The following is a 59,670-nucleotide window of genomic DNA, read 5'->3' as shown; positions in this document are numbered from 1 at the left end:
TACCAACAAATATATATATATATATATATATATATATTTTCAAAAATCATGTACACTACTTAGGTTCTATATAATTACGACATATCTTTTCAGTCCTGAGAATAAAATAATAACTACAAAATAGAAAGAAATAAAATGATAGTAAATTTGGAGAATCCTGATCAATCTCATAATGTTGATCATCACCAACAAATATATATATATATATATATATATATATTTTCAAAAATCATGTACACTACTTAGGTTCTATATAATTACGACATATCTTTTCAGTCCTGAGAATAAAATAATAACTACAAAATAGAAAGAAATAAAATGATAGTAAATATGGAGAATCCTGATCAATCTCATAATGTTGATCATCTACTCTGACATAAAATTATTTAAATTATATATAATGAGTTAAAAAGCTTAGTAGGTCATAAATTCCTATAACTGACTCAAAGCACTATAAAGAAGTAATATGCATGTTGATAGTCAAATCATAGCAATAACATTAATATGATCATAAATCAATGAAAAAATAGTAAATTATACATGCAATAATAGTAAAATTTATAAATAGTAAAATAATATGATATGGAAGCTAATAAAGTAGTATAAACCCTAAACCTTTAAACTAGTACTGGTGTCGAATCTATAAAATAGTCGTCATATCAGTTATATTAATAAATAAAGAAATTATATAAAGCGATAAGATCAAAGCACTAGTAAAGACTGTCAATATCATGTCAATGTAGTAAAACCCTCTAATACACATGTTATCCAATTAATCTATATAAAATTATTATCTTAATCACGTACTCGGTATATCACATGCTTGGTATAAGTACATTGAATCTATATCATTAATTAGTACAATGAATAATAGTAGTATTGAATAATATCAATGTTTCTATGGGTATTAGTATCAATACAACATTGTTAGTAAATTTGGTGGTAGTAACAATAAAGCAATGTATTAACAGTAAATCCATACTGGATAATAAATTAGTAAACATTAACAGAAAAGTAGTAAAATCATATTGTAATAGTAACAATGAATTAATAACATGCATTTTAATAGTCATACTAAACAAGTAAGAAATTCTAATCTAAGTGGTATTTTTCCAGTAAGCAGTAATCCGTATCAATATCTTCTTGGCTCAATAAACATAATCATCACTATTTGCTCGTTGGCACAGTATAAGCAATAATCCGTATCAATATCTTGTTGACTCAGTAAACAGAGTCGTCACTCTTTTTCTGTCAGTATAGTAATAACTCTTTATAATTCCTAATTAATATCACGTGAATCGATAAAGGATAACACCAAACTATATTATTTAAAGGATGGCTTGTGAACCCACCATCCTATATAAGTAAGTTAGTATCTAGCCAACATCATCGAAATAAGCTTTTACTTATTTTAATACATATTATTATCACAGTACTAAACCATAATAGCAACCATTTATTACTTAATCATACACCCTCATTCATTTCAATGCTTATATTAAGCTTACAATAAAAATATAAGTTATTCAATTAGTATAAACAGTAAAAATACAGTATCTTTTATTTTACCCAATGAAATTCAATAAATGCTATAGCCAAAATACCCTAAATAGTCAATATGATAAAATACAAAAAGTTGAACGATAAAAGTTTAATAAATTCAAAAAATATATAATAAAATCATTTCTAAGGATAGTCAAATAATTAAAATCAAAATATTTGAAAATAGAGGTGAGGTTAGAATCATCTACAATGATCTGAAAAAATTTGTACAAATGTGACCAAGCGATCTGATCGCTAAAAATCGACTTTCTCCTCTTCTCTCTGCTGCACTGCAATTCAAACAAGAATTTAAAATTTTTTTTATATTTCAATTATTTTCAGAAATTCAGATTGCTACAATATCAATGGATTTTTTTTATTCTATTATATTTGGAGAAAGTTTAATGAGAATATTGAAAAGAGAAACACATTAATGAATGAGTTTTCAATCACAAAGTGATTCTTTGCCATATTTTTATTCACTGCATGATATCTGACACACATTGCTAGCCATTATCTTTCATCAACATTATCACAAAACTGATATCTACAGGCTGAAATGCTATGCTTCAGAACTTCATAAAAAATTGATCTCTTGTTACATAAATCTTCATGGAGGTGATACTCTTTGCCCTTCAAAAAAGATCATGGTAGTTTTCTACCAAATGCAAAAGTCTCACTTCAACATATTTTCCTCTTTTCCATTTTATCCCTTGTTGGATTCTCCTTGGTATTAAGTTTTCATTATTGTTAAGCATCTCTTATTTGATCATCAACAAGATAAATGTTGGCTCACATTAATATTCTTCTTCAATTATCAGAGAACTACCAAGGCTTTGTTTGGGACGGCTTTTTTATTGCTACTTAAAACGGAGTTTTAGTACACAAATTTTTGTACTAAAACTCTGTTTTAAGTAGCAATAAAAAAGCCGTCACAAACAAAGCCCAAGTATAAAAGGTGACAATTTTTATATCTATTAATAGTATATCATACTCCATTATTATAGGTTTGTTATTATTAAGCTCTTTTTAAAAAGAACATCTTGATCACAAATATATGGATTACTAAAGATAATCTAAAATTAAATGTCACCACTTCATATAACACCTCTTTAATATACAAATAGGTATTGCAAAATGAACACGTCATTATTTATCAATTGTTATCTTCAATAAAAAAAATGCTTTAAAAAATAGTAAGAAAACTGTCCCAAATAAAGCTCAAGCAGCAAACAAAGAAATTGTGATGAGGGAAAACAATTCATAAACATGCCTAAGGCTCTACTAAGCGCATACACAAAAACCAAAGAGAAGTAATCTAATTAAGATTTATAAAAAATTTTAAGAACAAATGTAATTAATTTTACATATTTTATGTAATAATATATTAATCCACTCATAGGCAACAACTCAACTCTACCGATTAACTTGAATACGCGTTATACTTTACATGTCAATAATAATAAGAAAATTGTAATGCTTTACCCATCGAGAAATAATAATAAAAAAAATTCATTTTTTCATTGTGATATTTTGATTGCTTTGTATTAATTATTATTATTTCATAAATTTTATTTACATAAATCCCATATGAATTGTTGCGTCCTGGAATATTCGCAGCGGTAGAGAAATATATGGTTTAACGTCTTAGCATTGTACGAAGATCCAGCACGCAAGCAGATAAGAGAGGGGGTGTAGCATTCATATGAGACACCAAAGTTTTTACGTGGAAAACCCCTGAAAAAGGGGGAAAAACCACGGGGCCTGGCCCGGTTTGAATGAATCCACTAGTATTTGTAGTCGATTACAAATGAGGCCCTTCCTTAGGAGAAGGCATTGGATTGACCGACTCCGAGAGCGTGAGGGCAACAGACCTTTGAACCGGCCAATGCGATCTCATGGATTACGGGATTCACAATAGCCACCATCTCTACGCGGCGCCTCAAACGCTTGTGCAGCCACATCCCCAGCCCCAGCCTCGGCCGCCGCAGGCTGCGGCTGCGCATCTATACTCGGCATACTATTCCACCGCAAACCCCAATCCTTACCCTAATCCGATTGTCAGACACGAAGATGCATCTTCATCCTCCCTTGTCTTCGCCGACGGCGGCGTAGCCCAAGCTGCAGAGCACTATGCTGTGGAAAGGGGATTCGACGGTCAGGCTATGCAATATGGCGCTTATCAGCCGCATCAGCCCACCGATCCGTACGCTTATGCGCAGGCCTTAGCAGCGGCTTCATTGCAGCAAGCTGTAAGCATTTCCCCTTAATTTGGTCAAAATATAACTGGAGTGTTGTTTTGGGTAAATGGCGGTTCTCTTTGTTTTTGGTTTATTTAGGTATCTTCCTCTCCATCGTAATTGTTATTATTTTGTGCTAAAGAATATGGTTTATGTTCCATTGATATGAGTTGAAGCATCGGATAATGATTAATATCACAGCAAATAGTTATTCTATAAGCGGCATATTTTTCTGCGTAAGCAGGAAGTTGAGTGATTATTTGGATATTAATGATAATAACTTTATCCTAAGTTCAATCAGCTTTCATCAATAGCTTATCCTTCTTTCCCGTTAGCATGCGGGACATCTCTTACACGAGACATTTATAAGTTCAATCATTGATTTGCAAGGAAAAAAACCCTTCTTGGGAAGAAGGTTTTTTGCTGTGTAGGTGTTTAACTCGATTTGCAGGGAAGAATAACAAACATTAATTAAGGAAATGCAGGTTTTTGACATATATTTAAATGGTAAAATAACATAAAGCAACATTAATGAGAAAAGACAAAAGTTTTACTTATACTGTTTTAAAAAATAAAAAAAAAACTTTAAAAAAAACTTTTTAAAAATTTTTTTGAAAAAAAAAAACAAAAAAAAAAAAAAAAAAAAAAAAAACATGAATCTTAAAACAAACTCTCGTGGATCTCAATATGCATTTTTGAGCAACCCAAGCCAGATTATATATTGGTTGGGTTGAGCCAGGCCTTTTGTCTCCCTCATGAGTGCCCCTACATCCATGGGTATTATTTTGTCGATTGTAAGGGTTCAACAGTCTAGCCCTATTGTTTCCAGCAGTCAAGCTCTTGACCTCTTAGAGTTCAACTGCTAGTGAGGAGTGCATTGACAATCTTAATTGTTGGATAAGTACTCTCCTTTGCTTGTAAAAATTCAAAAGCCCTTGGATCATTTTTTAATTTTTACCTCATTACGAGGCATCTTTTCTGGAATGCTCTTTTGGAAACGAGAAAGAATTACCTTTTTTTTTTCTTTGGGTGTGGTGGTGACCATTTTTTTAGGATGTGAATGGGGAAGGACCACCACCTTTCGGATTAATCTCACTCTTAACTTCTAGAGCACTTGGTTTTTGTGTCATTTTTTATTTGATAAATACAACTTTCTTGTTCTTCTCGGTCATAGCCAAGCAAATTTATTTAGATCTCTAAAAATTTTTTCATCTTTTTCCCCTAAATAGCTGTAGCAATTGTGTTTTTGAAACTTGCTAGTAATTTGTATCATTTCTTTTCTGTTGCAGTATCACCATTTGTTCCAGTTCATTGTGCACACATTTCAAGGCTCTCCTCCTCTAGATATATTATTGAAAATTGCCATTGAGAAAGAGCAATGTGGAAAAAGTTGTTACTCTGTTTCATCTTCAGCCTTACACATTGTATAACATCCATGAATAACTTGTTAGTTGCTACTTGATACACAAGCACTAGTACCCCCTAAGGTTAATTTTAACCTTTATTAAGGATATTATAACCCCATAGAACTCATTCTAATGATGATTTGGACTTAATAAGATTATCAGTGTATAATGACATCAGCTCACACATAAGTCATCTTTTGAACTTGAACATGAAACTGAGCCAATATTAGTTTAATTTTGAGTTTGAATCTTATAAGCCAAAATACATGATCTAAAAAGTCATTCCAGTCATTCTTTAAGGAAATGGATTACTTAGCATATGTCAAGCCACCAAATTTGGTTTTAAATCTTTTTTATAGTTATGCCTGAAGGGGTAAGAATGTAAATGAGCCAAAAGGCTACGAATTGTGATGTGAGTCTTAATCAAAGCACATTTAACAACAAAGACTTACCAAGCTAGACCATAAAAATTTCCTAACAAGTTTTTGATCCATAAGCCAATACCTTTTTTGTTCTTTTAAATTCATGGCTTCATGCGCCTGAGTACAAGTCCAATAAAAAAAATGGCAGAAAGTAGTAGTTTGCGCCACCAACTTGATAGCTCTTTAATTTCTCCAACTAGGTTGAATGAAGCACAAACCATGCACTTGGAGTTATACACTCCCTTCAGACAAACTTCTTTTGTTTCGAGCACAAATGATCTAAGGTAGTTTACCTTGCGAGAGTTTGCCTAGAATTGTTTTGACATTAGAATAACTTATCAAACACCTTTTGAATTTGTTCATAGTCTATTATTTGAATGATTTCTTGACTTTTTTTCATCTCCTCTGCATGCATCATTCATTAATCTTATACATGCATAGCAATCTTAGTTGCTGACTATGCTAATGAAATTCTTATGCATTAAAAAAATTGAAAGTTGTAATGATTTTTTATGACCGTGCTTATTTTTATATTGGCAGATATTACATAGTAGTTTACACTATCTCAGCCTTAGTATATTATTAGAAGTTAGGCTTCGTACATATATACGTGCTTTACGTATTGATTTTATTATCAATTCTAATTTCTTTGTCAAGGATTTGGCATCTAATCATTTTTTTTTTTGCCTCCTTATGCCTCTTTGCACTTCTAATTGATGATATCTTTTCCTAGCATCCTTCTTTTTATTGTTCTTCTTGGTAAGGGTGAGGATGATGTGTGCCATTTTAATTTCTTGAAAGAAGAGAATTTTTAATCATTGAAACACATTGACCAAACTATTGACTTAGCCCTTGGCCTTCAGAACCTTTGGTGATGGTGCAACTAACTTGATATACTTCTCTCCTTTTGTATGCATATTGTTGATCTCTTCAATGCAAAATTTCTTTATCCTATAAGGATTGTACAAAATTTTATGCGTATAATGTCACTAGTACCTCATTTATCTATTTCCCAATGATGATAAATAGTGATTTACATTTGATGTTAGCCCTAAGTCTTGAGTGTAAGGGTTTCAATGTGCGTAGCGATTAATCTTATCTTTTCAACAAAAATTTCTAAGATAAGTTTTTAACCACAACTTGAAGGATTGAATCTACAATGCATTGATAGTAGTTTGTTTTTATCCAAATGATCAGGTGAGATTCATCCTCCAGTCTCTTTATTGTCATGTTTATTAGAGATAATAGTTCATCAACCTTATTTATGACTCATTATTTTACTAATTCTTCAATATTATTGTTGAGTTCTTTTTAGCTATTGCATAACCTTTGTTTGGATTTTATTGATATTGTTTCTTATAATCGTGATTTGCACGCCTTATGAATTTGCAATTAGAGCAATGATGGCTTCTTCAATAATACTTCTAGATGTTCACTTTGTGAATAAACAAAACTTGAAAATGCATGTGTCTAATACAATTTAATATTTTAATATGATGATCTTATCATATTATACTTTTCAAAAATATTCCTTGTAATTAAAATAGTTGAAATTTAGAGGCTCACTTTGCTTTGGTGAGTGCTTATTGCTTCATGCATTATGCTATTATATTACCTTTAATAACATTGGTTGCTTCTACTTTGAATTTTCTTCAATTATCTTGTCAACTCATTCATCTTTTGTTATTGTTGTTAGTTCAATTTTTCTTCAATGGCGATGTCTTTTGAGCTTGCCTCTGTGATGCTTATTTTTTTGAGAAGCTTTAGTTTTTTGCACTAACCAAAAAAAGTACGTGGTGGGTGGGGATAATGATTTTGATCTACACATATCTGCCTTAGGGGATGTTTGGTATGCAGAATTAGGAGGGTAAAGTAATTTATTTACATGTATTTCATAAATTAACTCGTTTGGTTGGTTTTGAGCGGAAGGAAAGTAATTCATCTGAAGTATTAGTAGTGTATTGCGACTGATCTTTCGTGCGACTTCGAAACGCGCTCAAATTGAGCGGGTTTTGAAGTCCTCGGGCGAAATAATGAGAAGAGCGCAGAGCACAAAGCGGGTGGGAAGAACGGAAAAGAAGGGAGAGTCTCGCGAAACCATTGTGCAAGGCTGAACCCCCTGTTTCGTCGCCTCCATTCGCGGCAGCCAGGAATTGAAGCCAACGCGACCAAATCCTCAGCATAATCAGCCTCCCCGTCTTCATGGGCCTCTTCACCATCGTCAGCCTCGCCGTCACCTTCTCAACCCAACTCATCCTCTGCCGGATCATCTATTTTGATCCGGATTGTGAGAAGCTCATCCGCCGGACCAACTCACCGGTCTGATTCCGATAAACGCGAAGCGGCGCTGTCCTTCCAGTCACCCTCCCCGTCTCCTCATCTGTTTCAGGTCGATGGAGAAGTGTGCAACCATAACGACGAGCTCGAACCTAGTGAGAGCTAGCATGTCTCTGTACCCTAAAGCCTGTTGTGCGCGTTATCATCGACAAGCCTCTCTCCCGAGCTTCTCGCCTCCTTTACTTATGCGCCCTTCCTTTGGCATCTACCCTAGCAACAAAAGAGTTGGCGTGAAAGGTTTTTAAGCTAAATCCTGCTTAATTCCGTACATGCTTTTAAGCTAGTTTTTGGAACTCTCGTCTTTCTCCCCCAAATCAAAATTCTGTAAATCCTTGACGAATGTTAGGTAAGATCGCTGAAGAAGCATCAGCAGAAGTAGAGACATGTGAAATTTCTAATGCCTTGATTTACTTATTAGGGGATTTAAGATAAAACGGGTGATAAACGAAATTTAAGATTATGTTGGTTTTAAAAATCTCATTTATGCTGTTTGGCTGGATTTTGGTCATATTCTTCTTAGAAACTGCCATACCCAGTAGCTCGGTGATGGTGATTTGCTAACTCTATTTCTTGCCTTCTCCCTTCGTCTTTATGTGCTGCTCTGCCTAGCTTTATAAAGGTTCTATGTTGTGAAATAATTTCTCTGTACCATAATATTTGAAATTGGGTTTGTTTGAACATGATAAGGTCATGTATCATCCCCTCTTTTATGGAGTTTTCTATAGAATTTATGTATATGTGATGAAATTTTGTGACTCTGAGGAGTGATGTATCTTGAAGACGTGTAATATCATAATTTGTTTAATTAGCTGAATTTTTTTTTTTGTAAAAATTTTACTTTAAAAATAAAATATTTAAACTTTCATAAAATTAAAATTAAAATTTTATAAATACATTAGTTGTAATGCCAAAATAATTATTACAAATACACCACTTTTATTTTACTCTGGATATGCCTAACCAAACAAGGGAAATCATTCTCCTAATTGCAGACAATCAAACAGTAACAAAGTATTCGGAATACATTACATTTACTTTACATTGCATTTACTTTACACTGCATTTCTTTTTCAGGCAACCAAACAGCCCCTTAGTAATCCATTAACTCGGGGGTAATGATTTTGATCCAGACACATCTGACCTAATAATCCATTAACTCCTTCAAACCATTGAAACTATAGTAAGCCAACACTCGCACTTGTCTCTCCCACATACGCCCTAACTACCTCTCTTGCACGATCCATGCACAGCATGCTTAAACTATGATATCCCACATCTCTGCTTCTCCTGTGTCCTCAAGCCAAGATTGTGGCGCCTTTTTCTTGTAGATGAACTCAACATGCAATGCCCTCTTCGAGTCCCAAATCACCCACATATGTGCATGATAAGCCATGAACTCCTTCAAATCATCAAAGTTGTTGAAAATCACAACGCACTTGACTCTCCCACGTGCACTATAACTGCAATTCTTACATGATCCCTAATATGCAATGTGCCACAACTATGACTTTTTGCACGTAAACTCTCATACAACCTCAGCCACGGTCATGACACCTTTTTACCTATAGACAAGCCCCATAGATAACATGATACTCTCTTTGATCTGCTGAATCAAATCACCCAACTTCCAAACCTCTCTCTCTCTATTTCTATCTCCTCTTTACCTCTCTCGCTTTTGTACTCTTGCCTCACGGTTCCCTCTTCCCCCGCTCTTTCTCTTGACCTTGCCCTATCAATCCTCACTTGCCTGCTATCTCTTACACCAGCTTCTTTCAATCTCCCTCTCAAATTTTCGCTAATCCTTCTAAAAATCGCTTGAGAAACCTTAGTGACGTCGAGGGAAAATTGCAAGCAATGTTATTAAAAGCTAGCTTTAGGAGTTAATCACGATAGTCCTCTACGTTGCTTGCCTGTAAAGCACAAGCTCACAACAAAGGGCATGTGTCACTCTGCTTCGTTGCAATTTATATTATTATTTAATTATTTCAATTAATTATAATCTAATTTTTGTTAATTTTATTATTCTATGAATTGAAGTGTGTCAACTTGTACAAACGTCAACATCATCTAGGTTCCTAAGATAGATGATTGTGCTAAGAAACCTCCTTGAATTGTTCTCATCTTTTATATTAAAAAAATATGAGTTGATTTGAGCCCAATGCAAGATTTTAGAAGTAATTTTATACTATCTCCCTATCTCCCTCCTCTCTCCTTTCTGTCGGACCTCATCTCCCTTTCTAAATTTATACGTGCAATCTTTTCAATGAAGTCAACCACAAGGAATAAAAGATTAATAAAATAGGTACATTTTATCCAATGATGAGAAATAAACTATGGGGCTGTTTGGTTGCCTGAAAAAGAAATGCAGTGTAAAGTAAATGTAATGTAAAATAAATGTAATGCATTCTAAATACTTTGAGCCTGTTTGGTTCTATGCAAAATAAACGCAGGAGATTTGTTTCCCTTGTTTGGTTAGATATATCTAGAGTAAAGTAAAAAACATTTTTTTTATAATTTATTTTGGCATTAAAATAAGTATATTTATAATAGCATTGTATTTAAGATAATTATTATTATTTTGTTTTATAAATTTTTTTTATTTAATTCAATTTATTTAAACCTAAATCAAATTAAGTTAAGATTTACTTCAATCAATTTAAAATAAATCAAGATTAATTCAATTTGAATAAAATAATTTATTATTTTTAGAAATAACATTTATTTATTTCATAGTAAATCAATCCCCATCCATCTTGCTACATATTCTGACCAATTGCAACTTATCAAAGCTCCAAACAGCAAGACTATAACGGCTACTATGACTTACGAGTTATTCCCAAGTGCAACTGAGCCTACCCCTTGGCTTACAATAACTGCAGCTTAATACCTTAGACAAACTATTTTTGTGGCGGCTTATGCGAAACACCATACCATACCAACGAAGCATTGGCTTCATCGAAGGGGGCTCTCTTCATCTAACAGCTCTCCTTAGGATGCAAAATTGAGGAAAACATAGAATGCACCGAAAATTTGTCTTGTATCTGTTATTAGAGTGACAAAGAAGCTTTATCATTGTTGGAGGGCATTCTTGGGAACATTGGGGTAGTTCTATTGTGGAAATTCAAGCTGTTTTGTTCCTCAAAACCCTCATTCAATCCTGAATGTATGAAATAAAAGGCATTTTCATTGAGGGGGATAAACATAGAAATCCAAACTTCAATTTTTGCTCCATTTTCACCAAGTAATATGACATCATACACCAAGGCAATGCAACAAAGTGATAACTGGTCATGATAAGTAAGCCACCGTCTCCTGCTCTCATATTCACTTCTCTGCAGCCACTCCTTCCTCTTTCTACAGAATGCATCTCAGCCATCTCTGCCTAACTGCAAGACTAATGTGAACCACTAACTAGATGGCTACAGCCCTCTCAACTCTAGCAAGACACCTGTAGCTCTTTTCTTATATATACCCTGTATTACATACACAGTAATCAATGAATACATTTTTCCTTTCCTCACTACAGCTTCTTCTTCTAGATGTCCTTAGTTCAACAGTGCTACAGCTGATATTCTTTCAATATCAAAATGATTTCATAACATTGATTGCCAGACCATCAAACTAACATCAATACTTCACAAACCCCCTATAAGAACCTTATTCTTCTTCTAAATGGCATACTGAACAACTAAGTCAATTGGTCCAGAACTCTCAATGCACCTTCATTTCACCTAGCAATTTGATTAGGAGGTAAAAGACATTTAAAAGCATTGGCGGTGCTGGATCAATTGACTTTAAAGCTGAACAGTGTTTTTAATATGGTAAGGGTTGTGCTTATTTAGCTATCCTGCTAAATAGCATTTTTTTCCCCGAAGGATTGATAGCTAATGCTCCCTATTCCCGCCGTACACCTTGCTCCCAGCTGGTCCCCATCCCCAAACCCGCTGCAACTGTCGCTTGGAAGCTATTGCTCTGAAAATGCCCCACTTGCCTCAGGTTCGCCAGCGGAGACGAAAAACTAGACATCGTCGCGGACGATGGGGACTCCAATACCGCAGCAGAAGCACCCGTATCATCTAACGAACCCTCCGGCGTCTCAACCCCTGCCAACGCGTTCTCTGATGAATACGAAGTTGACGCCAACGAATCCTCCCTCTTGTCAGTCTTCTTCGGCGAAGCTTCTCCATTCATTCCAACCTCTTATGCTCCCATCCCAGGGCTTAATGTAGAGTATTCAATCAGAAACGAAAGGACAATATATCCAATCCTATGAACCTATAAATGCTGAAAGAAATCATAAAGGACGAGAGGGTCAGGGTTCGCCTTTCATCTTCTCCTTTCATCGTTGCTGTTCGTTTTCGTTGATTCGCAGGGGGTGCATAGATTGCACCGTCGCTTCTCGGCTCCCGTGTCGTCGTTCGACTTCGTTCATTCGCGCGAGAGTGACAGACAGAACGGATCGCTCCTTCCTTTCCTTCTTTGCTATTCGACTTCGGCTCCCTCTTGGCTGTTCGACTTCGCTCTTCGCAGGAGGGATCGCACGAGGCTGGTTCTCGAGCGAAGAATTTCAAACCCGCTGGATTTGAGCGGCTTTTGAAGTCGCGGGATCGTCCTCCTGTAATACACGCTTAATGCTTCTGAGTGTTTTCTTTTGTTCCGCTTAAAATTAACCAAACAGCTGAATTTAATAAATACATGTATTTGTTTTACTTTACCCTCCTAATTCAAGCAACCAAACAGCCGCTATGTGAAATCAGCTCCTAGAAAGAAACTTTGCTGATCGTCAGTTAGTTGTTTGAATAAAAATATATGAAGTTAGCTCCAAGCAAGAAATTCAACTTATCGGTGGCTAATTAAACAATATGAAATTAACATGAAACAAGAAACTTTCTTATCTGTGGCTTTTAGTTGTTGAACACCTCGCAGTTTCAAAAACAAACAAAACTTTATGCTACTGGTAAACGTCAATTTGATTCTTTAGTTGTTTGAATATTCATAGAAAACTAACTGAAAGAAAACCAATTCAGATTTTACCAAAACTAGTAATGTTCATTTTTGAGGAAAAATAGTTCCTTTTATTGGAACACATTACACAAATAGAAAAAGGACAAAAGGAAAAACAGTCATCTAAATTGCCACCAAAATTACATTAAAGGACATTAAAGCTCGGAACAGCCAATCAAGTGAGAATGCCTTAAAACATAACCCATCTAATGGTTCTAATCAACTCATTTTAAATGAAGCCAAAAAGATGTTTAATTGATTTTCCGATTAATATATGATTGTGGTATAATAACCAGCATTTTATTTCTTGATAAAATAACCCGATATTAACCAAACTAAGAAATTTTTAGACTTACTTCAAAGCACCGGTTGAGATAAAATGTTAGAGAAATTTGGCCATTGCAAGCCTTGCTCCAACTTCTATCAAAGAAAGCACCATATGCTTTGGGATTCTCAGAAGTTTTAACTCCTTCCCTTTATATTATAAGCAAAAGTTGATCCGGCCTGGAAGAGACAACAGAAGATAATGAACTCGAAATTTCTCTACTGTTAAATTCAGTGATAAAAACCACTTCAAAGTTTTAACTGACTTTAATGTAGTCCCGCAATATATTTCATGAAAACTTAATTCTTCTCCATTGAGACCTTCAACAATATGGCTTTCATATGGCATTTCGGACTCTTGCACATTCATATTGTTGTCCACTTATAATTTTTAGGGCTAGTGAAATGATTTTGATAATATTTTGAATTCTAGCCATAGCAATTTTAATATATCATGATTCTTTTATTTAAATTCTATCGTATTAGTGTATGTGAGTTCAATTTCAATTGATTAAAATATATCTTCTATGCATGACTATAATGATATATATAAAAATAAGTTTTTCAGTGCTGTATTTAGTTTTCTGCCTTTCTCTGCATTGCCAGTGTCGTCTTATGTTTGAAACTCCAGTTGGGCATCGACCTTGGATGTTAAAAAATCTCTTGAATGGATCTTAACTTTATCAACCTCTTCTCTTATTCATATTCTAATGTTAGCTCCGCTCTTTGTTCCATTGCTCCTTGACTACCGACCATGGTCAATTAATGCCATGTTCATCTTGCCTTTGCAGTTCTAACAAACATTTTGTAAGGAGATCCACTTGAAAATGTGGATTTCCTTACAAAATGTTAATGATAAAAAAATTAGTTTACTCTTTCTTTCTTCTTGTGTCCTTCTTGGGTTGGCTTTGGAGGTTCTTGTTCAAGTTTAGTTTTTAGGAACAATGCTTATTTGATTTGAGGTTTTATTTTTAGACATGATTGTTCCTCCTTCCTACAAGAAAGATCTATGCTTTAATACAAAAAAAATAGTTCGCTATTGAGATAAGGATATTGGTGAGCCTTCTCTCGATCCTTTGAAGTTAATACCTCGACTCCTAATCTGATTTCAAACTGAAGTGAGTGAGATCAATAACTCTTGATTCAAAACCATTATTTAATAGGTTGGATTGCTGATGGTTTGATAATGGAGTTGGCATTTGGAACCTGTAGCATGAAAGTTTTATTTAATAATTTTTTTGTTGTTTGATTGTGCTATTTTGGTCAATTTAATCATCTTTTTGGTTTTTGGTAAGAAGCAGGTTAGCCAATACCAGTAAAGTTAAACATCATGAAATGCTGAAAATAACTTAATTAGAAACTATGGGTTCGGCTAGCATTGTAGAAAAAAAATAATTTAAGGATTTCAACTTTCTACTTTTAAGGGGGAAAAAGCCATGAATACGCAGCTAATGGTTTAGATGGAATATAGATATTAAATTAAACTAATTTTTTGATTAATTAAATATTTAGTAGGACAATTAATGCAGTTTTTAATGTTCAACGTTAAAAAAAATATTATTAAACTAATTATAGATGAAGTAAGTTAATTTGTAATTTGGTTATTAATTAGGTTAATAAATTAAATTAATTAGCCATAGATTCATTAAATGATAAAACAGGCCTAATTTCAAAATTAATGAGATTGCCTGGTTATTAATTAATCCATATGATAGCAAGATATTCCAATTTGTCGTATGTTAATTAGTTAATTAAAATAGTTAATAGTATCATGCCATAAGAGATTATCATGTAGATGTAAAGGTAAATTTTTTACTTTCCTTTTGGGATTTCAAATTATAAAATGGCATGTAAACCGACTATGTTGTTTGAATCCAAGTGTCGAACAATAAACAATTCGTTGATAACTATATTGAGTAGGACTGAAATGAGTGTTAAAAATGGATATGCGACAAAATTAAGAAGTACAAATCAATAAATGATTATATTAGAGGAGCGCATGGCTTTTTTTTTTAAATTGTGCGTGACATCTTTTGAAGGTAAGGTAATTGAAAAATTGATTTGGGTGGTTTGGACCTAAGGTAAGGTAAATAGAAATTGTTCAAAATGATTTGTGAATAATAAATTTAATTCCTAGGAAAAACTGTAGCACCGAATGAAAACTAAGCATTCATAAAATCAACTATAAATTGTTGAGATCAGGTTAGCGATAAATATGATAGCTAATTAGGGCATTAGTTAGTAATTAAGAAAATAATTTGCCTAATTAATTATACTATTTATGACTAATTAGTTTAGTGATAAGGTAATCTAATTAGTTATATTATTAATCCATTTTAAATTTATATAAAAATTAATTAGTTATTGAGTAGTGATTATCTATTAAATTATCTTATTAATTAGATTATTTAAGGATTAATTGTTCAAAAATAAATTATAGAAAAATTATTTTGATAATTGATAGTTTAATTTGTGATTATTAACTAATTAATTTGCTGACTAAATTTTAAATGCTAAAGTTTATTAGAATATTATGCTTCTCTTTTAATGGCCAACAATCTGCACCATAAAGCATTACAGGTCTAACCGCCATCTTATAAAATTTTCCCTTAAGTTTGAGGGGGACTTTCTATCACACAACAAACCCGATGCATTCCTCCACTTCAACCATCCAATTTGATTTCTACTAATAATATCCCCATCTATTTCACCATCACTCTGAACAATAGATCCAAGATATCTAAAACGTGTACTCTTATTAATGACTTGATCACCCAAAGTCACAATCCCCTCACTAGAACTATTATTACTAAAATTACATTTAATATATTCAGTTTTAGATCTACTCAAACGAAAGCCTTTAGACTCTAAGGCTGACCTCCATATTTCAAGTTTACCTTCAACTCCCTCTCTAGTCTTATCAACAAGAAGAATATCATCAGCAAAAAGCATACACAGGGTAAAACCTCTTGCAAATGTCTAGTGAGTACATCCAACACTAAAGCAAAGAGATGTGGGCTTAAGGTTGATCCTTGATGTAATCCAACTGAAAGAAATTGAAAATGAACACTTTATTTTTAACTTAGAAGATATTTATTGTCAAGGTGTTAGGAAGATTTTGCTTGCAATACTGTAATCTTTATAATTTCTTCACTTGCTAAGTGTAAAATGCTTGCATTGTTTTCACTAGCTAGGAACCATACACGTCAAGAATTTCGCCCAATTTTCTTGCTCTTTCATTTTTAGGTTTTCCAAATTAGGGTTTTTCCTAATTTTACATTTCTAAGCTTGCATGTTAACTAAACTTGTTCTTAAGGGTTATGAGAGATCTCTAATTAAGAGAAATTGGATTTTTTGAGAAAAAAAAATATTTTTCCTAAATTTTGTATGAACAAATCCGAAAATTTAATGTCCTAAGCTTAGAATTAGGAAAGGGGGTGCTTTCTTATGCAAATTTAATGATATTAGTGAAGCATTAGGTTTCCAATTTTTTTATTTTTAGGTAAAACTGTAATTCTATTTTAAATTCTTTTTTTTATTGAAAGGGATGTGATCAACTATGGGTTACTAAAGAAATTATCAATTAGGATCTATGTTTTACCTTAAAATGAAGACTCATGCTTTATGTAATGAGCATGCTTATGTGGTTAATTAAATGTTTTAGGATATGTGTAGGTGATTGTGTATTAATGAGCTTAAAGGAAATGATTAGCTATGACATGTGTAGGGTTAATGTGATATAGTGGTTTAAATTTATATAAGAGGCTTATATTGTAATGTTTTCCTTAGGTTTTGAAAAGGGGAATTAAGGAGAGGTTGGTGAAGTGAAGGCTTTCAAAGGGCAATTGAGGTAGGAATCTCTTACCCTATATAATTATATTCCTTTATGTTTTTATTGTTCCTTTATGTTTTATATCTTTAATTGTACATGGAAAGCATATCTTTAGTTGATTTGATATATGGCAAATGCATATCTTTAGTTTATCTGATACATAGCAAATGCAATCTTTAGTTGATTTTAACAAATGCATAGTTGATGTTTAAAACTCTAAGCATTTCATATAAGTTTCTTTCATGCACGTACTTCATGCTCAAGACAAATGGTTGTTATAAAAGGCTATATTACATACATATATCTCTATGGAAAGATTATGTAAATGATTGTGCATGTTGAAGGTGAAGTATCAAATATAGTGCGAAAGCAAAAATATGACTCTTATGAGCAATACGAAACAATATGGCCTTTTGGGGCAAAAGAGGAAAAGAAATGGATGGTCAAAAAGATGTTTGTGTACCTGATCAGTACACTCTTGGTACTCCGGTACGGTTATATAAAATAAAATATGAATAATCATATGACATACATAAGCTATGACATATATGAGTTATGACGTCCATAAGACACCTGGCATACATATGGCATTTGACATTCATAAGGCATCCGACATTCATAAGACATATGTAAACTATCATGTGTAGCAAAAGAATTAAGGCATTTCACTTCTAGCATATATGTGAATTTTCATTTTAAAAAGCATGTGAAAATGTTAGGGTTAGAGTTTTCCTATTGAGAGTTAGTTCACTCCCTCGTGTTGGGATACTTTTCAGGAGAACCAACTGCAAAGAATGGCTGACCACCCTTGGTTCACCTACAGTCGTAGAGTACCGGCTGACAGGTTCTTTTTATGTTTTTCTTAGTTATAGTTTACACTTTTTTTTTTTTTGGTGGTTTGGCATATATGTTAAGTTTTGTAACCACCTTTGTACATATGAACCCTAATTTGAAATGATATGAAGTGTTTATTATATATATTTGGAAAATTTTAGAGGTGCTTTTAGTTTATTATGGAATATTTTAGATTAATTCAATGCATGTTTTAAGATAATTGTAATGTTTTGAACGTCCGATTCCGTTCCCGCCTCGTCTGCACGAGCTTACCGGGCCGGGTCATAACATGCTTATCTTACCTGATGGTGTCAATGATTTCTCTCCGGATAAATTGTCTCATTATTAACAGCCCCACATTTCCTTCGTGTTTACACTACCAGAATAATTGATTTTGTGGGTTAAAATTTGTTTCTAATTTCTGACATCATTAAATTTTCAATTTCTTCTCAAATTAATCTTTCCTTATATAACTTTTATGCTCCTCAACTCTTATTCGTAGCCAAATAAACGAGTGAAATTACTAAAAATAGAAATTTTACCTCTTAAGCCCCAAAATTCCCATCTCCTCCCGTTGGCCTGCACCCGCCCTACCCTACTCACCGCTCTTGACCAAGAGCTCTCTCAGCTGTTCTGTCTGTGAATGCAAGCTTCAGCTATAAGCAAAGGAATAGATAAGGGTAATTTCCTAATGCAAATTTCCTAAACTACCCCTAGCATTACCGCCCTTAATTTCAATCACACCAACTGCACGCCAACTTTAGTAGGTCTTCCAAATTTTGTACAATACCACCATGAACAGTAACATTTTAAGTTAATTTAGGAAATATTTAATTAAAATCCATTTTCTGAATCACAAACCCAATGAGGCCCAAAAGCTGGTTTTTTTTTTTTCAGAGAAAACAATGTTTTCCCCACACCATGAATTGAATTTTTTCTTTGTTTTGATTTGAACACATAAATATTTTGAAAAATCCAATATTTTTGGACACCCATTTGGAACAGCATAATCTCATTTGAGCTGTTTGTGTATCCCTTTTTCAATATCTTTACAGCATTTGTTGCCAAACTTGTAAGCTAGTGCTTGATGTAGTGATTAAGCAAGTTCTTTCGTGTGGAGTAATATTAGTTTTGGGCATAAATACTCTGGCTCTAGCATTATACAATTCTGCCAGAAGAAGTAATCATACGTCCTTATTGACCAGTCTTGTAATGTCTTCTCTGAGCTTTATAAATGCAATTCTCATCTTCATTTTTACGTGCTGGACTAAGCCAATTCATTTTTTATTGCCCCTTTCTTATCAGAAAAGAAAGTTGAAGATCCGCTCAACTATTTTTAATTTGGAGGAAAAGAAACAGAGAATTATTGAAGGAGGTGCATCAGCTGATGAAGTAAAAGTATGTACAATGTGCAATGTAGTTTGCAACAGTGCTAAAGTATTTGCATCACACCTTGCAGGAGAAAAACATGCTCTTAAGGTAAAATTAAAAGTTTCTTATTACTTTCGGCATTTTATTTTTGTATTTATTGTCAAGTATGATCCATTATTTAGAAAATGTCCTTTTATTTATCCTCGTCATTTAGATATCTAGTGCATGTTAAAATGTTTAATCAAAGTTGTTGATTCTTTTTTCTCTTTTAGTTGAATGTGCTGACATTTCTTTATTAGATTTAAACGAGAATTTGACTTTTAATAGGACACAATGGAGAAAAAGGATTCATGTAGCCGACCCCACGTAGTGGGATAAAGGCTTGATGTTGTTGTTGTTGTTGTTGTAGTTGAATGTGCTGCTATAGTTAATAACTTAATATGGTATTGCCTTGTAATGAATAATGCTTGGACAATCTTTTTGAAATCACACTTGATTGATTGTGCTTTTCATTAATTTTATAAAATCATAAAGATTCCTTGGATCCAGACATATGGCCAATTGCTACTTTTAATGATATTTTATATAACTTCTAAATTTTTTCGTATCAAGATGATTTGTCACTTGCATATGTAATGAATAAATATGTGCAGGCCACTTTCTTATCTTATCTATTTTGTCGTCATTGGCTTACAATTTGCACAGAAGCTATACTTTCTTGCGTACATGAAACCTGTATTTCATTCATATATTATTTAATTATATAATCAAGTAGTGTCTACTAAAATGGTAATTTGTTTCTATTATAAACATTCTTCCCTTGTTTTGTTTTCATGTTTCAGGCCTTGGGACCTAATTATCGTACTCTGGTGCCAAAAGTAATGGCTCATTTAAAACAAGTGAAACATGCCAAAAAGTCAGTTTCCAACAAAAGAGCTGGTCTTGGTTACATTGCTGCTCCCAAAATTGTTGAAAACTTTTCTTGTGAAGTTTGTAAGATTGAATGTAACAGCCAAGAGACCTTGAACACTCACAAGATGGGAAGAAAACACAAGGCAAATCTACTAAAATTGCAGGAAAAAATTACTCCAAAGCCATCTACTTCTAAGAAAAATATTTCAGCTGGTCAAGATCAATCTACAAATGTCGAAGCGGTGAAGAAACCATCTTCAATTAAAGAGGATTTGAAGACCAAGAAGGATAAGGTTGTTCAGGGAGGTGCTGCTGAAGAGGCCATAATGATATGTGCTCTTTGCGATGTTGTTTGCAACAGCAAAGATGTTTATGACTCGCATATCAGTGGGAAGAAACATCTTGCTATGATTAAGAAGCAAGAGACTCAAGTTTGAACCAGTTCGCTCGTGGACGAAAGCTCAACTCAGCTTTTCCTCAGCTCCTTCCAGTGGTCAATTTCCTCAGCCAGAGATAGTAAACCCTGTTACATTCAACTCAACGATTACATTCACAGATTTAGTGTTTTGGAGCATTTTATACTTTTGCTAAGTTTGTCTTTGATATCAATTTAGTATTTTATTTTTTATCCTTCCAAAGTGATTCTGATGAACTTGTTTGGGCTTTCTGGTGCCTGAAGGCTGAAAGTATATTCGTGAGAAGTATTTGATTTGAATCAGCTGTAATCAACGGTTTTTAACAGTCCACAATCAATGGAGTTTTATAGGCATCAGAACACTGCAAAGCTAACAACTTTTTTTTCAAAGAATTTTTCATTGTTTTGATCTTTTTTCTTTAATTTGTATCAGAAATATTTGTTTATTGTTTTAGGATTATTTGTAGATGCTATGATTTTGGTATATATCTGACTGGTAACAAATATTTGGCTCTATCATAAAATAATGAGAAAAGGATTGAATTGGTTTTTTAATTTTTTAAAGGATTTTTTAAATGAGATTTAAGTAGTCTTTTTGTAAGATCATTTATGTTCTTATTTATAAAAAGTCGGTATGATTAAAATAAAATTTTTAAATAGTCGGTAATAATTTATTATGAAGAATCAGAGAGTTATTTTGATTTTTATCTCATAAAATCATAGAGCAATAAAAAAAATAGTTGAAGAGAAGAATTAAGAGTAAATCAAACAAGTAACTCACGAGGAATAAAGCAGCTCTTCTTGATTTTTTGGTTGGAAGTTTGACTCTCAATCACGTCCTACTTTCAAGAAATTATTACGTGTAGAATATGGACTGGGGAACCGTCTAGTTTTTGTGACGAGCAACAAATGTATAGTAAAAGCGTAATTACTATTCATCATTAGATTTTTACTGTGGTTTTGTTGTACGCACTCAAAAAAATCAGACAACTTCTGTCCGGACTATGCACGTAATACTCTCCTTAGTTTCCAATCTCGTATATATATTGTATGTGTTTGACCTTTTATCCTAATTTTCAAAAAAAAAACTTAAAAATAATATATACTTATATCCAAAACTATGAAATAAACTTAAAATAAATATAATCTATTAATATTATTCTTACACTAATCTCTTAAAATGAGCATTAAAAAAAACTCATTCTGGTTACCAAAATTTTTTCAAAAAAAAAAAATTTTCAGTTCGGAAGTCCTTGACGAGTAATCAAAGCCTCCAGCTTAAAATTATCGCTCCTCGACAAAAACCTCATACACATCGGCGGATTAATTCTCGCAATCGCCAACAGCGACGCCGGCAACGACCACATCCCGTCTCCACATATCATCCCCGCCGCCACCGCCGGCGCAAACGCTTCCGCATGCCGCTTATCCTTTCTCTCCCAAACAAGCAATACGACACTCCCCACGCACATATCAATCGTAAAATAAGACCCCAAATAGAACGGCACCGCCATTCCCATCGCGCTCGGCACATATCCACAGAACCACCACTTCTTATATCTCGCCATTTCCCTCACGCCATTGATGACCATCGCGAAGAGAAAGAATCCGAAGCAGAAGCTAAGACAGTTCTTTGGAAGAGAAGATATCCCATTTACTCCAAGTAAAGCTATTCCACGATATACTTTGGCGTAAGGAGCAGGATACTCTGAATTCTCGAGGCCTAAAGGAAAAGCCTTGTAGAATAACCAGAAGACCGTTGGAGCTATAACGCAGCCCATCGCCGTGCCTATTGCCTGACTGATGAACATGGATCGTGGAGATGCTAGAGTTAGATACCCTGTTTTGAAATCCTGCATGAGATCTGAAGCTGTGGAGACGATGCTCATCATGATTCCGCAGGCGGCGAGGCCAGCGAGAACTCCGCCGTAGTCTTTTCCTACCGATAGTCCGAAGATGAAAATTGCCATTTTTCCGTAGCTGGAGGCGAGGGACCAGTCCGTTAAGCCGCAGCCATAGGCGTTGCAGAAGGCGAGGAGAGGGGCGATGAGATAAGCGGCGAGGATGTGGTGTGGTTTGAGTTGGGGGAATATGTTGGGGACGGTGAAGATTGAAGATATGGCGAGGAGAATGTAGCCGCCGGAAAGAATGGAGCTTGGGATTTCGTCTTTGAGGAAGACGTTGGTGCGGCGGCGGTCGTCGAAGGTCATGGCGGTGGATTCGTAAAGCGGTTGGTCGGAGAAGGGGTGGATTTGTTGCTTGGGAGGATTGTGGAGTTTCGTGTAGATGTCGTTAGAGCAGCGGAACAGGAGGAAGATGAATTGGAAGAGGCCGTCGCCAAGGATCATGGCGATGGAGATGAAAACTTTGTAGCCGTTGAGGCCAAGCAGGCTGCTTTCTTCCAGATTGGAGTCGTACCATTGGCCTTTCTTGGTGGAGATGTAAGGCCAGAGGATCCCCCATGAGATGATGGAGCCTAGGAGGAGGGAGATGTTGATCAGGTATGGGCATAGCATTCCGACGCCCACGTAGGTGGCGGAGAAGTCAAAGTAGAATCTGTGGAATAACCAGATTAAAACAAAAAAATCAATTTTGTTTGATCCTGAAAGGAAAGAAAGATTGAAGCTTTTGTTTGATGAGCTGTGCACCTGTTCTTGTAGGCTTGGAGACCAAATGTAGGAAAACTGTTGAAGCCGCAGTCGCTGCCACCGCTGTAGAACCACTGAAAGAAAGACCAGATGAAGCTACTGGCCAGAGATTTGAAAAGAACAGAGACCTGTTTACTGGCGAGCTTGGCTCCCTGAGGTGTGTGGAAGCTGTTGATCAGGTGCGCTGTGGCTGTTCCACTTGGGTAAGTGAGCTTGTGACCAAGAATCATTATCTGACAATCAATCAAACATGGAAGAATGTTCATGACAGGAAGGATGTAGATATTCTATACTCATTTATTTCAGAAATTTTTGCGATCGATGAAAAGAAGTTTCAGAGTTTCAAATGATACAGACCTTACGAAGAGGAACAACGGAGAATAAACCGACGAAACTGACAGTGAAGAGGAAGAGGATCATCCAGCCCAAGTGGGGATCTTTGGTGTTCAAGTCATCGTTTGCTTCGATAAATTCGGCAGAAACTTGTTTGGACATGCCCAATATGTAGCTTCCAAAGCCACCTGATGCAAATGTAAGGTTAAGAAATATATTATATGGAGTAGTAATAATTTCTTATATGACTTTTGATTTTCATAATTAAACAGAAATGATAAAAATGAAATTTTTAATGATGGTTGTTGTGTGCTAACATATCTATGATGATGAAGATGATTATAACATTTTAGAATTGTATGAAAATTCAAAACATATGCTATAATATCATGGAGAAGATAGAAGTTTTTATGATGAAATTTAGGAAGGGGAAAATCATGGAGTCTAATTCAATTGAAATTGTTCAACTAGTATAAATTTATGATTATAATGATTTGTCCTTTTGTAATTGGTGAATTTGAAATTGCAATGTAAAGACTTAACCTATAAATGATGTCTCTGGTGGTGGAGAAATTATTCTGTGCGGATGCCGAATACCGTCCTGAGACCAATCAGAATGCGTCACGTCAGTTCTTCGTTGTGTACCGTGGCTTGGTATTGCTCGGTACTGTTGATGTGGCTGCACCTGATTCGCCTCCGAACGTAGAGCTATGTCTAGCCTCCGCACAGAATAATTTCTCCTTGTGGTGATAGTTGAAGGTGGTATTAATGATGATGTTGATGGTTGACAAATGGCTATTGATGATAGTTGAATGTCTAGGGTTGAGCATTGTCGAGCATTAGTCGATGGTGAGTGTCTGCTGACTATTCATATGGGATGATGAAAGTTAGTCGTTGAATGACTCCTAGCCTCAACCACTAGGAATTCATTGATACTTTCTTTGGATGACATTTTAAGTCTGATATCCACACTTAAAACCTCTAGGAAGTTTGAGACCATGGGAAATCTCCATCCCCCATAGCTAATATGCCTCTATTGACTTGTACATTGGGTTGCTTTCTATCCTCCAGGGTGGTGCATTCTCTTTTAGTGTGAGGCTATTTTGAAGCCCTCAATGTATAAAAACATAATCCATTTATAAATTTTAGAAGAGGTATTTTGATCATTTTTATCAAAATCTACCAAATTTTTATCGAAGTCCATATTTCATGGCCCAAATTAATACCTTATTCGACCTAGAAAGTGATAAAATGATTCCACCCTCGAATTTATATAGGGCATCGCACACTTTATCAATTTGTTATTGAGGGTGTTAGTGGCTCAACAATTACCCAATAATTGTTGTCAATGCAAAAGTCTATGATCAATAGACAGAGTATAATATCTTGAAGCTCTCAATATCATAAGTTTAACTTTGGCTCCGTTCAGGACAGTTTTTTTGCTATTTTTTAAAGCAACTTTTTAATATAAAAATTGCAATTGAAAGGTAGATCTAATTCTATCTAAAAAATTTCTAAAAAAATTATATTTTTCCCCTTTATTTTGAGACGAAAATGAGAAGAAATTAAGAAGACAAGAAATATCAAGAGATTTAATTACCACTGAAAGCAATGCCAGAGCAAGCCACAACACATGTTTGTATAACAGTATTCTCCTGCCGAGTAAACGGCTTCTTCAGAAATCCAAACTTGTCCAGAACTTTGGTCCATGTCTTCACCAAAAAGAAACCCAACAAGCCTGCTGAGACATTAAGTGAAGGGATAATCCCTGTGGTGAGATTCAGCTTCATTACAATGAAGCAGAGGAAGATTCCGACGATGAAGCTGACGAAAAATGCCCGAAAAGTGAGCTGTTCTCCCCATGTTGGAACCTCCTTGCAATCGAAGAGCTGCTCCACAGATATGTCATCGGAGTTCCAGCGGTGAGTTTCCGCTTCTCCGGTGCCGGCGACAACCATGGCTGTAGAATTGGTGGTGGTGGTGGTGGATGGAAGGAGGAGAGGAGTTGAAGTTGATAAGAGGGGAAAGGGAGACCGCTGGACAAGTGCTGGTTGCTATTAATAGGTGTTGAGGGAGAGAAAGGCGGAGGATTAGTGGTAGTATGGAAGAGAAAGTAGCCGTTAGGTTCGGGGGAGAATACTATGAGGAATTTGCCATGGATACAAAATTGATTGACTAAATATATAATGTACTAAAAAGGAAATTAATTTTGTTTTAATTTGGATGAGATATTCTCATCTAAATTTTCTTAATTTTGAGAAAAAAAAATATTATTTTGAACAAATTTATGGACAAAACGATGCAATTTGAGAGGAAGCTTAATTTGAAACTTCTTGAGTCCATTTGAATGGTCAAATGTATTTCAATTTTTTATTTTCTTTTGGTTTAAATAATTGTCTTGATGAGATGAATTTTGATAAGTATGGAGAGAATAAGGAGGATATGCATATGATGGAGAAGTATAGAGAGAATGAGGAGGATCTACATATGATATTTATTAATTTAGAAAAAGTATATAATAAAGTTAATTCCATGAGAAGTGCTATGGAGAGTTCTAGAAAAGAAAGGAGTTAATAATGCTTATATTCGAGTTATTAAGGATATGTATGCAACATATGTTACTTGTGTTCAAACACAATGTGGTTTAACCAAGTATTTTCCTATATCGGCTGGATTACATCAAGGATTAGCCTTAAGCCCATATCCTTTTGCTTTAGCCATGGATGTTCTCACTAAATATTTGCAAGAGGTTGTACCATGGTGTATGTTTTTGCTGATGATATTCTTCTTGTTCATAAGAGTAGAGAGGGAATTGAAGGTAAACTTGAATTCTGGAGGTCAACCTTAGAGTCTAAAGGCTTTCATTTGAGTATATCTAAAATTAAAAATAAATTGAATATAATTTTAGTAATAATAGATCTAGTGGGGGATTATGACTTTGGGTGATCGAGTCATTAATAAAAGTACTCGTTTTCGATATCTTGAGTCTATTATTCATAGTTATGATGAAATAGATGGGGATATTATTAATAGAATTCAAGTTGGATGGTTGAAGTGGAGGAATGAAATGTGTCTGTTATGTGATAGAAAAGTTCCCCTCAAATTTGAGGGAAAATTCTATAAAATGGTGGTTAGACATGTAATGTTTTATGGTGTAGAATGTTGTTCATTAAAAGAGAAGCATAATATTGAGTTGAGTGTTGCAAAGATGATGATGCTGATGTGGATGAGTGGTTTTACTTTTAGAGTCATGATACAAAATGTGCATCTACGTGAAATGGTTGGAGAAGCTCCAGTGGACGATAAGATTAGAGACAGTCGCCTTAGATAATTTGGTCGCATAAAATGGCAGCTTTCTGATGACCCGGTTAGGAAAGTAGATATATTAGATTTGACTTATGTTAAGAAATATAGAGATAGACCTAAGACATTTATATAATATATTTAATTCTTAACATAACACAATGGAGAAAAATAATTCATGTAGCCGACCCCACATAGTGGGATAGAGGCTTGATGTTGTTATTATTGATGAATTGAATTTCGAGAGCATGAGATTGTTAAGTTTTGAGTTCATTAAGGTATAGAGATATTCAAAATTTTGAGGCAATTTGGGTCAAAAAATTTGTATTATTCAATGAGTATGGATGATTCTTATAAAAATAATTGGAAATCTCACTCTAAAAATTTGTAAGTTGACTCAATTTCATGCATTCTAAATTTCTAATGAAGTATTTTCAATAAAGAGAATTTTTAGATTCATAATGAATTTCAGAGTTGTGCTTCTCATTGTCTAGCGACCATCATCAAGCCAAAACGAATGCTCGCCATCACCAGTGTTTGACGCCAACCTTTAAAGGATATTTCAACAACAATAACATTAACATCAAGCTTTTGTCCCACTATATGGGGTCAGCTACATGAATCTTTTTTCTCCATTGTGTCAAATTTTTCTTTAAAATCTAATAAATAAATATCATTTCTAATATTTTATAACCAAGTCTTTTTAGGTCTACCTCTATCTTTCTTAATATAAGTCAAATCTAATATCTCTACTTTTCTAACCAGGTCATTAGAAGGATGACGTTTTATGTGACCAAACCATCTAAGGCGACTCTCTCTAATATTATCTTCCACTGGCGCTACTCCAACTTTTTCACGTATATGCTCATTTCGTATCCTATCTCTAAGGGTAAAGCCACTCATCCACCTGAGCATCCTCATCTTTGCAACACTTAACTTAGTATTATGCTTCTCTTTTAATAGCTAACATTCGGCACCATAAAGCATTACAGGTCTCACCACCATCATATAGAATTTTCCCTTAAATTTGAGGGGGGGTTTTCTATCACACAACAAGCCCGATGCAATCCTCCATTTCAACCATCCAACTTGAATTCTGCTGATAATATCCCCCATCCATTTCACCATCACTTTGAATAATAGATCCAAGATATCTCAAAATGTGTACTATTATTAATGACTTGCTCGTCAAAGTCACAATCCTTTCATTAGGTCTATTACTACTTAAATTACACTCCATATATTCAGTTTTAGATCTACTGAAGTGAAAACCTTTAGATTCTAAGGTTCACCTCCATAATTCAAGTTTACCTTAAACTCCCTCTCTAGTCAAGAAGAATATCATCAGCGAAAAGCATACACCAAGGTACATCCTCTTGCAAATGTCTATTGAGAACATCCATGACGAAAGCAAAAAAGATATGGGCTTAAGGCTCATCCTTGATGTAATCCTATCGAAATAGAAATATACTTAGTCAAATCACCTTGTATTTGAACACAAGTAATACCTCATGCATACAAATCTTTAATGATTTGAATATAAGCGTTATTAACTCTCTTTTTTTTAGTAGGTGGCATCCCCTACTTAAGCGTTATTAACTCCTTTCCTTTCAAGAACTCTCCATAACCAATCTTTAAGGGATATTAACATCTAAAATTAATCAATGATTATGGTTATTAGTCATCAATAACTAATGCTCATCTCATCGGTTGTTTATTTTCCCCTCCTATCAATAGAATGACCAAACCTATTGCACATTATAACCTGATTTCTATGTTTCCAATTGGCAATCACGCAACACCTATCCTCGTATTAAAAGAATGATGAAGCAAGCAACCCATTGTCGCCCAGTTTTTAACGTTCTTTATCAACCATCATCTAATGATGTCTAATATATGTCAGTCACTAACATATAGTATCGGTTAGTCATTGACTTCCATCTTAATTGTAACTCGCTCAAAATAATGCATGTGCATGAGTAGTGAGTGAAATAAGACCACATAGTAAATACAAAATCAGTATACACAAACTATAATAACCCACATAACAAAGGGCATGGAACAAACTTCCACAAGCTACAACAAAATTTAAAAAAAAAAAAACAAAACTAATATTAAAACTACAAAAAATAGCTTCTTAAGTAGCTTTTACATCAATAAAGTACAACATAGAATGTATTTCTAGTTTTGAAGCATTGTGATTTATAAATATTTGAATGAATGCTAAGGGATTCAATGAGTTTCTATTTAAGAACTCAAAATTTTTTGAAGTCAAAATATCATAGAGATTTATAGGAATGATGAATACAATAAAATGAATAAAAAAATCTTTCACGTATAAAACATTACTAGAGTGCAAATTATACAATCCTTAAATATCATCTTAAATTTTGTGTGACCTCCATATTTTTTTATAAATCTAAAATCATTTCTTATAGTTCTTAAAATTTCATTGTACGTTTTACGAGGTCACATCAACATATAAAAGGGACAATAAATATAATTTACAGTTATTATAGATAACCTCCGGTCTATTGTTCAAAGTGAATGTGTAATAGATAGGGATATTATTAGTAGATTTCAAGTTGGATGGCTAAAGTGGAGGAATGCATTGAGCATGTTGTGTGATAGAAAAGTGCCCTCAAACTTAAAGAAAATTTCTATAAGATAGTGGTGAGACCAGCAATGTTTTATGACGCAGAATGTTGGTCATTAGAAGAGAAGCATAAAATTAAGTTAAGCGTTGTAGAGATGAAGATGCTCAGGTGGATGAGTGGCTTCACTCTTATGGATAGAATGCGAAACTAGTATATTCGTGAAAAGGTTGGAGTAGCTCTAGTGGCACATAAGATTAGAGAGAGCCGTCTTAGATGATTTGGTCACATAAAATGTTGGTCTTCTGATGTCCCGATTGGGCGAGTATATATATTAGATTTGGTATATGTTAAAAAAGATAGAGGTAGATCTAAAAGAATTGGTGTCACAACCAAATCCAACCAGGACATACCCTATCGTGTTGAGCTGTTATAGGAAAATATCAAGATCTAATTTTGAAATATTTCATATTCTCTTCCAATATCATTTTAAATAAACTAAAGGCTATAGAGCTACTAAATACTAAAGATAAACTCATCCACAATATTTCTTTCATCTCATCAAAATATATCTACACTATGGTACATGACTACACACAGAAAGTATAAAACTGAATAATAAACTAGTCATGATTGTACAAAAATTAAAACAGATAAATACTTATAATCTCAAATTAAATCCTAAACTACTAATCAATCATCTCTTTCCCCTTTCTAGATCTTGAAAATCACAAGCAAACCACGGTGAGCTACAACAGCTCAACAAGTCATACAAATTAATCTAAATTTTTAAATTCTTTTATTAAATATTTTGTTGAATATTTAAAAGCTGTTAAAAATAGTCTAATAAATTACTATACTAAGAAATATAATCGGAGCATAAGACTTATCCAATTATTTAAATTACCATATTGGATAGATAAATAAATTGCAATTTATATCATACAGTAGTTCATATCATATTTCACGGACCCATATAGAATTTAAAAGAATTCTGATCCCTTATGACTCCCTTTTTGTACTTATAGAACCAGAATATATCTGTATGGACCATAATATAGCTTGTAGCCACCAGAATGTACCTTATAGGCATAAGAATATTCCCTGATACAAATAAAATCTTAAAAGATTTTGGCCCATTCTAGCTCTCAAAAGATAAAATTTATTAGCATATGCGCATATATCATCACATATAGCAATTAAAGTGTAATTGAGCATGTGTCAAAATTGCATAGTTTTTTATAATGATAGGTAATAAAAAATCCTACTAGAAAAAATACAAATTTTTATAAAAAAAATTAAATTATTAAGGATTGTGTAAAATAATATTTTAAAACTCTATCGTACTACAACACTATTTTTTAGAGTTCATATAATTTTTTATTCAATAAAATCCTACAAATTTTAAAACACCCATTATAAATTTTTTTGAAAATATTTAAAATGTGTATAATCATAATCTCTATAATATATAAAAAGTTACGTGGTGAAACTTTTATCAATGTAAAGTTATCAGCATTTTTGCTAACTGAAATAAAAATTTGATTGAAAAATTATATAGAAACATCATATTTTTAAAAACTGAGATAGGTGTAATGTGACATACCTCTATCTGTAAAATATTTTGAACTGGGCCGACGGACAAAACGATAAAAAATGGCTAAAAATCCTTTTTTCTCTCCAAATCCTTTTCTTGCAGCTTTTTCCAATAAGGTCAAAACAGATCAATCCAGATACTGAATCTGCATGTGTCACACTTGGTTAGAAAATATTAGAAATGATCTTTTTTATCATATCTAAATGTGAATTTGACTCTTAACAAGACACAACGAAGAAAAAGAATTTATATAGCCGACTCACATAGTGGGATAAAGACTTATTATTGTTGTTGTATAAATAATCTAAAGAATGAATATATATAACTAAACTAAACAATATTTTGAATTGGTATTGCTAAAAGCTAAGACTAAGTGCTAAAATATTTTAATATTTATGATACTTGAGCTGTGATTATCAAGTAGAGTAATATATTATCCCAAACACACTTAAAATATAAATTAAAAAGCTTAGAGCTATGTTGTGCATTCTTAAACTCTCATTAATGAATATGTCAACTTCAATTCTAAATGCACAACCTTGAATGAATATGACCTAATCCTTAAGTAACTCAAATTTGAAAATGAAGCTCATCAACCCATTGAGCTCTTTGGAATTATATTTGCTTAAACAGTTAAACTTTGATTACTTATTACTGTAATTTAGTATTATAATCATTCATCAAAACTAATTAGATCAATTTAATGTTTTTATGATTTATATTATTTGGTTAAAAAATATTTTTCTAATTTTTTCTAATTTTAATTTTCTTCTCAACCATAAAAGAATAAAAAAAAAACTAAAATTGGATCAACTTTTGGCTCATGGTTAGGAGAAATTATTCTGTGCAGATGTCGAACGCTGTCCAAAGACCAATCGGAATGGTCAGGGGGTGACGTGATGCATTCTAGTTGGTCTCTGAATGATAAACTGCGTTCGGTGTCCGCACAGAATAATTTCTACATGTTGAGAGCTTGGTTTCAAGTCATTGAACTTGAATCAACTAGAGGAAGGTAGAGGTGTCAAAATAGGTTAATAGGTCGGGTTCCAGTTCAGTCCAAAATCAAAATAAACTTGATCTGAATATAGTCAACCCAAGTCTGACATGTTTAATAAATGGGTAAAAAACTAGACTCAAACTAGACCCAAAAAACTATTTTGATTAAAAAAATTTATAACATGTTGACTATAGAATTTATGTTAGTTGAATAAAAATAAGAAGAGCATACCATCTAGCAAAAAAATTTACGGAAAAAATTAAATGACACACTTTGGAGTCAAAGTTGAAACCTAGCTGCCAATTAAACGAATCTAATTTATAGACTCGAACCCGACTCATTTATTAAATTGGTTATGTTTTATTTTTCATGTTGGGTCCAGGTTAGCTTGCATTTACTGACATCCTGGGAGCACAAATATAAATATATAATAGTATATATAATTAAATTTTTATATATTTATATACTCTAATATTTAAGTTTTATATTTACTTAAATAATGCACTTATCTATAAACAATATTAAAATATTATTAATATTAATTTACTTAAAGTAAAATATATCTTTTTACATATAAATTTTGATATGATTTAATTATTAGAGCGTTTTATAAAAAAATATGAAGATTTAGATATTAGATATATAAATAAAGAAAATAATTTATAATATATTTGAATTAGATGACTTTGTCAAAAAAATATTTAAAAATAAATTAATTAATGTGGGTGGGGAGAGAAAACTTTCAATTATATATTTATTTATTTTCATTATAGAAACATTTAAATTTAATTTCAAAACTGCCATTGTTGGAAGCGAGCAGACCGGAGAGGCCAATGCACAAAGAGGCCCATTCCCACCGTCTCCATCTTCGCTGCCACTATGAGATGTCTGATCTCTCTAAACTAAATACCCAAACGAAATCACGTCAGTGAAACACTTCAATCCTCGTCCTCGCCAGCTCTAAAGAAGCCTCGCGGAGGTATGAACCTGCGAGATCTGAGCTCCAGCTTGCGATTTGATTTTTTTTTTTTTTTTTTTATAGATAGGGTTCTTGTTCATAGATCCTTACTTCTTAATGGAATGGTGTGCTTATTGTTGATGGTTTAAATCAGTTTTGGTTTCCGTGACTGTTTTGATGAACCATTCCAGTGATGATTTAGCTGTACTGTTCTTATGGAACATAATGGTCTTTTTTTTTTTTTTAATTGTTGCTATAGATATTGGATTCAGAGTGTGTTTGGTTCCCAAAGTTTGGTGGATTTTGACAGCTTTCGTTCTTATAGATAAATGGTCTTCTCTAATAATAAATTTACAAAAATAGGATTTAACGTTAGGTGGAATTAGACTGCAATTAGTTAAGCCAGATTAATTCCCTAAATCTCATTAAATCCTGGTTTGTGTAAATATGATATGAAGCATGATTTGCTGAATTCAATTCTAAATCCTGGATTTATTAATAAATCAGACTAGCAGCAGGATTTGGAGATTCCTCCAAAAGAGGAGCATTAACCTCATTACTCGACACATCTTTCTCCAACCCCTTATTAGTAGAATTAGCTCCATGTTCTTGCAAAGAATAGTTAGCACCAAGATCATTATTAGAGGCATTTTCAGCAAAATATTGTTTGATAGGTATCCTTTACAAACCATCTTTAACCAATGCAACATCAACTTCCACATCCACAACTTGATTATCCTCCGTGAGAGGTTGAGGAACAATTTTCTTTAAACTAGGATGCAACACAAAACATTTTGATTTAATATGCCCGTGAATTTTTTTATGAGACATAAAGGAGGAAATTTTTATAACGCCACTTTTTTAGCATACCTGTATTTTTCATAACCTGGCCAAAGTTTCTTAGGAAGTTTGGCAGACACTTCCAACTCAACGAGGAATCGTGGAAAAACGGGGCAGGATGAAGATGTAGTTGCATGATCAATTTGCAATATATGACCAAATATTAAAGCAACAACAACAAGAATGTGATAATTAATCAAGTGAATCTGCATATTAGGTAAAGATAACCAAATACGAATAATTGGTGTTTCTTCGGTCATGTCAAAAATGAAGTCCATTTTAATAAACACATTTGGTAGTCATTAAGATAATAAGATCTTATATAAAAGATTGTATTGTAATCAAGATCATTCGTTAGTAAGCACGTGTTTTACATCAAGTAAACCAATTGAATGTTGCTGATGCAACCTAAGTTTTTAAATCAATTAAGAGAACACTATGTATGCAAATAAAACACTTCCTTTCGATAACACATAAAAAAACACCAAATGATGAAAACTTAATAAAAAACTAATGTGGAAAATTTGTTAGGAAGTTGCCTAAAAAATAATATATAACAAAACACATAAACAATAAACCCTCTGAATAACCACAAATGATCACCTCACGTATAAACATAGAATATGAAAAGGTGCTCAAAGGAAATGACAAACCAATGATCCACCATTGAAATTATGATTCAACACAAGACTTTGCTCCTCCGGCAAATACCAAAAGAATAGGGCACATCACCACTCATGATAGTTTACAGAAAAAATATACACATGAAAGGAAAACCGTGTAGAGAAGAATAGAAAGAAGACCGAGACGAAGAAGTAGTGGGAAGGTCGAAGATAGCTCGCAAGCTTAGAAGAAACTCTCAGGTTTTTTTAATTGATCGCATTCCAAAACTTTTTTTTGCACAATGGAATTCAACCTCAATTTATAGGAGAAATAAAGGGGAATAGCATTTAATAGATCACATAAATGTGTCACCAAAATAGCCACTTAGAACAACCAAATTCATCTCACATTAAAACTTCCTACATAGGAATCAGCAAAGAGAAAATCGAGCAGCCATCAGCAGGAAAAACAAGAAGCCAGCAAGGAATCCAAACAGCTAATAGGAATCCAAATTTGTTTTATGATGGAATCCAAATTTATTTTATGAGCTTCATATTCAAGAAAAGTTTTATGATGGAATCCAAATTTGTTTGTTTAAGAGAAAATTTAGCAATCAAAGAGAACTTAAAGAAAGCTAATAAACTTTTTATTTCCTCATCAAAAATCAAAATAGCCTTCCTAAGGTAGAAGGAGAAAGATCCGACCAAAGAGGCCAAGGAGATGCATAGCCTGTTAATGCATGTTTGAAAGAACGAGCTACCTGAGGAGCCTTACAATCAGAACAACACACATTTTTTGTAGAAGGTCCTTCATCGAGCTCCTTTGCAAGCAATGAAGAATCTACCATGGCTAAAAAAGAAAACCTAGGGCACTGACAAACCCTAGGAGATGAAAACTATAAATCCACAACGGAAAAAAGAGAACTCCCAATACTGAGAAGATTTCAAAAGTGAAATTGAAAGCATTGAAGGTGAAAAGACTCAAGAATCACCACACCCTCCTTAAACCCATGTCATTGAACAAATTGTAATTTAGTACATATGGATTTGTTGTCCTAAGCTACATATGAAAGATATCATCACTGCGCCCTGCTTATCATGGGCATAAAAAATAAGCCAAATGGGGCTTAATTGGTGCGGTTATTGATGTCATCACAACACTAACATTTCGCCCTACCCAATGTAACTTAAGCTATGAATTACAAACACTTCAATAGTCTTTCTTCACTGTGTCATATATGCATACATATTGTTTGATCCAAGTTTGTCTGTGGTGACATCCGACCTTAATAGCAAAGAAATGATAATGAGAGAACTTGTGAAAAGAATGGAAAGAGAAGAGAAAAGTTATGTGGAAAAAGTACTTTACTAGCTTGAATGCTTCTTTATAAAGTGTAAAAAAAAGATTCAAAATGTTCCTTTTCACCTGTTATTTATAGGGATCCGAGAGTTACAGGAAAGATTACATAAAAAAGTGTAAAAAGAACAATAATTAATGACCCTAGTACGAATTGTCCTGAACACATTTCATGCTCTGTCTGACCTGGTGAATGGTCATATCTCTTATTTTGATCCCTATGCTTTGAGACTAGTTCCCCTATACTGAGTGCATAATAGCGAGTTAGAAGTAGGTAAGTCTTCTAGTGACGGCCGAACTAAAAGGTTGTGTTTGACGAGTGCTTCAAAGTCATTGGCGGCCTTTTTGATAGAGCTCTGGATTGTGTCGATGTGGAATGCGGGTCTATTCAATCTATAGAGGAAGTAGACTTCATGGTTGGCTGACTGTGATGGGGCAAGTTAGTACCCTCTTAAAATGATCCTTTTCTGCATTTTGGATGATGGATATTGTTGATGACATTCCATCTTAGGTAGCGGCAAGTGAATTTGGCGGGTGCTTCTCACTAATTAAGAGGCGAGTCCTGATCTATGTGATCCATGTGAATCCCTGGCTTTCCTATGGAAGGTGACTCACCTTTGACTATTAGGCTGAGTTGGGGATTATAACTCTATGACGAGTCCTCATTGTCGAGATCCTTGAGGTACAACTTTACTTGTTTTGGCGGCAACTATCTGTTAAATATATCTACATACATACATGTATACATACACTCACATATGCCTAGAATCAGATATAATTAGGACATGCCTAATGCATCCAAGCACCACAACATGGTCGAGCAGTGTGGTGACGTTGAAGCCCTTTTCTCTTAATGAGCTACTTTATTAAACTAAATTTTATATTGATGATGTTAAAAGTTCTATTGAAGAACATATTGCCATGAATGTTTATCTAATTGGGGGTACATCAATGTGCTCTTATTCTTGTACATTTGAAGATTAAATAATATTCTTTTAGCATTTTATTGGGATAATATAATATTGATGTGTTCGTTGCAATTAATTACATTGGCTAAAATATTAAAATATAATTGTAATTAAACTACTATTTTTTATTTGTTGGCCTTTAGCCTTTTAAAGTTATATATATGTTATAATTATATATTTTTAATATTTTATGTAGAAAATATAGTTGTTAAAGTTTTTATTAGACATTTTATATTAATCATTTATAAAAGAATATCATTTTCATTGCATGTCCTACTTTTAAAATTTTTTTGTCCTCATGTTTGTGTCTCGTGTCAGGGTTTGTGCTTCATAAAATCTAAGTATGTTGTAGCTTGTAATTTCTCACATTTAGGTTCTTGTGCATGAATGTTGGTTTTTAAATCTGATGCTTCACTGATTATACTCATAATTCAAATTAAAATTGAGTTATTACGATACTTCTTTCAATAAATGACAGAAATTTTCAATGTCTGCTTTGCCATTGGCAACTGCTGAATTATGTGATGCAAATCCACATCTGATCTTGAATGGCGAACTTCGTGCACTTCATCCAACCTTCCAAATCTATGGAAGGAGACAGGTTTTCTCCGGTCAAGTTGTGACTCTTAAGGTTTTTGAGGACAATGTTCTTGTGCGTGAGTTTCTTGAAGAGAAAGGAAATGGCAGAGTCTTAGTTGTAGATGGTGGTGGAAGCATGAGATGTGCCATATTAGGTGGCAATCCGGTTCAACAAGCTCAGAACAATGGGTGGTCTGGTATAGTCGTCAACGGCTGCATCAGGGATGTTGATGAGATCAATGGATGTGATATAGGTGTCAGAGCTCTGGCATCTCATCCTATGAAGGCTAATAAGAAAGGAATTGGAGAGAAACATGTTTCTTTGAACATTGCTGGAACCAGAATTTGTGATCGTGAGTGGCTTTATGCTGACACTGATGGTATTCTAATTTCAAGGTCAGAGTTAACTATTTGAAACTTTCATGTACCTATTGCATCTTCTTGTATCGCCGATCAATTATGCTCTAATCTTTCTTATCTGCCTGTTTAAACTTTGTATTGCTTCTTATGGATGGAATAATGTTGTACACTAATTTTGTGCTGATACAAAGTAGGGCCAGTTAATATAATTGGTTCTGATTGTTGGACTTCTGCTTCCTTAATATTTCATAAAAATAAGCTTCTAGATTTGAGACAGCTTTATTTAGGTTCAAGGGTGTGTTTAGAATAGTTTTTTAACATCTTCGTATCACAGATTTTTTTGATATTTTTGTTTGACTGTAAATTTTTTATTATTTTTAAATGATTTTTATTATGAGATGTAATTCTATACAATCAAATCTATCGAAATTTGATGGTTCTATGAAATTTGATCTCTTTTTTTTAAGATAAAAAGTACTATAACACTCACAATAACTTTCAAATATTTTATTTTTTCCATAACAATTCTACAACTAATCATGATAACTGTATGCATCCCAAACAAACCCTAAGTCAATAGTTCAAAAAATAAAGTTATATAAATGCAATTTTGGTTTAACACCAACGTAGAGCTTTGTAGCCTTACTAGTTTCAGAGGAAAAAAAATCTTTTTTTTTATAAATCTTGTTATCATATAAATAATGTTATTTGTTTGAGTTTTGATGATTTTGAAGAGCTTTGATGGTTTTGGCTGAATTTTAGTTGGGTTTCAGTAATTTCAATTGCTTCATTGGTTCAATAGGTTGGCAGTTTCAAATTGAAACACCATTGAAACTAGCGGTAATCTATCGATACAAAATTTTTGGCCGGTTTAAGTTCTCGATCTGAACCGATCAAACTTGTGTTTGGGCTGAAACTTGAAACCATAATCAAATTATGGTTAATCAGATTACACTATTTCTTCCTAGTTTAAATCAAATATTATCTTTCAGTATTTTGTTTATACAATTAAGTTTAATTAGTGATTTTATCTTGTCATTCATGAACTGCCCTCTGATCTCATTCATCATAGACAGTTAAGTTATGCTTTTTGGTGCAAATGAACCTATGTTACACATAGGGAATGTTTTATACTTGGTAGTGTATTGGTCCTTATTTGCTTGAAGTGTTCTAAAATTGCATTTAGAATGGTTTACTGTAATGGTTCACTAGGTTCATATGTAATGTATATTAAATCTTTTGACCATATTTTCTCGTGTGGGTTGTTCATATGAATTTAGTAAACAATGGGCTCGATATTGCTTGGTTCTATTTGTTTGAAAAGCGCTGCCAAACAGATCTCTCAAATTAGATTTAGATAGCAAAGATGAATGAGCATTTTAAATTACAAATTAGGAGGATTATTTGACGTATCTCTTGCACTGGCAGTCTTTTTACAGAGATCTAAGAAGAAACAATCAGGATTGTTGGATCCAATATTCATGAAAGAACGATCGATATTACTGAAATGCAAATTGAGCTGATCAAGAAAGAACGAGAGAGGAGAGTGATTAAGGTTTGGAGATTCTATTGAATGATTTTGGTTTATAAAGAACCTGGTGATTGAGGCCCGTTTGGGACGGCTTTCTTATTGCTTTTTAAAGGGCTTTTTAGTTCAAAAAATGAATTTTTTTACTAAAAAGCTGCTTTATGAAGCAGTAACAAAGCCGTCCCAAACGAAGTCTGAGCCATTGGATCGAGAAAATGCCAGTCAAATCAAGCTAAAAGATAATTTTATGAGAGAGAAACTGTCATAGAATCTAGAAAAAAAAATTGGGATAGAATTTTGGACAAAATTATAATTTTACATCATGCTCATGCTAAATTATAATTTTACATCATGTTCTAAAATTTTAATTCTATTTTTTAAGACATTATATTATTCCTTATGTAATAATATTCAATTAAAATAATGTTTTTTTAGGCGATCAAATGAGGCTCATCTCTTGGGCATCTTGACAAATTGTAGCTTTAGACGATTCAAGGTTTTGAGCGAGCTCAAGCTTAGTGAAAATCATCTTGTAGGCAATTCAAGTTGGTTCATATTCAATGACTTGATGAACCAGATTCAATCTGATCAACTTGACTCAAGTGAATATGAGTTTACATGTTAGTCAGTGACTAACAAATCCATTTCATTTCCTTCTATTTTTAGCTTCATTGAAGTAGAGCCAACTTATCAAAGTTATAACCAGTATGCCTGTTAAACTGTATTCTCTCTTAGTCATGGTTTTTAAGGTTTGGAACGACTTTTTTACTGCTTCTTAAAATAGCATTTTAATTAAAAAATTAAAATTTTTGTTCTAGAAAGCATTAAGAAAGTCGCTTTAAAAAACAGGAAGAAAGTCGTCACAAACGAAACCTTAGTTTTTTCTTGCATGAATTTTTTTTTTTTTCTTAGTAGGTATTTCTGTTTGATTAACTGTGTTGTTCTCATATCCCTCTGTTGGCATAGCTTAATTAGCAAATTTAGGTACGGCATGCATAATGTTTTTTCCTGAGAACTGTTTGAAAAAACTTCAATTTTTTTTTTTCTTTTGGAAAGTATTAAAAAAAAACTTGTAATTAATATTTCAAACTATATTACGCATATTATAATCTTATGCTTTATGATTGATACGGCTTTTCATATCTCATTCAATCATGTCATGGGATGATTTTCTTAATGCTTCTTAGAACAATTTTTTAATATAAAATTTTTTTAAACTAAAATTTTTTTACTAGAAAACTGCTTTAGAAAACAATAAACAAACTATCTCAAATGAAGTCTTTGTTTCAAATTTTTTTGTTATTGTTTTCATTTTATTATATTTTTAATTTACTAGTTCTATTTTCTTAATATTCACCTCTTATCTAGTTATTATAATTTATAATTTTTTTTCATTACACTTTTTTAATGGTTGATACTATTTCTTATGTTCTCCATATCCACTTTAAATAGGTCAAATTTTAATAAAATTTAAATCTTCATTTATTTTGCATGTTATTCCAAATATTTAAATGTAAATTTGATTCTTAACATAACACAATGGAGAAAAAAGATTCAAGTACCCGATCTCATGTTATGAGATAAAGGCTTTAAGAGCATAGATGATTAGATTTTTCTCTTTTTCTTTCAATATTCTTAGCAAATATCTTTCCATATTTGAACATCATAACATATAAAGAGTCCATTCTGCTATGCTTTGTGTCTTTCTCACAAATTAAGAAGATTACTCAAGTGAGAAACCAGCTGTAGCATGTGTAGAACAAGAGAAATTATTACATGCGGTTACTAGACCGTTCAGAAGCGAATCAGGATGCGCCATATCATCCAGTACTTAGTATTACACAGTAAAATGATGACATGACGCACGTATTAATTTCTCGTAAAACAATGTAGAGTTCTTAAAAAAATCTTTACTGAGTAGGAAGCACTACCTATTATTTAATGTGATGTGATGGTGGAATGATAATTAGAAATATATGTGCTAAGTTATTGATGATAAAATTTTCAGGCATGCATTGACAGACTCCACAATATCATGGCAGCACAGAAAACTCCACTTACAGAACATTCAGTGCTGCATTATTTTGTTTTTTATAATATGAAACTTGCAGAAACTTCCTGTAAGTGTTTATATGATTGTGATAGTGGTGAGTCCATTTTCTCTCTAATATTGCTTGATAACACTAATTAGAAAAAGACAGAAAGAAATACAATAATATCTCATTGATGCTCTTTATCTAGGATAAATTATTTTGTGCGGATATGAATGTTGTCCGAAGGCGAATTAGAACGTGTCGCCTCTCTTTTTTTTACCGCGATTGTATTATGTTGTGTGTCGGGTGACGTGGCGCGTTCTAATTCGCCTCCGAACGGTCTGGTGTCCACACATAATAATTTTTTCTTATCTATAGGTGTAAACGAGTCTAGCTAGAACTTTTTTTTACGAGTTAGAATCAGTTTACTTATTATGGAGAAAACATAATTATGATTCAAGTCAGTATTATAATAAAATGATAAAAAAGTGAGAAAATGGAAGGAAAAATAATAAAGAATCACTTAATATAAGAAAGCAAGATATATATTTTAAATTTGACTTGTTAGCTTGTGGAGTTTGGTTCACAAGCCATATATTGAGCAGAGCTTGAGCCGGCTCTCGAGTTAACTTTACTCACTTAGACCTCGAGTTGATGATGACATATTTTTTAATATATTTTTATGTGTTTGTTGGTACTACAAGGTCTAATGTTGAGTCAAATGTGAATTAAATTATATTTAGCTTGAATAAAAATTTTTGATTTGTATTTGACTTAAAATCAATTTTAAATTAAAATTAAGTTGATTTTGAGCTGATTAAGCTTGGAATCATTTGATTTTGAGTCAAATTAAAATTGATTTTTACCCCTTATATTTTAAAAATTAATTCAATCTTTATATTTTATAAAATATGTTCAAAACAATGCTGAAATGAATTATAAAATCATATTTAAAACTTATTGTCATCCATTGAAAATTATGAAGCCATAATAATCCCATGGAAGGATTAGAGTTTCGTTTGGGACAGCTTTTGTACTGCTTCCTAAATGACTTTTCAGTATAAAATTTTATAATTAAAAAAAAAATTGTATTAGAAAGCTGTTTTAAAAAGCAACAAAAAAACAGTCTCAAACAAAACCTAAGTATACAAGACTTTCGCTTCCGTGTATTATGGCAAGGAACTTATGACATGTCACCTTCTAAAGTTTATTTTTCTTATTAAATTCATCTCATTGTAGCCAGCTAGCTACATTCTGAAGCTAAGTATCTGCTCTCAGAAGGGGCATTTCCTTGTGGGATCTCTATTCCTTTTCATCTTCCCACTACTTCTCCACCACCCTTTCTTTTGTGATAAGGAAAGGCAGATACTTACCAAGCAAATCAATGGGGCTGCTGAATTGTTTAATAAGAGAGGTTCATTTGGTTGCTTTTGTTGCTATTTTCTATTGGAAGAATGTGAAGGTGGAAAGGATTCTCACTAGCTTTCAGTGTGGAGTGCTTAATGTTATCACATGAAAAAGTTAAAGTAGAGAAGCTTAGTGGAATATCAATGTCTTATATGTTTGAGGGGGGTTGAATACTTTTCTTTGCTCATTTAGTCTGTCTCTCTCTTTGTGGTTAAAAAGTAGATGGAATCCAATGGTCCTCTTCATCAAACTTTCTCTCATTTGAAAAAGGGGATATGGACTCTCTTTTTCTCCCCCTCATCAAGTAGAAATGCATGATTATATGCTAAATTTGTTCAAGTTTGAGGGATATGTGGATTCTAAGCGGTGGCGTCGGCAACATTACTAGTTTGAACCTGGTTCACTAACTTATCTGATCAGGAGGCTTAGTTTACTCTTTAAAGCCTCTTTATTTTTCACTTAAGATCGGAACATTTACAAAAACAGAAGGGAGAAATAGTCAAGACTACGTAAAAAGAGATATTGTTGGTGCATGCATGTCGAAGCTTTAGGGAAATTGTCAAGGACGTGTTTGACTCCCTGTCCATATTTGTCCAACTTGCAAAAAATATAAAATAGAATGATATTTTAAGAAATTTTTATTATATTATCTCCTATTAAAAAAAGAATCATCGTGAATATATCATTATTTCATGAAAATTTTCAAACAATCAACTTTTCATTGAACTTTATGAGAAGTTTGCTCCTATCTTTTGAGATTGTCTAACCATTCTCCATGAAGGTTCTTTTAAGCTTATAAACTAATTAGTTTTAGGAGAATTTCTAGTGATCTAGATGAAGGTTTTTAGTTTGCCCTCACCCATTTTGGCTATAAATATGAGTCTATTTGTTGCTCATGATAAAGAATGAAACCAAAGTTTTATATTTTTTTTCTTTTCTTGACCATTTCCCCACCAAAGCTAAACTATAATTTATCTTGAATTTACTTTAAAATTAGTGCAATACAAATTTTTTAAGGTTTTTGTGTACACTATTTTTTATATAAATTAATTATTTAAGAGGATTGGGGTTTGGGAGTGCCCTTCCCATGAATCAAAGAAAGGATTGGTGGACATAAATCTAACAAGTTCAGTAATTAAACTTGCTTAATTATGGTAGAAGGTTTAGCTAATTTGCTCAAATACTAATTAAAAGTATTAATCAATCATTAATTCCTTTGATTAACTTCATTTTCTAATAATAATCTTTACTTATAAAATAAAATAAAATATTATTCTTATTTATAATAATTTAAAATTAGTATTTTATAAATCAATTATTTAAGGAAATGCAATTTAGTTTATTAAGGCATTGTGGTGGGGCAGAAAGAATTCCAATCCTAAATTATTATTATTTTTTCACAAAAATATCATAATATAAGAGTTTAGAAGATTTTAATATTCTTTTCAGCTATGTATTGTTATATTTTAATTAATATATAGAAATTAAATTGTTATATTATAATTAAAATAATATGAGTTGTTTTATAAATTAATATTTCTGCTCATAAAATTATTAAAGTATTGCATATTAATATATTAATTTTTGAAATATTTTTTTGTTATAGAGTAAAATATATTTTATAATTTTTTTATTCTATGAAAGTCAAAGAACAATCATGAGCATTATATATTTGTTAAAAAAAATAAAGTGATCAATCAAAATTTCTATGTGGGTGAGGTAGTACAGCAATTTCCTCAACAGTCACTTCGGATGAAAACGGCTCCGCGTCGTCCGAAAATCCACTTTTCCACTTTTTCCTTCGTTTTTCTCTCTCCTCAACTTTTTCTCTCTCTTCAAAATATCTCATTTCTATATATATCCAGACTGATCGTCCTGGACGATCGAGCTTCGTACCGGACGATCCATGAAGAGAATTATTTCGTCCAGACGAAAATCAAATATCGTCCCCGGCGAAGGGTTCTCTGACTTATTTTCGTCCAGACGATCCTGATTTCGTCCAAACGAACCATACAGCCAAACATGATTTTCTCTGCACAACCTGTACCGATCGTCCCGGACGATCCGACTTCGTCCGGACGAACCTGGAGCAAAAACTGATATTACAAACCCAACCCGATTGATTTTTGCAAACAGGTCAAAATCTCTAATCTGAACCTGACCCTATTCTGGTCGACTCAAACCCGAAATTGTTGTGTTGGATTCAAGTCAGGTTTTCAGGTCGTGTCCAATATTGACACCCCTACTTTCAACATTCCTCGTCGACAATCACTTTTTTTTTGTATATGTTAGTTACTGTATGGTCATTATCGCCCAATAATAATTTTGACATCTTAAGGTTTCATTTGGGATAGATTTTGACCACTACTTTTTCGGCCACTATTTTTTCGCTACTTTTAAAAAAAATTAGTTCTCTCTATTATGATTAAAATTCTAACCTGCAACGCAAGTCATAAGACTTACAAAAGCCTTGATGGCTGAGGTCAGTCTTTGCTTTTATTTTGCTTTGATGAAGAATTTATTCTCATTTTGTCTGAACTGATTTATGAAGAATTTATTCTTCATTCTTCTTTGATTGGTATTTCATTTTGCCTGATTTTTTTTTATTTTTTAATCATATTATTTAATATCATAATTTTATTATAAAAATAATAATAATGATCAAAGGAAAAAAAAAATTTGTAATAACATTTAGAATTATTTTCTTAATATTAAATTATATTAAACACATATTTTCATTACATCGATGTGGTGAATAAGTAAATATAAAAAATTAGTATATTAAGTATCAAAATATAAATATGATATAAATAATATTTAATTATTAAATTTTAAAAACAAAATTTGTTTAAATTATCTTCAAAAAGAGCTATAATCATTTAATGTTATTAAATTCATTTTTAATGTAATATAAATTATGATTAATTATTCTAATATTTTACAGTAAAGTGCTTGCATTTACATTTACCTTTGACCGTTGAACTCGTCCGTCGGCGGCGCCGTCGCCGCGCGCCGTACTTAACCCCACCGGTCACCTGCTCCCGTTTAGTCTGTCACCATCTTCCTCCTATATGGATAGTTGATTAATGGAATCTATCTGCTCCTACGTATAAAATAAAGTATCGAAAGAAAGTCTTTGCCGTTTGTTTTAGTTCAACAATTGCGAGAGAAAGAGAGTGAAGAACTTAGAATGGAGAAAGAAGACCTGAAGCCAAGAGTCTCTTCGTACTTTCTCTCTCTCAGCCTCTCTATATTTCCATTTCTACGCACTGGTTGTCATCTTCTTCCTCTTCTCTTCTTCTCTGGCAAGTTTCATCTTTTTCTCGTTGCGTTCTTCTCACCTGCTTGCTTTTCTGTATTTAAACTGTACTTCTGCTGGAAGCCATGCAAGAATTCTTTGGGAAGATGAAATGGGATTTGTTCTTCAAAACTTCTGAATTGAAAAGGAGCTTCATTTAGGTGAGATAGGTCATCTTCCTTCTTCTGCAAAGCTGGGGAGGAGTTTTGGGCTCGTTAGCGATGCGGACAAGGTGTTTGTCGTTTGTATTCTTATTTTCCCTGGTTCTTCTGTTGGCTTCGTTGGGCCAGGCCTGTGACTCTGGTGATTTGAGCGCGCTTCTGAGTTTCTCGGCCGGCCTAGACTCACCTATCCAAGGATGGGGAAGTAATTCTTCGTCGTCGTCTTCTGACTGCTGCAGCTGGCCTGGAGTCCGCTGCGATTCTCTGTTTTTCAATGGAAGAAGAGTGATTGGATTGGATCTAGCTCAAAAGCAGCTTCATGGTTCACTCTCAGATAGTCTTGCCGGCCTTGATCATATCCTAAATCTCAATCTATCGTTCAATTTTCTTCGTGGTTCTGTCCCAGCCAAGCTTTTTCTTCTCACTCAATTGGAGTTTCTTGATCTTAGCATGAACGAGCTTTCTGGATCCTTTCCACCTGAGATAGGCCTTCCATCTATCAAAAGTTTCAACATTTCAAACAACTTGTTTAACGGCACCCTTCCAAGCTTCTCCAGTTCTGTAGAACTCATGGCTTTGGATGTCAGTAACAATACTTTTTCTGGTCCGATTAAAGCAGATATTTGTGGTTCATCTTCTCAGATACAAAAACTCATCTTCTCAATGAACTATTTCTCAAATCAGTTTCCGGTGGGCTTTGGAAACTGCAGGTCCCTTGTTCAGCTCTCCCTTGATGTGAATGAAATTTCTGGGGGCTTGCCTGATGATTTGTTTACTTTGAAATCTTTGAAATATCTGCATTTGCAACAGAATACCCTATCTGGTTCATTAAGTGAAAGATTTGGTAATCTCTCTAGCCTTGTTCAGGTGGATCTCTCTGTGAACAATTTCATAGGATTTATTCCCAATGTCTTTGATAAACTCAGCAATTTGGAGTCATTTTCTGCCCAGACTAATGGCTTCAATGGTACTTTGCCAAGTTCTTTTTCCAACTTGGCAAATCTTAGAGTGCTTAATCTTAGGAATAACTCCCTGAGTGGGGAGATAAATTTGAACTGTGCTTCTATGTCTATGCTAAGCACCCTTGATTTGGGCTCAAATCATCTCACTGGCTTCATTCCCAAAAACCTCTCACAGTGTTCAAATCTAAACTCGTTAAATCTTGCTAAGAACAACCTGATAGGTGAAATTCCAAGCAGCTTCAAGCTCCTCAACTCGCTATTTTACTTATCACTCACTAACAACAGCCTCACCAATATAACCTCAGCATTGGAAACCCTACAGCATTGCAGTAACCTTACTATTTTGGTCCTGACACTGAATTTTCGTGGTGGTGAGACTATGCCAGTTGAAGGAATATATGGATTTACTAATATTAAGGTTCTTGTCATTGCAAACTGTGGTCTCTCTGGTTATATACCACCATGGTTGAGTAGAAGCACCAAGTTGAATATCTTGGATATATCATGGAATCTAATAAGCGGGTTGATTCCTCCATGGTTGGGGGTCTTTGATAATCTCTTTTATCTTGATATCTCAAATAATTCTCTTACCGGAGAAATTCCGGTCAGTTTCATGCAGCTGAAGAGCTTCATTCATGCCAATGCATCTACTCAAGCATCATCCATGCAGGATTTTCCGTTCTTCGTCAAGAGAAATGCTTCCGCAAAAGCTTTGCAATATAATAATTTTGACAACTTTCCAGCATCTTTGATTCTGAGTAACAACAAACTTGTTGGTCCTATTCTCCCGGGTTTTGGGAATCTCAAGATGCTCCTAGTCCTGGATTTGCACAAGAATAATTTGTCAGGGCCCATACCTAAGGAGCTTTCAGGCATGGCAAACTTGGAGAATTTAGATTTGTCTTACAACAATCTATCTGGAAATATACCAGATACACTGACAAAACTGAACTTCTTGTCCAGGTTTGATGTATCTTTCAATAATTTAGCTGGCCCCATTCCATCTGGTGGCCAATTCTCAACTTTCTCTAGTTCTGACTTCATAGGAAATCGGGATCTATGTGGCTTTCATCTATCTCCCTGCCAATCCAAAACACCTCCTCATCCTCAAAGCAGAAAACAGAAGAGCAAGGCTACGATTGTAGGAGTAGCAATTGGAATGGGAACAGGAATAGTTGTACTCCTTGTAATAATCTACTTGGCTGTAATAAGGTTTCTTTCTAGAAAGCAAGAAGAGAATGCAAAAGTGGTGGCTGACATTGATGGTAGCTCAGAAGCAGCTGGATCTAGATTGGTGCTTTTATTTCATAACAAAGATAACAAGGAGATAAGCATCCATGCTATTTTGAAATCTACCAACAACTTTGACCAAGCTTTTTTAATAGGGTGTGGAGGTTTTGGTTTGGTCTACAAAGCATCACTAGAAGATGGAAGAAAGATGGCCATCAAAAGGCTGTCAGGCGATTTTTATCAGATGGAAAGGGAATTTCAAGCTGAGGTAGAAGCTCTTTCCATGGCACAGCATGAAAATCTTGTTTTGCTTCAGGGTTATTGCAAGGTTGGCAAAGATAGGCTCTTGATCTATTCTTTTATGGAAAATGGAAGCTTGGATTACTGGCTTCATGAGAAAACCGATGGTGCCTCTATGTTATGTTGGTTGAAAAGACTTAAGATAGCTCAAGGAGCTGCTAGGGGACTGGCATATCTGCACCATTCATGCCAGCCAAATATAATACATCGAGATATTAAATCAAGTAATATTCTTCTGGATGAAAACTTTGAAGCTCATTTGGCTGATTTTGGGCTAGCAAGGCTCATATTACCCTATGATACACATGTTACTACTGACCTTGTTGGGACATTGGGCTACATCCCTCCAGAATATAGCCAAGCTTCAATAGCTACTTTCAAAGGTGATATCTATAGCTTTGGTGTAGTTCTTCTGGAACTGCTCACTGGTCGAAGACCTGTAGACATTAGCAAGCCAAAAGGAAGCAGGGAGTTGTTATTATGGGTGCTTGAGATGAATGAGAGAAGGGAAACTGAGGTGTTTGATCCTATTATATACCATAAGAATATCGAAAGGCAGCTTTTTCGAGCACTTGAGATTGCATGCCTTTGTGTCAGTGAATCACCAAAACTCAGGCCATCAACTCAGCAATTAGTTACATGGCTTGAAAACATTGGAAGTGAAGGATGTTAAGGTGAAGAACAACTGGTCTAAAGTTTAGTGTGTATGATAATTTGGCATCACAGATTTAGATACTTTGATTTTGTTTCTTTGGGAAATTTCTTGTGTCTGTTCCCCAAAATTAACAGTGGGAATAGTAAGGTTTAGTTTAGAAAAAGAAAAATTATTATGTGGATGTTGATGGTGAGGAAGATGAAAGCAGGTAATCAGGAGTTTTGTACAGAGCTGCAGATGCTATATGTTAGCTCCTGATTGATTGGGTGCATCTTTCGCATCTTCCTCATCCTCATATAATAATTTCTCTAAGAATGTTCTTCAGAGGTTCTATTGAAGGTCGTATATAGAATAGTGCTTGGTCTTTTTTCTGCATGTTTAAGAGATGAACTCTCTAGTGGAAAATGAAAAGAATATAAAGATATATGGCATGTATTTTGTAAGGTTTTGTTGTAATATTCACATTAATGATCCTGAATGCATAAGAATGATTTACATTTGATTTTTGGCAGTTTGCTGATAATACCACATTTCAAGAGCACCTTTCCATCTGCATTGTCTTACAGAATTTCCTGATAGTTTTCTTTGTAACTGAGCTCCAAGTAAAACTGATTTACTGGAGAATAATATTTCAGAAAGATGAATATAACATGAACAAAGAACTGTATGCAAGACTTCTGATGCTATGGCTGACAGCAATTTTATAAAGCAATAAAAAAGCAATCTCAAATGAAATCTAAGACTTCGTTTGGGATAGCTTTCTTTCTGCTTCTTAAAGCAGCTTTTTAATAAAAAAAAATTATTTTTTTATTAAAAAACTACTTTAAGAAGCATAAAAAAAGTTGTCTCAAACAAAGTCTAAATGAGGCCTTAAAAGCAAGTTGCCTTCTACTAGTAAGGGATTTTATTTTCCTCATATAATCAAATCAGCCATTATATCAGAGTCAGCTAGTATAGTTTATACAAATCTGAAAAGTTATTGTCAAATTCTCTGATCGAAAACTATCTGCATCAAGTTTATGTTTATGCTCAACTTTAAAAAAGAATAAAAAAATCACCAACACTTCAGATCTATGACATCTGACTCAGAATTTCGCTTTGCAAAATGCTCTTTTATAGTGGGAAACTTCAAATCCTCGTCCTCAGTGGATTCAATAAAGTTCCTTTGAAGGCATTGCAGATACTTTCTGAAGCACAGCGAAACATTATTTTGATATTTGTGAGCTTCATTCCAAGATTTTGATATTTTTTTAATCAATTAAAAAAATTGGCACCTACAAAATAAGCTAATTCCATATATTTGAATTTTGCTATGAGCTGTCAACTCAACACTGCATGACTAAACTTTAATGCTTTTAGCCTTTTTCCAGTTGCTGTTTGCTGCTTTCTTGAAAAACTTTTGTTCATCTTTCATGGATTACTTAGGGGTAACCCTTTTCATCTCATTGGATTTTCTTACATAAATTGCACCCTATCTCTTCATTTCTTTAGTTTAGGGTTTTGATTTCGATCAAAATTCAGTTTAGATCATGATTTCGAATATACATTTCTTCAATTTAATCAGTCAATAATATAAATTTAATTCAAAATGATCCCTCGATGACTAAATCCCTCAATGACTAAATTGAGATCAATCTGGCATAATCGAAAGATTAAGGTTTTATTTGGAACAACTTTTTAATGCTTTTAAAAGCAGCTTCCTAGCATAAAAATTTCTAGTTCAAAAAAATTTTATACTAAAAAATTACTTTAGAAAACGGTAAGAAAGTCATACTAAACAAAGCCTAAATTGAAATCAATTTTTGTATAGGCATTACCCTGCTTCCATCTCATTGCTTCAAACATTTTCAAGTGTTGCGGGTTTGTTTAAGGCAGTTGCTATTTCCTAAGAATGTAATAATAAAATTATAAATATTGCAAATAATATAAATTATTTCTCTTTTGAAAAAAAAAACAGATATTAATTTTCTTAAGATTTAATTTGATTGTAAAAAACTCTTAACAGCATAAATTTTTGGGAAAAAAAATAATTAAGTGTAGCTAAATATAAGTGTAGAAGCTATGAGAAAAGAAAACTTGTAAATAAATTAACCAACAGCTTCAAAGGGACCCTAGACCATGGATACTTCTATTTTACAGGCCATTAATCTGATAGCTGAAAGTTGGGTAATTGCTTTATATGGATCCTATAAGGTTGAAACCAAAAGTGAAAATAAGATTGTCAAAAATTTACAAGATGAAATTCCCATTTTTTCATCATAATAAGAGTTCCTTTTGAAGCTAGAATTGTTTTTCCTTGATATCGAACATAATGTATGAAAGTATCATTAAGGAACCATAGGATCCTCTTAAAAGAATTACAATACATGACTATAAGATATTCTATTTTTTCGTAGAAATGTGTTCGCTCAAGAAAGAGTCCAGAAGATAATGACCGTAAATAAGAAGACTGTTTACGAAGAAACAGGAAATTTCACACATCCAAAATAATCATTTCAGTGGAAGGGATAAACAGTTAATCCTTTAAAATCAAGAAAAGTAAATGCAGAAATTTCACACAAGAGCATGCATTAACATCATCGCAAGTGCAGATGCATGGAAGAAAACATAGCCATCACCTTTGCTGCATTTGCTTCCGGAGATCTCTAAGAGGTCCATATTCTGTGGCTTGTTCAGCCTTTTGGCTGCAATTACAGCTCTTCTTGTTCAGGTTTGTGCCGCATTGGAGGCACAAACCTTTGCATCCGGCATTGCAAACTGCACTTACAGTAATCTCTACATGCACTAGATCTCGGATGTGTTTGGAGATATCTATTTCTTTTTCTTCAGCAGGAAAGTAGAGCTTATCATCCTGATCTATAAGTTTCTCATCAACTTCCATTTCATCATTGCAAATTCCAGTGGGGGATTTGATATTTTCCTGGCCGTAGAGCACTCCCATGTTGATTTCGTCCTGTTCTTCTTCAACAGGATCCTCTGTCAGCAAGAGAGTGAAGTTGGAGAAGATACTTTCAGCGGCTGGTTCGGTACACCTATAAATGTAAAGGTAATGTTCTGCATCAGATTTCAGAGAAATATGAATGGTGTTTCAAGCCACATGGGAGTAAATTTCTGATGTTTTGGGGATGCTCTTATTGCCATTATCATACTTGGATCTTAAATCAAAATAGAGCATCATCTAATTATGTAAACACCAAAGAAAGATGGGCATGTTCTAATAGTCTCAAGTTATTAAAATTTATGAGAGTTAGTAAGCCATGCCATCTGTTATACAGAACCAGTAGATACTTCAAATAATTTCAGCTAATTCTCGCCACACAGAAGACATGGCTTTAAAAGGATGTTTCTTAAGAACTTAGTTACTAAGTGTCAAGAGGACAGAAAGCTGCATATGATGGATAAGGTTTTGTTTGGGACGGCTTTCTTACTGCTTCTTAAAGCAGCTTTCTAGTAATTTTTGTACTAGAAAGCTGCTTTAAGAAGCAATAAAAAAGTTGTCCCGAACAAAACTTAAATAGCAAGGAAAGCAAAATACCCATACAGTAAAATGTAATGAGTGCATACCATTTCCAAGGGTTCAACCAAATAGTGTCCTAGCCTTAGTCCTGCCTTAGCTTGGAGTTTGATTCCATGAACATTTAACATATAAGTCATGATTCTATCATCTTTTAAGTCACAATGTCAACATTTGCAACATCCAAACTATTCTGAGTTTTAAGTTATGAATCCTAATAATGATGACCATTTGAAGACAGTTAAGGCATGTGAAAGTGTTGACATGACAAACAAGAGCACTGGCTTGATCAACTGTTGATGTTAACATTCACTGCTACTGACTAGTTTGATTTGATGTGCCTACGACCTCATTGTATTTCTTTTATTTGTTCTTATCATGTGTATTGAGATCATTATTATAATTATGTCTAAAGTCTATTTTATATAAATGGTCCTTAGGGTTTATTTATTGGTTTTTAAATGATTATTGAGCATTTTGTCTGCTTATGGGTTTTCTCTTCCATTCCACATTAAGGAAAGGCGCTCTTCGCACACACATCCTCATCGCCCTCTCTCTCCTTCCTCTTCCTTTCTCAGATTCTCATATTCTTTGATTTTCATCCCTATACTCCAATCATTCCCTAGCATGCAAAGCTATTGTTAAGGCAGAGCAAAAAATTTTGTAGATAAAATCTTTCAAGGATATAATCGAGATTTACTATTTATTGTAAATATTGGATTAAGATTTCAAATATATAATTAAATCTTTTTTGTGAGTTCTGAAAGTTTTGTTGACTCTAAAGGATTAAATAAAATCTTGTAATATTTTTTATGCCTTCAAACAGATTCTTTGTTATCATGATAAATTGAGACTTAGAAGAAAATATTTGACATCTAACAACGGCAAATAAATAGAAATATGGGTGTAAGAGAGGGGATAGGGGCTGTTAACGAAAAAACAAAGAGAGGAGTTTTTTTGGATTATTGCTGGACAAAGATCTTTTGCTTCTTCAGGACGAAAAAAAAAAAGTTGCTAGTTTCAATCATATCAAAAAGAGAAAATTTTAACCATAGCAAAGAGAAGCTCTCCTAAGAGGGAAAGGAAGAGAGTAATAGCAGTCAAAACATATTCTTCTAAACACTAACTCTCGTTTTTAAAACAATCAGTTGCATTCCTTCTCAATTGTCGGTATAGAGAAAATGATATATGTATTCTTATCTTTAAGTTTATATGAAAAGAAATCAACAACAACTCGTCTTTTAAAACTTAGTGAAATATTTGATCTTAGTCAGGTTATAAAAATTAGTGGAATGAACTCAACTATGTATGATTGTATGCATTGTGTTTGTGATCTTTGGTGTGTTTGGAGTTTTATCTTCAATAGATTTTGCTCAAATTTGTATTATTATCCCAACAATTAGCATTACAAATTTGATCTGTAAAGCTTTCAAATTCAATCATGAAGGACAAAAATATCAAAACTCAAAAAAGTTGATGGACGAAACTTCCAAGTTCTGAAAAAATATAGATAAAGGATTATCTACATTAGAGAAAGATCCATCAACATCTAAAGGGAGTAAAGCGATGTTAGAAGATTAAGGAGAGTCAAAGTTATGGGACAAATAAGTTCTAGGGGTCACTTATCTATCCCTTAGCGTGAACATGCCTTCAACATCCTCAACAAGACCACTAAGGCAATTGCCCTAAAGGTATTTCATGATATGTATGAAAAGCACTCCATAATCAATAAGGTAAATATAACGCACAAGTTTTCAATCTCAAGATGTCAAAAGAAACATCAATCGACGATGACATGAACGAGTTCAACTCAATCATGAGACAATTGAACTTTGTGAACATCAACTTTGACGACAAGATTCATGTCTTAGACTCACTCTCATCATTACCTGAGAATCAGTACTACCACGTAACATCAGTGGATAGTTCCTATGAATCATCTCCTAGAAAGCACGGAGATGTCAAATATGTCATTCAGCAAGGATATTAAATGGCTTGAGAAAGGTGAAGATGCATTATCTTTTGTTTTAAATGTTAACAATAAAAACATTTCTTAGAGTACAGGCAACAATAAAGGAAAAGACGAACCAAAGCTTATGAAACGAACCAGCAATCAAACCACAACATAAGCAAATCCGAGATTATTTGAGTGTTGCAAGAGCATAATCTTTTATTTGAAAAGTTAACAATAGGATTATGTCTCAATACAAAGGACAATAACAAAGTTATAGATAAATAAAAATCTTGTGATAAGAACCAGCGACAAAATCACAACACAAGCAAGTCCCAAATTTGTTTAAGTGGATGCTGCAACTGTAGCAAGTTGCATATAATGAAAAAATGTAGGGAAAAGATGTGTGAGCAAAGCTCAAAAGGCCAAAGGAAGAGACATTCATGTTGTCTCATCATCATTGAGACAATGCAGTGACAAAATTCGACCTCCGCAATCAGAAACCTTTAGCTTCTGTCTCATCCAATTACCCTTCAGTAATCAATGCAACATAAGGGAACAATTCTTTAGCAAAAGTATAAAATCTAATTGTGTAACCCTCTCATATTTCCTCACATATTAATCAAAAGTACTCAGAAATTTAAACTCCAAATTCAATCCTGTCAATGAGTGGGGCACTGTCATCCATGAAGCTAAAACTATAAGTTTGAGGAAAAAAAAATTCCTAGGAATGATATTTCAGTTTACTACAGAAAAAGTAGATGATAAGACACTTTAAGCTACCAATCAATTAAGCATGAATGTGTGAACATTTTATTTTATTTTTTTTTTATGCAATTCGTATTAAACAACTAGGCCCTAGGAAGTATATTCAATTTTTGATGATATTCGCATCTCCAGCAATCAAATATGAAATCATCAGCATACTTCGTTTCAACAAACGAAAACGTATCATAGATTTACCTGTTGCAACGGAGGGTAATGACTGTACGCAATATTCCATCGAGTTTCAACTTGCGCTTCCTCCTCGTAACATCGATGGAGATCAGCACAGGCGTCTCATTGGCCAAAGCCGAGTCCTTTGCCATCCTGGCCGGTAAACGGATCCCCATGGCCGAAGCCCTAGACCTAGAGAACCCAGAGGCAAGCTTGGCGAGGCCCAGCCGCTCGAGCGTGGTCGCGTACTCGACGTGGGCTACCGAAGCGTCTCGCCGGTACACCACAGCGCCTTCCCACGGCGACGCCGTTAGGTCCTCCTCTTCCGGTTCCAGCTCGTCGACCACGGCGTCGAAATCAGTGATCTTAGTCTCAGTGGAAGAAGAGGACGTAGAAGCTACTGAAATGCTCAGCGTTAGTGTCTTATTGAGGCGATTTCGCGGGGGACGAAACAGGATCGTCGGAGCAAGATAAAAGGAGGTTTGTGTTGTTGAACATCGGGGTAGGAGAGAGGAACAAGAGCTGTAAGAATGAGGAACGGTGATGATGGCACTGCTGGGCTCTTGTGGTGAGGCGAGAAGGTAAGGGAAAGGAGAGAAGAATAGAGCCATAAATCTAATTAAAAACTGGAATTTTGCTTTGCAAAGAATCGATTGGAGTGTGGGGGAGAAGATGCAGAGCAGAGCCTGCGAGAGGAAAAGTGGGATGGGAGCTGGAGGGGATGAGGAGAAGATTAGGGCGGGTCAGAGGCGGGCCGGCCCATGGGCGCAACTGACGTTGTTACAAACGCCAATCTACAATGCCATAATTTTATTATTACAAATGAAATAATAAGTTTTTTTTTCAAATAAAAATAATAGAATAATATGTTGTTATATATTTAAAAATTTTATTATTAATAATTAAATGAAGTTGCTGTACGTTTAAAAAATATTAAAAATAAAATATAAAGTTTTATAATATTATTATTATTTCTATGTTTATTTTTTATTTATATGCCTCTAAATATTTTAAAATTAAATGATTAAGCATATGTTTTTTATGCTTAGCCCAATAATAATATTTGATTGCATTTTTTAAGTTTCCAAATGGTTATTTTTTATTTAATATTATATATAATTATTCAAGATTATTCTATGATTTACTCATGAAAATACTTTCATAAAAATTTGTATTGAGTATCATTTAGATAGGAGTTAAGAATTTAAATGAGATAAGAATATCAAATCTTATGTGAGCAATAATTTGATCAAAATATTCTACTTTTATGAGTGATTATTATGTATTATTAAATTGATTTTTATTAATTTTATGAATTTATTTAAGAAGTACTATTTTTACTAAGTGATAGTAGAACTATTTGTATTTAATTAAATTTATAAAAATCAATAATTTTGCATAATAAAATTTACAAAATTAATATAAACCATATTTTAAGCTCTAATTCTTCATAAACAACATACAATATGTTAAACAAAATAAATTTGGAGAGGGACTCTATTATTCAAATTTACAACAAAAATTTATTAATAAATTTACATACAATATGGAAAATATAACTTTTGGAAAATTTAAGGCTTTGTTTGGGGCAGCTTTTTTGTAGCTCCTTAAAACATTTGTCTAGTGCAAAAATTTTAATTTTTATACTAACAATTTTTTTGAAAAGCAGTAAGAAAGCCGTCTCAAACGTGGCCGAGTGAAATACAGTATGTAAAACCAGCTTGCTACTATTCATCAGAGAATTCTATGATTCATGCAAAAGAACTAATGAGTTTGCTTTGTATATTATAGTGAAGAAATTACTAGCTTGCCTATCTGCTTTCTTCCTCCTTTCTTCGGGATAATGATGAAGATGGAAAATTTTTATTTGAACTACAGGCTGAACCACGTGCAGGGCTTGACAACTGAGCCTACTGCTTCTCCTTTATGCAGACACTGAAACAGGAAAACAATAAGACGCTCAGCTGGCTAACAATGGAATATCGATCTTTATAATATTAATTCTAGATCTCAATATATTTTCCTATCTTGAATCTTGTTCTTCCAACCTCTTTCTTGTCATCTTATGATTTGTGAACTAATCTGAAGTTCTGAACTCCCTGCAACTCAATATTTGTTAAAAGCACGAGCCATCAAAGACTTTGCTCCAAGACGGCCATCAGTAGCAAGCTAATATACTTTTCAAAGAGTTCTATGGAATAATCGCATATTCGTGATCAGAACTTTTGATCCACAAAACTAAAAAAAATCGCCTTAAATTACAGTAATCTGCAAACGATATGATATATAACATAAAGAAATAAAAATGTTTTTTTTTTTTTCAACTTTCAGGGAAAATTTATACTACTGCATATGCTATATCTTGAACCAGCTAATAGGAGCTAGCGAAGCTCGGGGGGATGGAGATGGCCGCGCAAGGCAGCGGGACTTGTTCCCGGCGGGCCACTGGGACGATGGCCATCGTTAGTAGGAGAAGAGGGTGACATAAATGTTTTAAAACTGGCAAAGTTTGAGGAGGAATGTCTGCTTAGCAGAGTAAGGACGAGAGGGGAGTTTGGTTGCTAAAGTAGGAAGCTAAATGCATTCATTGTCTTTTTTTTTTTTTCTTTGCATTAATTAGGCTTTCATTTTATGTCACTCATGGAAATGTGGGATATTGCTGAAAATGGACAGTTTGGAGAGAGAAATGTGACTGTTTTTTTTATATTCAATATAATAGTCGTGATTGTACCACTTTATTTTGAGTTATTATTTGTATTTTGATTTATGTATGCATTTTTTCGTTTTTACCCTCATTTAAGGGAGTAGGCATATATGACCATAGGGGCTGGGCACGTTTGTCATTTGTCTTATTATTATATTGTGGTTATTTATAACCCCCCTCTTTTTTTGAGGGGATAGATTGTAACATCCCAGATATCAATAGTGAAAGGATTCATCTGACCTTCTTCCATATCTTTTTTTTTCTCATTCTTTTCTTTCTTTTTCTCGTTCAGATCAATACAGTCATCCAGAGATAATTGCATTACAGAAAAGAAATATAACAACTACTATAATCTACATTTCAACATATACAACATATATACAGTCAAAAGGAACGTCCAAAAGAATATGTACAATAGTCATACGGCTACAAAACAAAAGCCTGCCATAGGCTACAAAAACAAGACTATACTAGCGACCAAAGAAGCTTCACGCGGGAGGCTCTGCACCTGAAATATTAACCACATATAATGAGCTTAAATAGCCCAGCAGGTCACCAAAGCCTACAACTGAAATCAAAGCACGACACTGGAAACAATATGCAGGTCAATCAAATCAAGTCAAATCAATCAATCGTACATGATCAATGAGTCAATGCAGATACGGAAATCAATACGGAATAGAAGTCGATAAAATCGTGAACAGTAGAGAATCCATAAAGCTCAAGAAATCAATGCATGCATCAAATCTCTACAATCTCTATCATAGCAATCAATAGCATCAGTTACATCAATACAGTAGTCTAGCCATCTTACTTATCGTATCAGTCTATAACATCAGTCAAATCAATAGAATGTTTTTTTAATTCCCAGCGTTTGGCACAACGGCAGTATATACCGGAAATTTACAGACTATTTTTCCCTGAAAATCAACAATTCACACGAATTAGATTACCAATATGAATGTTCACATATGGCACTGATTGTATTAGTGAGCAATAATATAAAGACTATATTAACTCTACTTGACTTCAACATCAATATAACCATTCCTGATATTTTTCTTATTCGCGAAGTACATAAATCCGTCAAGAATCCATAGAACAGATAATCTGTGAAATCGTCCAGAAAATAATTAATAATCGCGTAGATATTCGCTATACTATAAATATAAAGTTTGTGCGGTAAAATGTGTGTCCAATCAAAACGGTGCGCATT

General features: G+C 33.5%; 5 protein-coding genes across 5 annotated transcripts; 3 read left to right on the top strand and 2 right to left on the bottom strand.

Annotated features, from left to right (window-relative positions):
• The first annotated feature begins 3,389 nt into the window (after window positions 1-3,389).
• Window positions 3,390-21,001, top strand: LOC110097601 (zinc finger RNA-binding protein-like). Its single transcript, XM_020824090.2, has 3 exons — window positions 3,390-3,794; window positions 19,247-19,420; window positions 20,155-21,001. The coding sequence occupies exons 1-3, from the start codon at window positions 3,441-3,443 to the stop codon at window positions 20,659-20,661; spliced, it is 1,035 nt and encodes a 344-aa protein (XP_020679749.1). The 5' UTR covers window positions 3,390-3,440; the 3' UTR covers window positions 20,662-21,001.
• An 876-nt stretch (window positions 21,002-21,877) lies between these two features.
• On the bottom strand, window positions 21,878-25,588 carry LOC110097556 (probable metal-nicotianamine transporter YSL8). Its single transcript, XM_020823996.2, has 4 exons — window positions 25,221-25,588; window positions 23,645-23,808; window positions 23,288-23,520; window positions 21,878-23,195 (listed from the first exon to the last, which is right to left on the bottom strand). Exons 1-4 carry the CDS (start codon window positions 25,576-25,578, stop codon window positions 21,878-21,880), a joined length of 2,073 nt encoding a protein of 690 aa, XP_020679655.1. The 5' UTR covers window positions 25,579-25,588.
• Window positions 25,589-32,907: 7,319 nt separating this feature from the next.
• On the top strand, window positions 32,908-38,012 carry LOC110097557 (putative 4-hydroxy-4-methyl-2-oxoglutarate aldolase 1). The gene is made up of 2 exons (XM_020823998.2): window positions 32,908-33,090; window positions 37,315-38,012. Exon 2 carries the CDS (start codon window positions 37,324-37,326, stop codon window positions 37,828-37,830), a length of 507 nt encoding a protein of 168 aa, XP_020679657.1. The 5' UTR covers window positions 32,908-33,090; window positions 37,315-37,323; the 3' UTR covers window positions 37,831-38,012.
• A 7,666-nt stretch (window positions 38,013-45,678) lies between these two features.
• LOC110097564 (phytosulfokine receptor 1) lies at window positions 45,679-49,900 on the top strand. Its single transcript, XM_020824010.2, has one exon. It carries the CDS (start codon window positions 46,263-46,265, stop codon window positions 49,365-49,367), a length of 3,105 nt encoding a protein of 1,034 aa, XP_020679669.1. The 5' UTR covers window positions 45,679-46,262; the 3' UTR covers window positions 49,368-49,900.
• Window positions 49,901-51,716: 1,816 nt separating this feature from the next.
• On the bottom strand, window positions 51,717-56,522 carry LOC110097508 (large ribosomal RNA subunit accumulation protein YCED homolog 1, chloroplastic). Its single transcript, XM_020823898.1, has 2 exons — window positions 55,778-56,522; window positions 51,717-52,381 (listed from the first exon to the last, which is right to left on the bottom strand). Exons 1-2 carry the CDS (start codon window positions 56,359-56,361, stop codon window positions 51,964-51,966), a joined length of 1,002 nt encoding a protein of 333 aa, XP_020679557.1. The 5' UTR covers window positions 56,362-56,522; the 3' UTR covers window positions 51,717-51,963.
• Between the last annotated feature and the right edge of the window lie 3,148 nt (window positions 56,523-59,670).

Source organism: Dendrobium catenatum, unplaced genomic scaffold (genome assembly GCF_001605985.2).
Source record: "Dendrobium catenatum unplaced genomic scaffold, ASM160598v2 fragScaff_scaffold_390, whole genome shotgun sequence".
Classification (NCBI taxonomy): domain Eukaryota; kingdom Viridiplantae; phylum Streptophyta; class Magnoliopsida; order Asparagales; family Orchidaceae; genus Dendrobium; species Dendrobium catenatum.
This window is presented reverse-complemented; position numbering and strand designations above follow the sequence as displayed.

Excerpts from the sequence above, each read along its gene's own strand:
- LOC110097564 (XM_020824010.2), top strand. The coding sequence starts at position 46,263 with ATGCGGACAAGGTGTTTGTCGTTTGTATTCTTATTTTCCCTGGTTCTT.
- LOC110097601 (XM_020824090.2), top strand. The coding sequence starts at position 3,441 with ATGGATTACGGGATTCACAATAGCCACCATCTCTACGCGGCGCCTCAA. Across the intron at positions 3,795-19,246 it reads CGGCTTCATTGCAGCAAGCT|AAAAGAAAGTTGAAGATCCG; the intron begins GTAAGCATTTCC and ends CTTTCTTATCAG. Across the intron at positions 19,421-20,154 it reads GAGAAAAACATGCTCTTAAG|GCCTTGGGACCTAATTATCG; the intron begins GTAAAATTAAAA and ends TTCATGTTTCAG.
- LOC110097557 (XM_020823998.2), top strand. The coding sequence starts at position 37,324 with ATGTCTGCTTTGCCATTGGCAACTGCTGAATTATGTGATGCAAATCCA.
- LOC110097556 (XM_020823996.2), bottom strand. The coding sequence starts at position 25,578 with ATGGTTGTCGCCGGCACCGGAGAAGCGGAAACTCACCGCTGGAACTCC. Across the intron at positions 23,521-23,644 it reads CCGTTGTTCCTCTTCGTAAG|ATAATGATTCTTGGTCACAA; the intron begins GTCTGTATCATT and ends ATTGATTGTCAG. Across the intron at positions 23,196-23,287 it reads CTCCAAGCCTACAAGAACAG|ATTCTACTTTGACTTCTCCG; the intron begins GTGCACAGCTCA and ends GTTATTCCACAG.
- LOC110097508 (XM_020823898.1), bottom strand. The coding sequence starts at position 56,361 with ATGGCTCTATTCTTCTCTCCTTTCCCTTACCTTCTCGCCTCACCACAA. Across the intron at positions 52,382-55,777 it reads ATTACCCTCCGTTGCAACAG|GTGTACCGAACCAGCCGCTG; the intron begins GTAAATCTATGA and ends TTACATTTATAG.